Source organism: Chenopodium quinoa, unplaced genomic scaffold (genome assembly GCF_001683475.1).
Source record: "Chenopodium quinoa cultivar QQ74 unplaced genomic scaffold, ASM168347v1, whole genome shotgun sequence".
Taxonomy (NCBI): Eukaryota; Viridiplantae; Streptophyta; class Magnoliopsida; order Caryophyllales; family Amaranthaceae; genus Chenopodium; species Chenopodium quinoa.
Window position 1 is genome coordinate 1,220,663 of NW_018744072.1, and position 72,089 is coordinate 1,292,751.

At 37.5% G+C, this 72,089-nt stretch overlaps 3 protein-coding genes across 3 annotated transcripts; all 3 read left to right on the top strand.

The window, feature by feature from the left end:
* The first annotated feature begins 5,675 nt into the window (after window positions 1-5,675).
* On the top strand, window positions 5,676-9,870 carry LOC110691313 (LOB domain-containing protein 42-like). Its single transcript, XM_021868235.1, has 2 exons — window positions 5,676-6,516; window positions 9,059-9,870. Exons 1-2 carry the CDS (start codon window positions 6,045-6,047, stop codon window positions 9,607-9,609), a joined length of 1,023 nt encoding a protein of 340 aa, XP_021723927.1. The 5' UTR covers window positions 5,676-6,044; the 3' UTR covers window positions 9,610-9,870.
* Window positions 9,871-26,716: 16,846 nt separating this feature from the next.
* LOC110691290 lies at window positions 26,717-27,542 on the top strand. The gene is made up of 3 exons (XM_021868211.1): window positions 26,717-26,852; window positions 27,072-27,124; window positions 27,276-27,542. Exons 1-3 carry the CDS (start codon window positions 26,717-26,719, stop codon window positions 27,540-27,542), a joined length of 456 nt encoding a protein of 151 aa, XP_021723903.1.
* A 10,641-nt stretch (window positions 27,543-38,183) lies between these two features.
* On the top strand, window positions 38,184-40,246 carry LOC110691211 (zinc finger protein CONSTANS-LIKE 16-like). The gene is made up of 2 exons (XM_021868122.1): window positions 38,184-39,535; window positions 39,707-40,246. Exons 1-2 carry the CDS (start codon window positions 38,468-38,470, stop codon window positions 39,965-39,967), a joined length of 1,329 nt encoding a protein of 442 aa, XP_021723814.1. The 5' UTR covers window positions 38,184-38,467; the 3' UTR covers window positions 39,968-40,246.
* Window positions 40,247-72,089: the final 31,843 nt, after the last annotated feature.

The following is a 72,089-nucleotide window of genomic DNA, read 5'->3' on the forward strand; positions in this document are numbered from 1 at the left end:
TCGTCGAAACGGTGTTAGAACAAGGCAAAACACGAAGACAGAAAGCTGACGCAAAATCACCAGGCACTATTGCTGGCCGGCTGGGACTAACGTCCGACGACAGCCTTATTACGATGCGACAGGACTGTCTAACGTCCGGCGATAGCCTTGTCGCGATGCGACAGGACTTTCGTCCGGCGTTGGCCACTATCGCCACGCGACAGAACTGACGCTCTGCGGCAGTTTCGGTTTTCGATGTTTTTTCCGATTTTCGCAGCATCTTTTCGATTTTAGTTGTGAAAAATATTTCTAGCCTTTCCTAAGTGTATTCCTATATTTTGACACATTACGGATGGTCTTTCCATGCTCAAGCCACAATGTTAATCAAAATTATGCACATGAATATCAAGAATCATTCAAATCTCATTCTCTCATTCTAATCAATAGCTAAACGAATTAGAAATTAATTTGGAAATCCTCCCCAATGGAGTCGCCAAAAACGGTAGGGAATTTTTCACCTCTGCCCTACTATGGTGTCATGTTTTTATGTATAGAGGCGCTCCAAGTAAAAGAAGATAGAGAAAAAGAGTCGCCAACAAGTTTTAGGAACTTGTAAACCGTTCACGGGTGTGAAGGTTACACCCCATTCACAATCACACAGATTGCTAAATCTATAATGGTCCGGAACCATGACTGAATATTCGGGGATGATGGTACGAATTTGACCTAAGAGAACCCGACCTAAATAGGCCTCTACTTGATTCTTACTGATATTCATGCGCGCTTTTCGATCAACATACATACATCAAATTAATACTAAACTTGTTTAATCTACGTTGGCTGATTATTAATGCACAATCAAATCTAATATTGGTGATCACTAGAATTAAAGCCATATTAGCCTGAATCAAATTATTAAATATCTTATTAGGCGTGATTTCAAGTACAAATTCCCTTTAAACCTGCAAAAAGGGGCGTGATCAAGCAATAGCAATAAATCATGGATAATCAAGCAACATATGATTAATATAACAATCATCATCAAAACATTGTTAAAACATCGTTAGTAATAAGATCCTAAGCATGATACTAAACGGATTAATAATAAATCCTAGCATATCACTAATAACAAAATCTAAGCGTTATCCTAAACATGATACTAGAAATCATAATAACATCCTAAACATGATTTCTACTCCAAAACCAAAGAATAATAACAAGGGTGATTGAATTACTCACTTTGATGCCTCAACCTTCTTGATATTAAAACAATACACACGTTAGTAAACTTCAAGAAAGTTAAATCAATAAAGTAAATATATCAAATATGAATTGAAATATAGATTTGGGACCAAACCCTCAGAACTATCAACCTTTTTCGTCAAGGTCAAAGGCAACGTCGAGTATGGCTTGGAGTATTCAAATCTCGCGAAGGAGGTATTGTGACTGATTTGGGAGAATATCAAGGATGTGTTTAGGCTAAGGCTAAGAACATGGGTGTTTTGAATGATGATTAATGCTAAGGATTATTAATAATTGTTAATTGTAATTAATGACTATTGTCCATGATCTGGAACGGGGAAAACAACCTCTATTTATAGGAAAAAAAGAGAGTCTGGACTATCAGAAAAGATCAGAAATTCTCGACGAGATAGAACTTCTCTATCGCGGGGCGACAAAATTATCACGGCGCGCCAGCCTTTGTTGCGGCGTGATAGGGATGACGTGGCTCGTTGTTTTGTCATCCTGCGATGATTTTTGAAGATAATATAGTCACACGGAGTTTGACTTCTAATGGGATTATGATTGTGAAATATATCCGAACGTCTTTGATTTTGAATGGGATAAGGACTATCGTATGAGAAGTTTTATTCAGCTTCGAACTCTTTTGATCTTTATCTTATTGGAATGGATAAATTAGAACCTTCTAGAGTATTCTAGAAGTTTCTAACTGATTTAGGAAAATATTTGGACACTCATATAATCATTGGGCCGTAGTTAAGGTGGACCTAGGCTCGGTTTGGGCTTGGTTTAGTTTTTTGGCCATAACTTATTCGTTTCAAGTCGGATTTGGGCTAATAATATATCGTTGAAAAACTCTTTTCAAGCCCCATTCAACTAAATAATAATTGGCCCGAGATTATGGAACAAAATAATCTGTTTTGCATTTTTATGATTTGGACATAAAATGAATAATTTTAAGGACATAAAATGAATGATTTTGGGTTTAAAGGCACGAAATGAATGATTTTGGATTAAAACATGTAAAGAAAGGTTAGGAATATGGTTAAGGCTTAAGGAAATTTAACGAGACTCTTCAACTCTTTACCAAACTTGTTAATCAAAGACATGAAATACTCATCACGAGGTTTGGTTTTTGGGGGGACACAATCAGGTGTCTACAACTTGAAAGTGGGGATGGATGAGATTTGAGCTCGTGACCTTTGTGTCACGTTGATTCTGATACCATGTTAAAGGATCATCTCAACTAAAAGTTTTTGCTAATGGTTGAAGCCTAGGATCGGTTTAATTACTCTATCACGCCCCCTTCACATGAGAGACCATTGGGCTTGAAATATGGATGCGGCTTGGGTCTCCTCATACCCAGCGTGAAATAAATTCCACTACTCTTTTTTTCTTGACGATATTTTCAATTCTAACCACGGGTGATAACAGCTAGATTGGTTTGTTTTTTCTTCCTGGCGCAGTTTAATTCTCTCCTAAAATGTCTCAATGTACAAGGAATCAGTTTTATCATAAACTCAAATCTAAAAATTAGTAATAAAATTAAATAATATATTTATAGGCATACAATCCCATGTCTGATAGGAAAATTTAAAAAAAAAATCTTAAAAATAAGAGTATCCTAATTATATATATTTTATAAAATGATAAAACAAACTCCTAATCTAATCCTAGATAAAAACTAATTCTATTAACCATGCGTAACTTCGAAATTGATGCCATTCAATCTCAAAGAAATAGACAACTCAAGCAAATTAAAGAAAACAATTGAAATTTCGATCATGATGCCTTTGAACCGCATCATTATATTACTAATCAAAACCAACTTACTTAGTTCAAACCATTTTTAATTAGGGTCTAAATGTTGAATGGTATCAAAGAAGTTTCGAAATATGTAACTTTTGGGTTCACTATATAGTTTGGAGTTATGTTGGATCTATTAAACGAGTTTCTAATTTATCTAATTGTAAATTCAATGACTATTTTGAAATATAAAAAAATTAGTACGACTCAAAGGCATACGCTCAAAGAGTGGTGAAATTAAGAAAATTAAGGCATGTACGCTACACAGACAGGCTGGAAGGACATACGCCATTGGGGGGCTCAATTTTGGGTCCCACAATATGCTTATCGGTGTGTATATTTTTTATAAGAAATTTAAGAATTGAAAGACACCGGAAATAAAGTAAAGCAACTCAAAATATTACTTAATTGATACTTTATGTGTGACTAGGGGTGGGATTTCGGTCTGGCGGTTCGGTTTGACCTCGGTTTGAGTCGGTTTCGGTTTGGAGCGGTTCGAATTAAAACGGTTTAGTTTAGCTGGTGGGTCGGTTTGGTTCGGTTTGGGTTAGTCACGGCTCGGTTTGGATTCGGTTTATTTCTTTGCGGTTTAAATTCGGTTTGGGTCATAAGCGGGTCGGTTTATAAACGATTCGGATTATGTCGGTTCGGTTTGATACGGGTCGGTTTAAGGGGCGGGTTTACCCGGGTCAATGTCAGTTCGGTTTACAAACGGTTTGGATCAAGCCGGTCTGGTTTGAAATGGGTCGGTTTAGGGGCGGATTTACCCGGGTCAATATCGGTTCGTTTTATAAACGGTGCGAATCATGTCAGTTCAGTTTGAAATGGGCCGGTTTAGTAGAGGGTTTACACAGTTCAATTGGTTCGGTTTATGAACGGTTTGGATCATGTCGGTTCGGTTTATAAGCGGTTTGGGTCATGAATTCATGATTGTTTTAAAGATCGCGTCATGGCCATTTAATGAGTTGATACTTATAATACGATAAATCGATAATTAAGAATGTACAAGTATTCAATTAGATTGATCAACAAGTGTTTTAAACTTTTAAGTTTTAATAATCAGATATGTAAATATGTTTATCGATTGTAGTACATACCAATAATTCAACGAGGCAATGATACTTATGATAGTATGATAATGATACCAACCGTACATTCGTACGATATGATATACATAATAATTAATCTATAATTACATATACATTAACAATATCGTATTGAATCAATTTTCATTTCCAAACATTGCATTTCTTATAAATTATAACTTACACGAGATTAAATGGATTCGTTATTTAGTTTGTTACTTTATTTAGATTACTAACTCAAACAACTTAATAAGTTAAATGGACGAAATCACGAAATCACTAATTAAAGTGGTGATGAAATCATTATGCAATACTAATGTACGAATAGTCAAATATACAACGGTTAGATTGAATGCCCATGAAAAACAATGGTTAGATTTTCATTACTTTATTAGTTATTAGTATTATTACTTATTAAGTTATTATTAGTTTATTATATATACTGATATACAGTCACAGACTCACAGATATATATAATATACATATAAACTATAGAGATGTCAGGTATTGATGTGCATTAACTCATTAAGTCATTAACGGGTCAGTTTAAACGGTTTCGGTTCATAAACGGGTCGGTTTAAACGGTTAGCGGGTTACAAATGGTTCGGTTTAAACGGTTTTTTTTTTCGGTTTAAACGGTTTCGGCTTATAAACGGTTCGGGTCATTAACGGGTTTATAAACCATTCGGTTCGGTTTCGTTTCGGTTCGGATTTGCGCAGTTTGGTTTGTTATCGGTTTACGGTCCGTAACGGGTTGACATTGAGCGGTTCAATTCGGTTTCGGTTTGATATTGAACAGTTCAGTTCGGTTTTCGGTTTATATTTATCGGTTTATAAACGGATCGGTCCGTAATGGTTCGGTTCGGTAACGGGCGGTTTCACGGTTCGGTTTGAAAAGTCCCACCCCTATGTGTGACATAAGTGTAACAAACCACTACACTTAAATCATGTTGTATCCTGCTTTTCAGTAAAGATGTTATTGTTAACAATACGACTAGTAGTAAATATTAGATAAGATTGGATCCTAGGAATGACACAAGATAAGCACATCACAATATGTCACACGTAATATTTGTTTACAGTATACAGTAATACAATAGAAGCTGGTATCAAAGAAAATAATTAAAAATTTTTAGCGTATTCGCCATTATTAATTAATCATGATTCAAATCTTATGTGATTTCGGGGTAGATTTCTTAATTAATAATGATTTCCAATTCAAAAATAAATGTGTAATTAACTGTTTTGGTATGAATTGAAAAATAGATGATAATACTGAACAATTCACCCTTTTATATATTTTTTTTACACAAATCTAACTAGTAGCAAATTTATTCATTAAATATTTACGTTTTCACTATACCAATGTTATACTATCTCCGTTTTTTAATTGACACGTTTCTCTTTATTATGCTTGCTAACACACAATTTAAACAAAGTATCTCTAATTATCAATATTGTAAAATTATAAAAAGTGAATATTAATAAAATTTAATTTACATTGAGAAGATTCAAAGTAGATCCCACATGATCATGCTTTATCGTAGCTATAAATCTTAAAAGCTAGTCAAAGTATAATTTATGAATAGTGTAAAAGTCAAAGTGTATAAAAAAAAACGAGGAAATATTCATCTGAAATTCATATTTTTAAATTATAAGAATTATCATTTTATATTTAGGTACATGTAAAATGACCAACTATTCATAAAAAAATAATAATAAAATAAATAAAAAAAACCCAACTATTTAGGTAAGAAGGTTGCACAAGAAGATGACAGACTATAGTAGTAATAGTACAGTACTATACACACAAAGTTGTACCATGTAATAATATTAAAAAATGAAGGGCAATTAAATAGAAAGACAATCCTCCCAACATTGAGGCTTGTACACTTGGAAGTTGGAAGGTAGACAATCGTTAAAACTTTCCAAATGAGCACAATGAGAAAAGAAATTTTTTTAGCAAACAACCAAAAACTAGTAAAGCTTCAAGACTTTTTAATCCAGGTTTTCTTCCACAAAAGCACATTATTCTTCCTGTGGGCTATGAGCCTTAAACTAAAACCACGCAAATCTCACTTCCTTAAACCCTTCACATTTTTTTTCGTTGCTTATAAATACTATATTCTCTCTTTCATCTTTTGCTTCATTCATTCTTGTTGTTTACATAATCTCTCTTTTCTTACTTCTCTCTTGTGTAAACATCCAACAATCATGAGAACTAGCTGCAATGGGTGTAGAATTCTCCGCAAAGGTTGTAACGACGATTGCGTCATTCGCCCTTGCCTTAATTGGATGATGTCTGGTGATGCCCAATCCAATGCTACTCTTTTCCTTGCTAAATTTTATGGCCGTGCCGGTCTTCTCAACCTCCTCAATGCTGGCGCCGAGCACCTTCGCCCCGGTAAAATTTTCAATGCTTTTCTTTTGTTTTTGTTACATGCATGTTTGATCAGAGTTGTTGAGTTCATATCGATTATGATTTTTTATTTTTCCGTGTGTTTTTGCCTCCTAAGTCACTTAGGGGGCGGAAGTAAAAAATAAAGGTGTTAAGGGAGATTTGAATAAAATTTTTTTTGTATAAATTCTTATATACACCCGAATGTATATAATCTCTTCCCGTGTTTGGAAGGTGTGGGAATAAGATTCATTAGAGTGATACACTAATAGTGCAATTTTTGTACCGAAATCAATGTGTCCAACCTTAATTTTATATACAAGAAATGCTCTTTGTTAATCTGCTTAAAAAATTAAGCGCATCTTCTAATATTTAAGTGTCACTAAAAATTACTCATAGAAAATTGTATGAGATCCTTTTCTTAAGAAATAATCGATAAAATTATTATTTTTATTTAAAAATAAAATTATTATCGTGTCTATTCAAGGGGAAAATTAATACTTTAATAGTAAAGTTATTAGTTAAACTTCTGTTTTTAACCGTGGTAACATTTTGGACAAAAACCCAAAAAAAATAGGGTCCATGAATCCATTATATATATGCAACCCAAGGAAAATGATTATTTTATTATTTTATTTATTTATTTCTGTTGCAATTGAAGAATTTAATGTTATTGTAATTAGTCCTTAATTATGTGATAAGTTGAGTGTGACAATTACACTTAGACAGATATAGTACTATTTTATCTTTATATATTAGTGTCAGACTTTGATAGGTACTAGGACAGAATCTCCTGGAAATCTAATCTTAATAAGGTAATTTTTCCAAAAATGGATCTATATTCGCTATGTTAATATAAATGCTTTTTCTATTTCCAAATTGCAAAATTTTAGCCTATACTCTGTCAAGTTTACTCATCAATTTCTGTGCAATCCAATAGTTTTAGGAGTTGGAAAATAATTCCAACATTTTGAGGAATCACTTGTGAATTTCCACAGTAAATTCTAATAACATAAAGTTGAAACAATTTACTCCATTTGGCGTTATTGTTGGGAGTCAAACTTTTTATAACTTTGACCACCATTTTCATTGATATATAAGAAAAAACATTATCGTATGAGATCTCATTTAATCTGATTCTTATAACTTGTAGTTTCTTAATATCTAATTTTCATAATTTTTACTAATATATAATTGTAAGTACTCTGTATTTATAGTTAAGGAATATATAGTTATACGAAATGTTATGGATTTCGTTTTGATTAATATTTTTCAAATATCAAATTATTTTAATGTGTTAATCATTAAAAAAAATAGTGATAATTCATTGTGATCTACATGAAAAAACTATTATGAATTTTTCCATCTAAAAAAGGGTAAGGCTACAAAAAGGATTTAATATTTCTATTGAATTAGTTTAATTTAGCCATTTGAAAAAATGACAAATTCACCCACCGGCTGGTGTAAATGTTATTAATGTTTTATTTCACATATTGTTTTCACTTTTAGCTCCTCAGATGCAAGAGCGATGCAAAACATTTTTTTTTTAGAAAAAAAAACAGATATATTGTTGTAATTCTTAGTTTAAGAGGGTTGGAATTAATTGATCTGAGTCATGCATTTCAATGCTACCGTACGGAGTGTTTTACCAACCAGTTTGTCTGGCTAGTAATTCTATATCTTATTTACGGAATACAGTATTTATTTTATTTGTTTAAACTGGATATACAGTGTGTTTATTTTCTTAAATACTACACAATTTTTTACCGTGTGTGTTTTTTTTTTAAGTTGGTACGGAATATAATCCTATCTACTTGTCGTTAATATAATTAATAAATAGCTTCAACTGATTAATTAAAAATAAAAGCTATGAAAATCTGCACTGTCATGATGTGTCTTGGGTGATTAAGGTTAATTTTAATGTTCAGGTCATTTTTTCCACAATTCCACCTTATAAAACTATTTCTAGCTAATTTTCTCTGAAAATCATTTTCCATGGTTTATGAAAATTAAATCATTACTCTCTCTATTTTGTATTTTGTTTTGGTATTTTACGCACTTTGATTAATCTTTTTCCTAACATGAGTAAATCACAATCGATAATGATAGATTATAAAACATATTCCTAGCTTCAACCATCAGCTTAAGTTTTTGGTTAAATTGGTCTAATAACATATACAAAAAAAAAACGCGAATCGTGAGTAAAACTAAAAAAATATCAGATAGACCGTATTAATGAATTTAAAATAATTGATTATTAGGGCCGCTATAAGGACAATTAGGGGATTGAGATAAGTAAAAGTAGGGATTACATATTTAAGATGATTATTCTTTTGCTTGATCTCTGTTACACTTATAATAAATGGTAAGTCATCTTGTTACTATTGTTTAAAGGGTGAAGCCCTCCTCATGAAGGGGATTTTAGAACATAATTCGTTCATTTTGATACGGAGTTCTTAAATGTCGAAAAATAAAAAAGAAGGAAGAAATAAAACGTACAGTACCATGTAGGTACACTGACTAATAAAAGGTTGGTTGAAATTGGCAGCAATATTCCAGTCATTGTTATACGAGGCATGTGGGAGGGTGGTAGACCCAATATATGGCTCAGTTGGTTTATTATACTCTGGTCAGTGGCGCCACTGTCAGCTTGCCGTTGATGCTGTTCTCAAGGGTCTGCCTATCATGCAACTTTCTCCTCCGTCTAATAATCATGCTATTTCATCCGATGGTCCTCCTCTTCCACCTCAGCAAGTCCTTCATCTGCCTCCTCTCAAGCTCTACGATATTCGCCACATGTCGTCCTCTAAGGACTCTCCTACCGTACCTGCTACATTCGTTGTCCCTACTGGGCCCCGCCTCAAGCGACGCCCTCGAGGGCCTCGTGCCCCCACTTTTCAGGCTGACCAGCTTTCAATAAATGGTGGTAATGGTAATGATGCTAGTGGTGATGTTCAAAGTTTTGAAAAGCTCAGTATGTTTTCTAATGAGTCAACCGAAGGATCGGTATCTGGTCAAATAGATGGTGACAATGAGGTGCAATTAGACCTTACTTTAGGGTTCAATAATAACATGAAGTACGGGAAAATGACGTACTAAATATATATCATATATAATTATATATTATATAAACTATAGTTTCGATAAATATAAATTTTGTCATGTAATAATTTCTCAAGGGAGAAAAAGAAAAAAGAGACATGCGGATATGGTGGTAGCTAAGATGTGACGATGATTCACATTTATAAAATTAAGAAACATTTAGGGATGATGATTCATGTGTTTGTCACGTGGATATTTTGACGGCTCATAGCTAAAGAGAACAATGAAACGTAACATGTTATTTAAACGTGTTCCGTGCGTGTAAGATATACTCATGTACAACTTTATGCTTTATATTTATAATTATATTTTCCGCAACTTTTGGTGCATTACAATTTAAATATGTTTATCTATCTTGATATTCAATTAAAATGTGATGATATTGGCTTTTTGGGAGGTACATTTAAGTACAAAAGAGAATGATGAATGGCACAATTTATGCATGTAAATGTGTACATTGTTGCTGTACAAGTAATGAACATTGCCACATTTTCCAATTATATATATGGAGGCACCAGCGGAAGTAGCCTAGTATGTGGAGATATGCGGACCACTTTGGTGGTTACTCGTGGCACGAACTAAAATCGATATACTTGTAGGTCGTGGCAATAAGTTGATCATGACACATGTTAGACATATTTAAAGTGTCATTCAACCAATTCTAACATGTCGTGTCGATCTATGCTAGAATGACATGTGTCAACTTTAAATGCGATGATGGAAAGTTAAAGAAATTACATCATTCCACACAAGCAAATAGACTTCAAATAGAGTTGGTTTATCTTACTTAATTAAGGAAGCTATCTTTGAAGAAAGTTATCTGATTAGTTGCTAACTCGACTTGCATTATTAAAGTAAGGAGAATAATAAGTGTCATCTTCGTAGTATTCCTAAGTCACTCACAATAATAACCTTCCTAATATTGTGCACCAAAAAAAAAAAAAAAAAAAAAAAAAAAAAAAAAAAAAAAAAAAAAAAACTTACTAAAACAATGCTCGCTTTTTATCTTAAACTAGCAACTCATTGTAAAAAAATAAAAATCGAAAATGAAAATGTCACGTTACTTTAGCTTGTGACATTCAATAGGAAAAAAAAATTGTAATGCTAGATTAATGACATAACTAACTAAACGATTAGCTCATGAATTTAACTAAACAAATGGTTTATGAATTTATATTAACGAGTATACGTACCTTTGCTCACATTCAAGTTCATTTATTAACACACTTTCATAACTTTCCAAGTCTGGCATAATTATTTAAAAAACAAACATAAACGAACTTAATTAGGCCGAGCTTAACCCAAGTTGTTCCTTGAGAATCTCTGACTTTAGACACTGTAGGCATACAGGAAGTTTTCGTAACCATGACTCCATGGGCGTACATTCTTCCCTCCCTAATCATATTCTTTCCCTTCTCCCTCCTTAAATCCTTATGTTATTATCATATTAAGCTCCCAGGCAAATAGAGATAAATGTGATTTTAAAAAGTTGCAATTTCAGTACATACAATTTCTATCGGTCATAAAGCCGAAAAAGGGGAGTTACAAACATTTATCGAGTCCGTAGGAAATTCCAGTTATCTTTGGCCTTTTGGAAGGGGCAAGGGCGTGCTTTGCATGGCACGTCCGTGCCTGGTCGAGTGAGGTATTTTTTTAGTTGGTTTGAAGCTACACAAACTTTTTGGAATGTCCTAATTTCGGGTACGCTTATGATATTTTGTGGAATAATTTAGGGTTTCCTTATATTATATAAGGAACCGTTTCGGTAGAAAATTGTAGTGCTCATAATGAATAGCCTAGTCAATTCAAGCCGATATGTAACTCCAATTGAGATATTTTGTGAGATGGAGAGCATTCGTTGTATCTCTTTGTTATATCTAATCTCTTGTTTATCCTCCACGAAAACTAAAAAGAAAATACTAGCTATTCTTACCCTATGTGTTCATCTCATTCGTTTTCTACTTTATTTCTCAATTTTACGTTTTATGTATTGTTATTCAGATATGTCATCATTGGACATTAATCCTCCATTGAACCTTCCATCGACACCACCCACCTTCCCCAATCTTTACCCATCTTCCACCGTTTACTCCATTTCCGACGCCATCTGCATTATCTCCACCTTCCATCGACGTCATCTTTTTTGTCTCCACCTTCCAACAGATGACATCACGGCAGACTCACCGACAAATTAAATGAACTCCTATGATAAAAGGGTGAAATTAAGGGCATGTTAACCCTAAATGGAAAATGTGTTATCCACCTTCAATAACAATGCCCTTTGAGCTTCAATTTCTCTATTAAAACTTCTGAAATCTCCATTCTTTGAAAAATATCAATATAAAAATAGACTTCGTACTTGGGTGCACGCTGACGCCTTCTTCCTAGTGGTTTCCAACAACAGGGGCATCAGACGCATCACTCTGGTGGTGGTTTTGGTTGTGGCGTCATGGATGTGGCGTTGTGTTTTATGGCGTCTTGGTGGTGCTTTTGTCGTCGATGGTAGCGAATGCACAATCGGATTCGCGATTTGGCTATACCAATCATTATGCTGCTAATACCAAACTCCCCCATACTAAATGTGATGAAGATATGTGTATTAGCTACCATATGATACATTGCTGGTCTTGTAGTGTCTATTGTCCTGTAGTGCAGCTGTAATAGATGAGTCACTAGGTCAGATCATTCTAGGGATTGATTCCTAGGAGTATGTATATGTACAGAGGGTGTATTTGAAGGGAATAATACATATAATATTCTGAGCCGCCATAAACTTTCTCCTTAATTGTTCTTGATGTTGCTTCCAATATCGAGACTCATTTGTCTTCATGGTATCAGAGCAGGGGTTCAAATCAGCAAGCAACGAGTGAAAGTTCGTGCTCAAGTCTTTTTCCCTTCACTTGTTTCAACATAAAGATTAAATCTTTCTGCCATATTTTTTTGTATTTTCCCTTCCTTTTCACAAAAGTTGAAACTTTACACTAGATATATCAAAGATTTCTCTAGCTGATATGCAAAATCCCCTGTATCTCCATCCTGGAGATGGGCAACATTCTATATCGATTGAGAAGTTGCCTGGTGAAGGCAACTATAGAGAATGGAGATGATCGATGGAGATTAACCTTGCTTCTAAGAGGAAACTGGAATTTGTTACAGGACTGGTGAAGAAAGACACATTTGATGATACAAAGGCTGATCAATGGGATACATGTAACAACATGGTGATAGCATGGCTCACTAGCAACATGACTGATGTTTAGGGTAAAAATACCCTGTCCACGTGGCCCAATGGCATGCTGACACGTGTCAGCCTCAGAAAGGCCCAACGGGATCCAATCCTCTGCTGACACGTGGCACTTTAACCCTAAAAGGTGAACTGATCCCCTTGCACTATAAATTGAGGAAAATCCTCATTTATTACACATTGACAAATATTCATAAATACATACAAAAAAAAATCGAGCGATATTAATTGCAAAATTCTCTCTGAATTAGAGAGAAAAACATTTACATTCTGCCCTTTATTACATCCGAAAACGTTTTAACTTGATTGTCGGAAGCAGAACTCCACTCAACCGGAGTTTTGTGGTTTTGCTAGTACAGACTGTCGACGCGCATTCTTGGAATTGTAACTCTCCCGAGGGACTCCAAAAACCCGGAAACATTTGGCGCCGTCTGTGGGGAGAGTACTTCTAAGATGGCATCCGACTCTGTACCGCCTGTTGAGGGCAAGCGGCCTATGGCCGAGCCTGAGGTCCATACAGACCAAGATAGTGGTGACGACTTTGAGGTTGATACCTACGTGGTCCTAGACGGGTCATTCCGAACGAGACGCACCCGTTCCAAAGAAACAAGGGAATAGGGCAAAAACAAAGCTGGTCCCAGCAGCCCAGCCGGCAAGCCGGCTGGGCGACCCTAGACGGCGGAGGGTACTGCCCCCGTCACCAGAGAGGAACTCATGAAATTCATAACGAGTTTTAAAGGGGAGATCAAGGACATAATCAAAAAGTTAATTGGCACCAACAAGGGTCAGTCTGCCAAGAAGCCTTCTCCCTCCGGGAAGAAGCACATCAAAGATCGGGTGCCAACCCGTCACCCTAAACCAAAGGGGGCGGATGGGCCTCTGATCGACCTATCCAAACTTCGTTTCCCTGAATCAGGGCAAAGGAAGGCCATCCGGCAAGTTCAGCCGGATGGGTCAAAAAAGACTTACTTGGACGCCCGGATGTTCATCCAGGAGAAGAGACGTCAACAAATGTCTGAGTCGGCCTCGACGTCGACTTACCCAGACAGTTTTTGTAATATTTCAATGAAGTGTTCAGAGACAAATCGAGAGAGTCAGTCACGCGGCATGTTTGCACGCATTGGCCCTCAGATAATCCAGCTGGCTCCGTATGTGCCTTAACAGCCATACATGCCATATGGATTACCATACATGCAACCGACCCTCTTTGGGAGTCAGGCGGCACAGCAGGTCCAGCCCATGGACTGGCAGCTCCGGCTGCTTAACCTTGGGGAATAGACATCGGCATTCTTCATGGAGATGACCGAGGTGGCTCAGCCGGCCAAGGTTAAGAATGTGTTGGTTGGTACCTATGACGGTACCACCAACCCGGAAGACCACCTAAGGGCCTACACCAACCTCATGTATTTACAGGGGTTGGATGATGCCACCTGAAGCCGTTGCTTCCCGGCAACATTGAAGGGCATAGCCCCAATAGTGGTTTGGTAATCTGCCAGTCGGATGCATCAACAACTTCAAGACGCTGGCATACCTGTTCGCGTCCAACTTCTCCATGAACATCCCCACCAAAAAGAAAAGTCTTGACTTGGGGGCTATTCAGCAGGGAGATAAGGAGGGACTAAGGTCCTATGTCAGGCGGTTCTATCTGATGAGAATTCAGATACAAGGGCTGTCTGACAAAGTTGCTTATACAGACTTCTTCAAAGGTCTGAAGGACGGGTCGACCTTTAAGTTCGACCTGGTCAGAAAGAGGGTTGCTACCCTTCAAGAGGTGTTGATGGAAGCCGAAGCCTATATATAGGCGACGGAGCTATGTGCCATCAAGCACTCGTCGAACCCTAAAAGGTCCGATAGGAAGGAGAGCCAGTCTGCTCAGCCGACCAAAAAAGAAGAGAGCAAGAACAGAAAAGAAGTATGGGCGACGGACCATTCTGGTCAGTTGTCCCAAAAGAAAAAGAGGGAGTTGAAGCAGTACGTCCCCAAGTACGAGTTCAACAAGGACTGCTCCTCCATCCTCATGGAGATCAAAGACCGGTTGACCATTGAAAAACCGGCAGCAATGAAAAGTCCCATCAATAGTTGGGATAAGTGCAAGTACTGTCAATTCCATACGGATATTGGCCATGACACCCATGGTTGCTATAGCCTCTGGCGGTTATTGGACCGTTTGGCTGATGAGGGGGCTTTGAAATCCTATATGATGAAGTCTAAGGGTAACCCCAAAACAAACAATGGACAACCGTCCAAGAAGCCAGCTGTGAGCTCTGACAATGATGACGAGCAAATCTTTACCATAGCAGGCAGTTTCGCGGGAGGGGGTCCTACCATCCGGGGTACCAAGGACAACATCCAAAAACTGGTCAACTCAGAGGACGAGGGCCAGGCGTTGCAAGACACCTTCCCTGAGGTCCTCATCTCTGAGAAGGATCGGGGCAAGGTCAGGTGGCCTCACGTTGACCCTATTGTCATCGAATGCAAGGTTGTCAACCAACGAGTGGGCTGGATCCTTATTGATACCGGGAGCTCGTCTAACCTTATTAGTTACCAGTAGCGAAGCTCAAGTACAAGCCTAGCAGCATGCACAAGGTTTCTCACCCCCTAGTTGGCTTTGGGGGAGGGGTAGTGCATCCGGTGGGAAGGATTGACCTACCTATCCGGCTAGGAGAGAAGGGGGAAGGACGACACATGGTCGTCAAGTTCTTGGTGGTCGAGGAATTGACCGCCTACAATCTGATTCTGGGTCGTCCAACCCTCAATGAGTTCAAGGCAGTCATCATCCCCTCCCTAATGCTGATCAAATTTGAGAGGGACGATGGAACGATGGGTTCCCTGAGCGGGGATCAGAAGATGGCAAGGGAGTGTTATTTCTCAAACATCAAGCCTACTGTGGCCACAACCAGCCAAGGCGAGGAACTCATCGACCTTGATGACTTCAAGGAAGCCGCGCCTGCTCCCAAAGCAACCGGCAAAAAGAGAAAGGCGGACCACCTTGTGGCCGTAAAAAAAGAGAAGCAATAGCAATCACTGATCGGGGAACGATCAGATGATCTCCGTCCCCAGGCGGTTGGTGAAAATATTGACATTGTTCTAGATGACAGCCGTCCGGAGAGAACCGTTAAAGTGGGGACGGTTGCTTTTGCAAAGTTGGGTGCAGAATTGCACCAACTGCTAAAGGAATTCAAAGACATTTTTGCCTTTGAAGTGGAAGAGATGCTAGGCGTCAGCCCGGATCTTACTGTCCACAAACTTGCCGTGGATCCAAAAAAGAAGCCGGTTAGACAAAAGAAAAGGGACCACAGCGAGGAAAGATTTTAGGCGGCAACAGCCGGGGTCAAGAAGCTGCTGGATGCCGGGTTCATTCGACAATGCTACTACCCGGATTGGGTAGCCAACGTTGTCCTTGTGAGAAAGCCGAATGGTACCTGGCGGATATGTGTTGATTACACAGATCTGAACAAGGCATGTCCGAAGGATAGCTATCCCCTTCCAAAGATCGACAATCTAGTTGACTCTACAGCCGGTCATGCCTTGATGAGCTTCATGGACGCCTATTCAGGCTTCCATCAGATACCTTTGTGGAGAAAAGATCAAGAGAAGATGGCATTCGTCACTGATCAAGGGTTATTCTATTATACGGTGATGCCGTTTGGGCTGAAGAATGCGCCTGCTACCTTCCAACGGATGATTAATACGATCTTCATTAATCAAATTGAGAGGAATGTAGAGGCGTACATTGATGACATGATTGTAGGCGTTGAGTCTGGGAAGTTTCTCGGTTCTTGATTGATCAAAGGGGGATAGAGGCCAATCTGGAAAAGGTACAGGCGATAATTGACATGAAGTCACCCCGCACTGTCAAGGAAGCCCAAAAGCTTACTGGTTGTCTGGCGGCATTGGGGAGATTCCTCAACCAGTCAGGCGACAAGTGCCTCTACTTATTCCAGACAATCAAGAAGAAGACTAGATTTGAATGGGGGGAAAATGCTGAGGCGGCATTCTTGAAATTGAAATAGCACCTTCACTCATTGCCACGACTGGTCAGCCCTCTAGAAGGGGAGGTTCTCTACTTGTATTTGACCGTCTCAGATCATGCCCTCAGTGCCGTTCTCCTAGCTGAGAGAGACGGAACACAGCTCCCGGTCTATTTCATTAGCCATGTTCTTCGAAATGCTGAGCTGCGGTACCCCTTGGTTGAAAAATTTGGCCTCGCCTTGTTCATGGCAGTCAAGAAGTTGAAACCATACTTCTTGGCACATCTGGTGGTGGTCTACACAGACCAACCCCTCAAGCGGCCAATGACGACCTTGGAGTCATCCAGCAAAATGCTCAAGTGGGCTATTGAAATGCAAAGTCTGGAAATCACCTTCGAACCAAGAAAGGCAGTGAAGGGTCAAGCGTTCGCCGACTTCATTGTGGAAATGACAACGTCGGCTCAGCCGAATAATGTTGATCAGGTTTGGAAGGTTTATGTGGACGGGAGCTCTACTATGAATGGTTGTAGTGCAGGTGTAATTTGCAAGTCTCCGGAAGGGGACCAATATGAATATCCACTACGGTTCAAGTTCCAAGACTCGAATAATGAGGCGAAGTATGAGGCCCTGCTAGCCGGTATCCGCATGTGTAAGGCGGTAGGGGCAAGAATAGTAGACGCCTGCTCAGATTCTCAGTTGATCGTTAGCCAATACCATGGTGACTACGAGGCCACCCATCCGACTATGATCAAGTATCTGCAGGCCGTTAAAGATGAGGTCGGGACACTTGATGAATTTCATCCAAGTCAGGTGCCCAAGTCAGAAAACAATCATGCGGATTCACTGTCTAAGCTAGCATCATCCGCCACTTGTGATGCGCCTAGGTCAGTTTTCTGGGAAGTCCTGGAAAAAAGAAGCATTGGGCATGATCCCATTGGAGTTCTTGACCGAAGCTCTACCTAGATGGATGTCATTCGGGCTTATTTGGCAGACGGCACTTTGCCGGATGCCCCTTCAGAAGCGGCTGTGTTGAGAAAGCGAGCCTCGAGTTTTGAGATCTACTAGGGGGAACTCTTTAAGAAAGGTTACCTCTAGCCGTTGCTGAAGTGTGTTACCCCTGAAAGGGGGAAAGAGGTTCTAGAGGATCTTCACTCGGGCTTTTGTACATCACATATAGGCGGCTAAACTCTAGCAAAAAGGGCCAGGCGGTAAGGCTACTTTTGGCCCACTCTTGAGGCAAACGCCATGAAAATGGTGAAGAAGTGTGACAGGTGCCAAAGATTTGGCCGGTTCATACACCGTCCGCCCACTAACTTGACGGCTATGTACACCCCGGTTCCATTTGCAAAATGGGGCATGGACATACTGGGTCCATATACGCCTGCCTCAAGCGAGAAAAGATACATCTTGGTGGCTGTAGATTACTTCTCCAAATGGGTTGAGGCAGAGGCGGTCAAGGGCATAAAGAAAAAGGATGTCATCTCCTTCATTTGGAGGAACGTTATCATCCGATTTCGGGTACCTATGTCTATGGTCTTTGACAATGGCCCTCAGTTTGAGACGCCTACTCTCAAGAGTTGGTTATGAGATCAAGGGATCTCACATTGTTTTGCATCAGTCGGCCGCCCCCAAGCAAACGGCCAAGTTGAAGCCTTCAACAAGCTCATCTCAGACGACATTAAGAAGAAGATTGAAAGGGCTAGCGGTCTATGGGCAGATGAGTTGCCACATGTCTTATAGGCCATTAGAACAACTGAAAAAGGGGCAACCGGTGAAACCCTGTTTCTCATGACATACGGTACTGAAGCTGTCTTGCCAATTGAACTTTACAAGCCAACACTCCGAATCATGCTCTATGATGATGAGGCAAATTGGGAGGCCATGCGTCTAGCATTGGATTCACTCCCGGAACGCAAGGGCAATGCTGCCTTGCGTCATGAGATATACCGTCTGAGAATGACGAGGGCCTACAACAAAAGAGTACACAAACGGCCCCTCAAAGTGGGGAACTTTGTGTTACGAAAAATGGAGGCAAACGGTAGGGCAAATGAGCACGGAAAGCTAACCCCTAATTAGGAGGGCCCCTACCGGATTTTTGAAGAAGTTAGAGGCAGCACCTAGTGCCTGGAAACTCTAGACAGCAGGCAGCTAGCCAGAACCTGGAATGTAGATAACTTGAAAAATTACTACTTCTAAGGACTTGTAAATTTTTGTAAATAGAGTATATTAATGAAAGAATGCTTTATTTCCATTGTATTTTGTAAGTCCCATCTATGCAATGCACAACCGGGCAACCGTCTACTCTAAACTGAGTAGTTGTAGGCTAAGTATAGAACTTAGCTCTTCATAAGGCCAATGGCCGAACATATTTTAAACCGCCTGCTCCAACATGAGCAGGCATCCGGCGACGCCCATTTGGGTGAATTCTTCAAAGAGAACATCTCCCATTCAGGTGGTACATTGTTTTACAAATCACTACTCAACCGGCCTTAACCGACTGTCTAGGTTAAAGATAACTCATGGCCGTTTGAATGATCAATCGAAATCAAGATACAACCGGCCGTTGCTTCAAAGCAACACAGACGGTAATTTAAATCTTGATCGAATGTAGCCGGCTTTTTCCCAAAAGCACTACAACCGGGTTCAAAATCCTCTTGGTTATGATGCATACGTCCGGCCAATGGCCGCCTGCACACCAACTAACGGCAATGACGGATACCCAAAGGGTAATCCACAGCCGGTCAAAAGAATAATCTAGGTTGGCCCTAGCCGGAACCGCCTGCTAATCCAACTTAGAGTAATTCTATTTTAAATACGGTCAAGGATCGCCTATCTATTCGTCCGGATGCTTGTATGGACGGCTGCTTGCTTAGAGATGGATAATTTTAAGCAAACAACCGTCCAGGGGCAGGTAGAGCCAACGCATCCGGCATACCGCATGTATCGAATCAAATTACTAAAAGGAAAATATTTGTACGAGGGAAAAATTGCAAAAAATTGAAGCAAATAATATCAAGGCAAAACCGACTCAGTCGGCAAAATATATTAATAATAATAAAAAAAGATTGTCAGCCGGACTTATGTCCGGAGAAGGAGGTACAAACAAATTACAAGGCTCGTAGGCCGGAAGTAGAAACAAAGAGGAACAAATAAAGCTACTGCTGCTGCTATTGTTGTTGTTGTGACGGCTGGCCTTGGCCGACAGGAGGAGCCTCTTGAGTTTTCTGGGCTTGGGCTTCGTCAGCCCCACCCGGCATTTGATCATCCGTCTGCTCCTTTTCCTCCTCTTGCATGTCGTCCCACTCTTCAAAGGGCGCCGGCTTCTTGGTTCCAAGAACCTGGGCATCAAATACTTAAGTGGCGTATTTGTACCTCAGGTCGAAGAAAGCATAGTCGCGCTCGTTCTCGGTCACCAGCCGGTCTTGTTTAGCCGCCAGCTTTTCGTTGTAGTCCGCCTGGGTCTGGGCCTACTCATTCTTCAGCCGGTTGACCTCTGCCCGCAGCTCTGTGTTTTCCTTGTCAGCATCCCCCAAGGCTTTGACGTCAGCCTAGAGGTCCTTGACTTGGAGTTCAAAGTCAGCTGCTTTCTTGTTGGTTGTTTTAGCAGTAGCCGTGAGCTCCTTGATTAGCTCCTCCTGTTTCATCTCCCGGCTTTTAGTTTGGATTTCATACATAAGGGAGTTATATTGGGTAACATCAATGAGTTCGGCTGCCCGTCTCTGGGCATCCCTTACCTCCTCTTGCTTTTTCCGCAAGGGGACCTTCATCCCATCAACCCTCAACATCACCTGCAAAGACAGCCGGAATGAAGTTATTTTTTCAATTACACTACAACCGGCAATGAACAAAATGACACAAAAGCACCCTAACCGGTGAATTACCTCAGCCAGCAGTGAGTTGATGCGGTCAATGTTGACCTGGTTTATACCCGATACCGCCTCCTTCTCGGACCAGGTAAGGGTCCTCAGCATTCTCTTGGCGTAGTTCTAGAGATCCGGCCAACAAGAAAAGGCATCTGCATTAATAGATTTATCTGTTAAGTATTGAGCATATGCAACGCCTACATTCTGTCGGCTGCCTAAAGAATCCCCTGACTAGGTAGCTTGGGACTTGACTCTCACAGGTGCAAGCGGTCAAGGGGGATCAAAGGTGAGAGCAGTACCTTGATTTTCAGGCTGAGGGGTCGCTCCACCCCCAGCCGCATTTGAGCCGAATGCAACAGCAAGCACCCGGCTTGAGGGAACTTCGTGCTCCCTAGATTTGATCTCAGCCGGCCCTGAGCTCAGGCCAAGATCTTTCAGGCTTTTGCCTGCTGAGGTTGGCCTCTCAGGAGCAGGCGACTTTTCGGTAGAGACAGGGGCAGCCGGAACCCTTCGGCTTTTAGAGGCAGGCTGATAGGGCTCCTCACCCGGCCTCTTCAGCATTTGTCTAAGGGAGCGAGGAACACTCTTGCTCCCCGTCTGCAAAAGAAAACAGCACAGCCGGTTAGTATCAAAATGAGCTGCAAATAATACAAACGGTAAAGAAGGTCAGTCGGCGCTTACCCCTTCATTTTTGGCTGCTAGCTAGGCCCTGTTCTTCTCTAGCTGATCCTTTCGAATATCAGCAGCAGACTTAGCTTGTGTCTTTTCGGGAGGCACCATCTCTAGTCCTTTTTCTGCAAAGGAAAACCAAAAAATTCAGAACTCATTCAAGCATGATACAGATGGCAAAAAGTGTCGGTTACCAATCAACATACATCTGCTCCAAAATGTGCTAAGGCCACAGGCGGAAAGGAACGCCTCGTCCTTAAGTCAGTCCGGATGAGGGACCCAATGTTTGGGGACAATAACTTTTGTCCCGTCATCCAAAGGCAAGGTGGTCTTTTTAAAAAGAGCCGGCTCCGTTATTTGATCCCATGTCGCCTCCGGTACTTTAGGAAGGGCACACTTCTTTCCTAGAAGAGCCGGGTGGGTGTTGTATCGACGCAACCGGTGGTTAAGTTGCAGCGAAAGGAAAGAAACCATATAAAACTTGCTCTTCCAGCTGCTCCACTTAGAAGGCTTATCCAGCGTCATCATATATTCCGGATGCGTGGTAAGAGTATACCACACGTTCCAGCCGCCTGGGGCGCGGCTGAGGTAGTGCATATGTGCAAACGCCTCCCAGCTAGGCGTTATTTCCTGCATCTCGCAAGCGGAGATATATCCTAGTATGTTCACCCATGAGTTGGGTGTTAGTTGCCAGACGCCAAGGTCGTAACCCCTTAGAATGGCTTTTATTGTGTTGTGAAGGAAGAACCGGAGGCCGGCTTTGAATGCCGCCTCCTAGCAGCCAAAGTAATCATTGGAATGGTCAAGGTCATCTTCCAAGACGACGGTTGCCTCGACAGGCGGCACCACTATTTCCCATCCGGCCCCAAATGGACGCTTCTCCAAAAAAGCAGGTAGGGTTGCGTTTAAGGTGACCACGTCCCGGGTGCTCATATGCGCCTCTGTTGGATTGTTTATAGAGGGCCACTTATATGCCTCCTCATCCTCTTGAGTGGCATCCGGCTTCATGGTTGACTCAGTAGAGTCGGATTGTTGGACGGTCTCCTCCCCGTCTGTGCTCTCGGATTCCTCCAAAATCTCACCTCTGGGCGTGCTAGGAACGCCCGGCTGGTCATAAGGTACATCATCAGCCGGAGCTTCGGCTGAGCCTTCTGACTAGTATTCTGGGTCTACAGTCGTCCGTCTAGTCCGAGCCATTCTGTCCTGCACATGAACAAAGACGGTCGGATTCGCAGAAGAGTAAGGGTGGTCCAAACACCCCCAGACGGCATCCCCAGTCCTAAACTCAGCCGTGTTCGGTGACTAGTTGACAACTGTCCTAGGCCGTGCCGTGTGTGTGTTGGGTGAGTCCATTATTCTCTAACAACCTATACAACCGGAAAAAACGCAAAAAAGTTGCAAGGGGCAGAGACGGTACTTTTGAAGTTGTAAAATCTGGAAAAAGTTGACTCCTCGAAGTCAGCAGCCGGAAATCTGAGTTGTTGCTTGGTGATACCCGATACGGTAGCCCGGATGTACCCTCTTCAAAGAGCAACCGGAATTTTGAAGCTACCCAACCGTTTCTCTGAAATGTGGCTTGAAGATACCCAACACAGTAATGACTGGCTGAGGGTGTATTGAGAGCTAGGGAAAATTGCTGAGTGGTCAGGCGGTTTTGAAGAAAATGGCTTGACGTTGCCCTAGACGGTAATGACCGGCTGTGGGTCTATTGAAAGCAAGAGAAGAAAATTGGCTAAAGTCAGGCGGTATCTGAGAGTTTTGAGCAAAGAGCACTCAGACGGTGTCCGGATGAGTTTAGGAAGAGGAAGAGGTTGGATGCAAAACCAGCCGGCATCAGAGCTTTTTCCTAAGGAAGTTCTTGTGAAAATTTGCAAAGTGTTGCAAATGAGGGTGAAGGGTTTCCATTTATAGAAAGAACCAGGAGGCGAACCATCATTTCCCCTTCAAATTCAAATTCGAAAATCGAATTCAAAAAAAAAATGGTGGGAAGGAGACGAACCGTCACCTTCCCAGAACGCGACACCTGTCACCTTCTTAGAACGCGACACCTGTCACAGGTGCCACGTGGCAAACCACGTCCCACATGTGAAGGACAAATGTTTAGGGTAAAAATACCCTTTCCATGCGGCCCAATGGCATGCTGACACGTGTCAGCCTTAGAAAGGCCCAACGGGATCCAATCCTCTGCTGACACGTGGCACTTTAACCCTAAAAGGGGAACTGATCCCCTTGCACTATAAATAGAGGAAAATCCTCATTTATTACACATTGACAAATATTCATAAATACATACAAAAAAAATCGAGCGATATTAATTGCAGAATCCTCTCTGAATCAGAGAGAAAAACATTTACATTCCGCACTTTATTACATCCGGAAACGTTCTAACTTGATCGTCGGAGGCGGAACTCCACCAAACCGGAGTTTCCGTGGTTTTGCAGGTACAGACGGTCGAAGCGCATTTTTGGAATTGTAACTCTCCCGAGGGACTCCAAAAACCCTGAAACAACTGATTCAGTTAAAAGATCTGTAATGTTCTTGAGCACAACTGCTGAAATCTAGAAACAACTTGAGACGAGATTTCTTCAGACCAATGGTGCAAGGAAATACAAACTAAACAAAGAGTATGAGATCCAGCAAAATGGTAAGTCAATTAGTGACTATTACACCAGAATTAGGTCTTTGTGGGGTGAAATAGAAGGCCTGAACATACTGCCTCCTATTACCACTATGACGCCTGAAATAAGTGCATTTATAAGTGTATTGAATGTGCAAATGGAGGAGCAGCAACTCTTTCAATTTCTCAATGGACTGGATGCTTCATATGCTACTCAGAGAAGTCACATATTGATGCAAAGCCCTCTACCCAGTGTAGAAGCTGCGTGTGCAACTTTGCAGCAAGAGGAGTCTTAGAGAAAGACTCTCAATGAAGCTAAGGGAGAAGGGGAGCCAATTACCTTTAGCAGTAGGGGGCAAGAGCCAAACAGACTTGGTTGGTCAAACAATAGAGAAAGAGACCAGGAACACCATGGAACAGGATGCTCAGTCTGTGGAAGCAAGTCTCATTCTGATGAAAGGTGCTGGAAGGTGGTTGGGTACCCTAAATGGCATCATATGTACAAGAAACAACAAGGAAAAGGTGAATCTGGTGCAAAAGGGAAACGAAACAAGCAGAAAACGGGCAAGTTTGCTGGGAATGTTCAAGACTCTAAGGAATCAGTGTCCATAACTGCTTAACATCTGGAGCAGCTGCTAAAACTTTTTCCTTCAAGATCAAAGCATAGCAAGACTGGCTATGACACCGAGGATAAAATAGATGTGAACTTTGCAAGTATGATTACTTGCTATAATGTTTCTAGTATAGAAAATGAATGGATAATTGATTCAGGGGCAACACATCATATGATTTGTGATGCTAAACTCTTAAACTCATGCATGCCTATGAATGGTAAAGCTAAAATAAATCTGCCAACTAGTAATACTACCGCTATAACCTGTAGAGATGACATCCTGTTGAAAAATGGGTTAAAACTGTTGAATGTGTTGTATGTGCCTGAATTTAGACATAACTTGATGTCTGTGGGAAAACATATGAAAGATAATGATTGTGAAGTAAAATTCTACTCTAAATTGTGTACTATTCAGGATTGTGCAACATAGAAAGTAAGAGCAACAGGTAAAGCTGGATGTGGTCTGTTCTACTTGGAGGATGGTGAAAAGAATAAGCAGCTGAAGAAAAGAGTAGATGAGAAGAGGATGCAGGGAGATGCAAACAACTCTATTTGTAATAATTCTAGTCTAGAAATATGCAGTTTATGGCATAATAGGCTAGGACATGCTCCTATGAGCAAAATTATGAAAACTGGTTGTGTATCTAACTCTAAATTTGCTGATGATGCTGTGTGTTTGATCTGTCCTATAGCTAAATTTACAAAATTACCATTTCCTGTTAGTGATTCTCATGCTCAGAAGCTGTTTGAAATGATACATATTGACATATGGGTCCATACAGGGTGAAAACAAAGGGAAATTACAGGTATTTCCTAACAATAGTTGACGACTGTTCTAGAGCTACATGGGTTCAGTTGTTGAAATTGAAATCAGAAGCTTACAATGGTATTAAGGAATTCATACAGTTTGTTAAAACTCAATTCCAGGCAATTATAAAGGTAGTAAAAGTCTGATAATGCCCTAGAATTTGATGATGGCAAATGCAGGGAATACTTCAGTGATCTTGGAGTTGTTCATAAAACATCATGTGTGGATAGACCACAACAGAATGAAAGAGTGGAGAGAAAATATAGAAATATTCTTGAAATGGCAAGAGCCCTGAGATTTCAAGCAGGTTTGCCTCTCAAATTCTGAGGTGATTGTGTGTTGACAGAAACATACGTCATCAATAGAACTCCAAACAGAATTGATAAAAACAAATCACCATATGAAAAAATATTTGGTGAGAAACCTGATTATTCTCATATGAAAGTGTTTGGATGTCTTGCCATGGCTTATAATCTAGTTTTGAATAGAGATAAATTTGTTGCAAGAGGTGTCCCTTGTGTATTTCTTGGGTATGCTCAAAATCAAAAGGGATACAAGTTGCTGAATCTCATGAACCAACAATTGTTTGTATCTAGAGATGTTAAGTTATATGAAAAGATATTTCCCTACAGCAAAGGGAAATCAACTCAGAACTGTGTGAATCTAGTACCCGTGCAATTCCCATCAAATATACTTGCTTCAAAAGAAGAGGAAGTGGAAGAGACTGGAGATGAAAATGGTGGTAACCGGGAAGACCTAAATGATCAGAATGAAACAAATGCAGAGCATTAGATAGTGTCAGACTTAGATGAAAATGATACCTCAGATCACACAACAGAATGAGATGAATAATCATATTACAAATCAGGCAAGTGATGAGCCATAACCTATTCAGATTGATCTGAGAAGATACACTAGAGCAAGAAAAGATCCATCTTGGACCACAGATTATTACGTGGGGCAGAAAAGGGCCCATGCCACCTGTGTCTCCACCTCGTTTCAGCCAGAATAGAGCCTCAATTTGCAGCATTCCTGACTCAAGATGTCAATTAGAGTGACCCTAGTCATTTCAGAGAGGCTGTGAAAGAAGAAAAGTGGTTAGTAGCCATGAATGAAGAGATCTCAGCTCTGGAGAAGAATGGCACCTGGGAAGTTACTGACTTGCCAACAGGAAAGAGGGCGATAGGTAGCAAATGGATGTACAAAACAAAGCTTAACCCGAATGGGACTGTAGAAAGACACAAGGCAAGAGTAGTTGTGTTGGGTTGTAGAAAGAGATATGGGATTGATTATGATGAGACCTTTGCCCTGGTGGTAAAATGAGTACAGTGAGATCCTTACAGGCAGTAGTAGCTATTGAGAATTGGGTAATGTGGCAAATGGATGTGAAAAATGCCTTCTTGCATGGTGACTTGGAGGAGGATGTGTACATGACCATGCCTTCTAGATATACTGGTTGGGAGAGCAGAATTCAAGTGAATTCTTCAGAGCAAAAAGAAGCCAAACACCATAAAGTGTGCAAGCTCAAGAAATCCCTATATGTGTTAAAACAAGCTCCCAGGCAATGGTTTTCAATACTATCCACTGCCCCGAAATAGTTTTGATTTACTCAATCCAAAACTAACTATCCTCTATTCACCAAAGAACATGGTCAATCATTTGCTGTGGTTCTAGTGTATGTTGATGACTTACTGCTAGCAGGGAATGATAAGTCACTTCTCACTGAGGTAAAATAATTCATGGCTTCTCAGTTTCATATGAAAGATCTAGGAAATATCAGGTATTTCTTGGGAATAGAAGTGGATAAATCTAAACAAGCCATCTTCCTATCCCCGAAAAAAATACACTCTGGATCTTATCAAAGAGTTTGGTATGCAGAGAGCCAAACCTATCAAGATACTTATTGATCCACACTTGAAGTTAACAGCAAAAAATGGTGATTTGCTGCCCAATGTAACTGAGTATCAAAGACTGATTGGAAGATTAATATACCTGGGGCTAACAAGACCTGATATCACCTATGTAGTAAACACTATGAGCCAATTCATGCAACATCCCACTTCAGTGCATATGCAAGCAACAAAAAGAATTTTGAGATATCTGAAACTAGCTCCTGGTCAAGGCATACTGCTAGCATCTAACTAAGCTGCAATTTTGACTGCGTACTCAGATAGTGATTGGGGTGGATTTCCTATCACTAGAAGGTCAACTACTGGATACAGTATCCTCCTAGGAGCATCGCCAGTGTCATGGAAGTCCAAAAAATAGTATGTTGTAGCAAGATCATCAGCAGAAGCAAAGTACAGGGCAATGGCCCTAGCAACTAGTGAAGTTACTTGGCTCAAACAATTGCTTAAGGATTTTGGGATGAAGAAAATAGGAGCTGCAATCTTGAAAGTAGATAACAAAGCAGCCTTGTCAATTGCAGCAAATCCAGTTCAGCATGAATGAACAAAGCATGTTGAACTCGACTGTCACTTTGTTCAAGACATGTCACTGCTGGAGAGATAAGACCTGAGTATATACCCTCATCGCAGCAGCCAGCTTATATCTTAACGAAGCCTATGAACATAGCTCAGAAGCAACAATTATTCTCCAAACTATGAATTACTTCAAATCATTCCTAGTTTCAGGGGGAGTGATGAAGATAGGCGTATTAGCTACCATATGATACATTGCTTGTCTTGTAGTGTCTGTTGTCCTGTAGTGCAGCTGTAATAGCTGAGTCACTAGGTCAGATCATTCTAGGGATTGAAACCTATGAGTATATAAATGTACAGAGGGTGTAATTGAAGGGAATAATACGCATATAATATTTTGAGCCGCCATAAACATTCTCCTTCATTGTTCTTGCTGTTGCTTCCAATATTGAGACTCATTTGTCTTCAAAATGAAGAAAAAACCAATATATATTACCCTTATGATTGACATGTATGTTTTATTGAGTTAATATATCAACTCGTATTTTCTCTTTTTTTATTTTCTTTTTCTAAATAATTAAGGTTGATTTATTACAATTAAAATGATTGTTTAAGCCACTTATTACAATATGCCATATGATCCACGTAACTTGCTAAAACGATTAATGCAAGTCAATGATCATCTTCGAAAGGCACCACCCGTCGTTGAGATTAATATGTAAAGACCAGTAATGGTTGAAATGAATCATGTAAAATTTTCCATAAATTATAAATTATTACTTTATTTCCTTACAAACTTACGCTTTAATGTAGAGGTGATCAACTACGGCCTGACCCGTTAGCCCAGCCCGAAAAATGGGTAGGTTGGGCAAGGCTCAATACACGTTTCTGGTTAAAAATCCGAACCCCCCCTGAAAAATCCCGACAAGCTCACTTAGGCCCAAAAAGTCCGCCATTTTTGAGTGCGTTTAGGCATGAATTATGATGTTAAGGCCCAACCCGATCCGAATTTTTAATCACCTCTACTTTAATGTAGTTACGTACACTATGTAACAAATGAGTTTCTCTTAGCCACGTTTATGTTTGCAATTGAATCAAATTTTGCTGAATTGGCCACACGGCCCATACCCTTTTTACTAGACTTAGGCCCGTTTATAAATTCCCTAAGATTTAACAAGTTCAAAATTTCTACAGATAATTTTTCTTTTGAATGGAAACTGAAAAAAAAATGACGTAAAATAAAGCCAGAAATTATAAATGAAGAAAACCAAAAGTAATGTGTATGTGAGAATGGGGAGGCCACGTAAACAAATTGTTCCGACAACTTGACTTTATTTCATTTGATAGTTGATAAAAATGAACTTAGACATTGACTAGATTAGCCATATCCATTATTCGTCTTTTCTGATAATTGAGATTTACTTCTACTCGTACAATATTTCCTTTCAATCAACTTACGGTATCGTTCCTCTACAACGACAATTATGACAATGTTTCTTGGAAATAAATGGGAATATACAAGGGCAAATGTGGCACAATTTTAAATAACTTGAAGTTAGACATAGGAATGAAGAAAACAAACGAGAGCATAGCTCTTAGCCCCGTTTTAAGGGAATTACTTTGTATCTATCATAACGGTTGTACTCCATATCCTGCTAGCAATGCAAGTATCACTTATCTCCTCGATTAATATATTGAAATTCAAAGCAATATGCTACTCCCTCCATTCCACGAAGTTTTTCAAATGAATTGTACATATACATACCAAGAATTCCGAGCAATATGCTACTCCCTTCATTTCATGAAATTTTTCCCATGAATTGTAGATATACATACCAAGAAAATATTGCCAATATAAAACTAATAGGTTTTTTTTTTTTTTTTTTTTTATCACAACGTTCGAAATTAAACAATTCGCAAACAATCCTTTGTCTTTTGTGATTTATACGTTGAAAAATATAATCATTGAAATCTTGTTAAATTCATCTCGATTTATACTTTTTATACCCCGTATATCAATTTTTTTTCTTTATATTTTTAATAAAAAATATTTTAAGATATTAATTATACATATAAAATAATGTGCATTGACATCGAGAAATTAGTCTCCAACATCACAATTAAAAACGAACGGAGTAAATATAAAACAGTATACCTTTTAAGGGGAGAAATAAAGTGCAGTAAACAAAAGTGGTAAGAAAGTGTAGGTCGATCAATATGGGGTAAATAAAAGTGAGAAGAATTTCATAAAATGATTAAAACAATAAGCGAGAAAAATTTCAGACAATGGAGAGAGTATCATGTTTGAAAAAATATATATATTTGTTGAAATGAAATTGTTGCGCCGGCTTATACTACTTGAAAAACAAAATAATACTTTGATTTTTTTTTCCTATAAACATTTTTTGTTTTTTTGAAATTCTATACATTGCCATAAATTATACTTCGCCTTTTTTTTAAATAAAAAAAAAAAAAGAAATAGAGGGAAAAAATATATTCTTTATTTTTGTATAATTTAGAATATAAAGTACTCATGAGGTAACATATGAACACTTAGAGCACTCACAACCATGAGCAAAATATTTACTCATGGGCATATTTTGTGAGCAAAAAATATGCTCATCACCCACAATAGTGAGCAAATCCAAAAATGCAAGAAAAAGCCCATGGGCATAAATGAAAATGCCCAAAGTATGGGCATTTTAATTGATGAACAGTGCTGGAAGTGGGGCCCACATGTTGCAAATAAGCTTAAAAAAATTTGGCTGCCAGACCATCAAAACGACGCGTTTTGGGCTAGCAGCCTTAATGGTGCTGGCCAAAACGCGTCATTTTGACGTAAAATAAATAAATAAATAAAACCGGCTACTGTTCGCGTCAGTAAGCCAGCCAATAGGCGCGCGACACGTGGCGTACTGCAGGAGCTTGGCCAATGAAAAAATTAGCCGTTTTACAACGGTAATATTGTTTGTAATGCATTTTCTGAAAAATATTTTTGGTAAAAAAAAAAAAAAATTTACCAACGGTCATAAAATTAAATTCTCTATAAATAGACATGCACTTTGATATATTTTGATATATTTTCGAAATCACTTAAAATCCTCCACTTTTTTATTTTCTTAAGCATTTTAAATTTGTTGAAGAGCATTTTTGTTGCAACACACCCATATTGAGGTAATTTTTTTTTTTATTTTTTTTATTATTTAAATTCAGTTATGTAATAAAATTAGTATATATGTGATTTTTTGAAAAAAAAAATATTGTATGCCATGTTGTTTAATTGCATTATGTAATTGAAGAAAGTTGTTAATATGTTCTCCATACATTACTAAATTTGTAGTAAAAAAAGTGTTGCATTTATTGGTTACTTTTTTTTTTCTAATATTAAGTTATGTATTAAAATTAGTATATGTGTGTTTTTTTGAAAAAAAAAATATTATATGCCATGTTTACTTAATTGAAAAACCCAATTGAAGAAAGTTGTTGATATTTTCTCCATACATTACTAAATTTGTAGTAAAAAAAGTGTTGCATTTATTTGATATATTTGCTTTTTTTTCTAATATATAAATTTAGTTATGTATTAAAATTATTATATGTGTGTTTTTTTGAAAAAAAAAATATTGAAAACCATGTTGTTTAATTGCATTATGTAATTAAAGAAAGTTGTTGATATTTTCTCCATACATTACTAAATTTGTAGTTGCAAAAGTGTTGCATTTATTGGTTACTTTTTTTTTTTCTAATATATAAATTTAGTTATGTATTAAAATTAGTATATGTGTGTTTTATTGAAAAAACTTATGTTGAATGCCTTGTAATGTAATTGCATTATATAATTGAAGAGAGTTGTTGATGTTTTCTCCATACATTACTAAATTCGTAGTTAATAAAGTCTTCCAATTATTGGTTAATTTTTTTTTAATATATAAATTTAGTTATGTATTAAAATTAGTATATATGTGATTATTTGAAAAAAAAAATTATCTTTTGTAAAAAATTAGTAAATTTTAGTACAAATATTTATCTTTTGTTTTGTGATGCAGAATCTTTTAATGGATCCAAACAACCCAAATTTCCGCCAACAATTTTCTGGTTTTAGTGATGATTTGCTAACTAATCCCGAGTTTCAATTGTTCTTGCAAAGAATGGGCAATACGTCTTTGCAACCATCTCCACAGTATCAGACACCCACCCAGTTTCCCCTACGAAACCATGTTATTGAAGAATGTACACCTGAAACTGTACATGATAGCAACACACAATTCAATGAGAGCGAAGAGGACAGCGTACCAGAGACGCCGCAATATCCTCCACCAGTTCCCGAACTGTAATCCAACCAGGTTGTTGCACGACCGACTCGAATTTGGTCAGTTGCGGAAGATGAAACTCTGATTGGGTTGTACTTGGAGATCAGCGAGAATGCTATTAAAGGCACGAGCCAGAAAGCAACTTCCCTTTGGCGCGATGTACACGCAGCATATCAAAGTGCTCATGCGGAGAAGCCGAATATAATTCTGCCAAGACCTATGAAGAGTCTGACGTCGCACTGGAGAAGGTTGGCAGCAGACACACTACAGTGGATATCTTGCTATGATGAAGCAGGTAGACTTCCGGAGGGAGGGAGTGGTTACAACGAAGCTGACCGAATAAAAAGTGCGTCGAAGCTTTTTCATCTCGCCCAAGGTCGCAATTTCGCTTTTCCTCACGCGGTTGAAATGCTTAATAAAGATCCAAAGTGGAGGCCGAAGCTGAGGTGGTCCTTGTCAAAGGAGGAAAGAAAAGCTGTTCGTGATGTTGAGGAGCAAGGTAGTGCTGGAAGTGGGAAGAGGTCCAGAGACGATGGAGGGGATGAAACCCCTATTGATGGTTTTTCATCTGGAGGAATACAAAGACCCGACGGTGTGAAGAAAGCAAAGGCCAAGCGTAAAGGGAAAGAAGTAGCTTCAGAAAGTGGTTCGTCTGAGCTTAGCGAACGAATGAAGGAATTTGCTACAATTCGCGAGAGGGAGGCCATTCTGAAGGAAGAGAGGATCAAAATTGAAAAGGACAAGGAACAGAGGAAACGGGAGGAACTTGACTTTCATAAGATGAAAACCTGGTTTGATATGCTGCAAGCTCTAAAGAATTCGCCTACGCCACTCACTCCTGAAGAAGAGTCGTACAAGAATTTTTTGTTGGGTAAATTACAGGGCTTGTAAGCATGTTTGGTTGTAGTAGGTGTACGCTTGTATTAATTAAGTTTTTAATTATGCGCAATGTAGTCTTTTACGTTTAACTTGTATTAGTGGTGTGTTTTATTTCAATGTGATATGTAACCTTGTATTCTGATTTTCCAATATTGAATGACAAGTTGTTTAACAAGTTGATTTCAGTTGTCATTGTTACCGACATAGTTGCATTCAATTGTTGTCATTGAGTAGTCACTTTTTTTTCTGATTTCACTTTAACTTTGGCTCATTCATACCGACATAGTTGCATTCAATTGTTGTCATTGAGTAGTCACTTTTTTGTCATTGTGTAGTCACATTTTTCTGAATTAACTTTGTCAGTATGCTTTAACGTTGGGTCATTGATACCGACATAATTGCGTGGTTGAAAATTTGATTGTTTTAGTCGGTGTGGTCATTCAGATTTATAACCACATATTCATTTGATATAGTTGCTATATATAGTAGGCATGGCACATATCCACAACCACACCAATTCAGAAAAATTACAATATTAATACATGATGTATTCCAGACCATCATCAAGTTCAAGTTCAAGTTCATCTTCTTCCAATAATGAAGAATGTGATCAACTCGTTGATGAACTCTTCACATACCAACCCCCATCTTTCCTCATGCCCCAAACACAATCCCAACGTACTTCAAAAACACGTAGAGGGGGTACGAACAGAAGAGATAGGGAAATGGGACATGCCAGGCTGTTTAATGATTATTTTTCCGATAATCCTGTGTACAACACCACCCAATTTAGAAGAAGATTTCGTATGCAACGACCTTTGTTTTTACGCATAATGAACAAGGTCGTTGAAGGTGATGTTTACTTCCAGCAGCGTAGGGATGCAACTGGAAGGTTAGGCTTATCACCTCTGCAAAAATGTACAGCCGCGATAAGAATGTTAGCCTACGGCATGGCTGCAGATGCCGTTGATGAATACGTTCGAATCAGTCAGTCAACCGCTCGAGTTGCCCTACAACGTTTTTGTGCCGGGGTCATTGATCAGTTCGAAACCGAGTACATGCGAAACCCTACAACTGATGAACTGGCCCGGATACTGCATCAAAATGAACTGCGTGGTTTTCCAGGCATGATAGGCAGCATTGATTTCATGCATTGGGAGTGGAAGAACTGTCCAACGGCTTGGAAAGCGCAGTACGCCGGTAGGAACAAGAAAGCAACGCTAATACTGGAAGCCGTTGCGGATCAGGATTTATGGATATGGCATTCCTTCTTTGGTATTCCCGGATCTTGTAATGATCTTAATGTGTTGTACCGTTCACCAGTGTTCGATGAGGTTCTGCATGGTCGAGCTCCTCCGGTAAATTTTACAGTTAACGGCCATGAATACAACATGGCTTATTACTTAGCCGACGGCATTTATCCGAAGTGGGCAACTTTTGTTCAGGGTATCACATTCCCTCAACTGGCTAAAGATAAAATGTTCGCTGACCACCAGGCTGCCGCTCGAAAGGACGTTGAAAGAGCTTTCGGTGTTTTACAAGCTCGATTTGCAATAATACGCAAACCGTCGCTGGCGTACGACGAGGACATACTGCGGGACATAATGAAAGCATGTATCATTATGCACAACATGATTGTTGAAGATGAGCGCCACAACTACACTCGAGCCGAAGTTCTGAGAGCCTTCTACGAAGAAGAGCAACAAGAATCAACACCAGCATCAACATCTACAACGCCACCGTTTGAATTCAACGTAGGCCGACCTACCAACTTTGACTTCAACGCATTTCTACAGCGAAAAGCTACCCTCCGTGACAGAGAAATTCATCTATCTCTGAAACGTGATTTAGTCGAACATATTTGGCAACGATACGGGCCACGTAATTAGGGAGAAATTAGACGACTTAAATAAAGCCAAGTACTATGGCATAGCTACTTTTCCGTACGCAGTCGAGTTATTTTTTAGTTGTTGTTAAGTTTAATTACGCATGACGTTGCAAATGTAATTGGTTTCTAGTATTGTACTGCTTTTATAATAAATAAAAACATTTAACAAATTTTGAGCTTTTTTTTACAATTTTTTTATATACCGTACTTAATTTTACGACAAATTTTAACGATAAAAAGACAAAAATAAAAAAATAAATAAAAATGTTAAATTTGGAGTAACATTGTTAAAATATAAATGAAATAAATAAATAAAGAAGTGTTGTGTAGGAGAGAGAAAGTAATGGTGGGGTATTGAAAAAGTAAGAGAGAGAGAGTGGTGGGTGGGCATTTTTTTTGCTCACCATTGGGAGAGGAAATGTGAAAAAAATTTGGCCATGAGCAAAAATGATTTGTTGAGAGAGAAAGTGGGTAGAGAGAGAGTGGGTGAGCATTTTTTTTGCTCACCATTGAGAGTGGTCTTAGAATAGAGCATCACCGAACCAGATTTGGCCTATTTCACAATTTTGTATTTCGCAACCTAAACTCTATTATGGAGGTTTTTGAAATGGGGTTCCCTTACTCCCCAAAGGGTCTTTTCCATTAATCCGGATCGAGCGAGTTGACTTATGCATGTCATTATGTGGAATTCTGACATCATAATTTATAGGACTTTTTAGCCGAAGTGAAAAGAATTAGACTAGAGCATTGCTATACTACAAAACCAACAATATATCAACTAAAATCATCAAAATGTAGCAAGATGACCACAATTTGTTGTGCATCCTTGTAGTGGTAAGTGCATGAGATAGATGTGTCTGACATATAGATTCTAGACCTCTCTAAAATGTTAAATCAGTACTATCTCTGTTGCAGAATAATTTACACATTTGTCAATATAATATTTTGATCCTAAATATATAATTAAAATCAGTTTAGATTATAAATTTTTCTTTTAATATTGTAAGACTCTATATTAATACCTAATTAACAGCACAGTTTATATATATGATACATTTGTTTCACCAAAGTTAGCAAATTTGCTATAATAATGAACGCAAGTATATGAATAGTTAATATAATAAAGTGTGTCAATAGTTCCCGGTCAATGGGAGTATGTCATCTTCAATTCTTCATTAAGTGCTATGCAATTACCATTAAACTTATAAATTGACTTATGTAACTTTATAGTTAGACTAGTTACCATTTTACCAATACCCCCGTGTTTTACAAAAACTTTAAGTGAAAATTAAGAATCGCATATGGAAAGAAGCCAAATATAATGATCAAGCAAGGAATTTGCTTAAAGATTGGTGTTTAGTTCTGGTGTTATTATGTTTAACCATAAACTAGCTATTCCACATTCATACCTACGCAATATACGAGTGCCAACTTATTCTTTAGTTGTAAATTCATACAAAATTATGACACCAAATTAGTTTGGAGATAACAACAAAAATACTCCATTTAACACTAAAAGCTAATAAAATTACTTGGGGATCAGATAGGCTAAAATTTTATGAAGCTTAATTTATAATGAGTGTCAAAGCATAATTCACTACTATTTTTTCACTACGCTTTAGGAAATTTATTGGCTGGCTTATTTGTCTTTCCATACCTTCCTTGTATTTTTAGGTACTTTAAGATGTCTTTCAAGCAGTTTTAAAATAAAAATCCCCTGCAATATTTGCAAGAGCTGAAATATAAAGATTCATAACGAAAGAAAATCAAGAATAAATAATCTAAACAATATAAATAAAATTAATATAGGAGGGAGTATTATGCCACAAGTTTTTATTTACGAAGTACATATATCTTACAAATTAACATATTTTTTAAATTTAATAGCTCAAACAAAATTAGAGGCTGCTTAATCTCTATGAGCGTCAATGAAAATTTTCCCTACTCATTGAAAGCTTATTGTTGTATTCAAAGAAAATGTAATTTATTATGATCATTTATCCAAGCTTTGCTTAGTTTATTAACATATGATGATAAATCATAGTACAATGAGACATTATATTGATTATTTTCCATCTAACATTCTAATACAAGTACTACTACATAATATGTCCATTTAGTTCAAGTATGCATGTTCGGTAGAGATGGTGAAAACTGACCTTTTGACTTTTGGAAAAAGTGTTCCACTATATTGTAAATTAATTAAATCATCTCAAGTCATTCTTTCTCAAAAAAAAAAAAAAAATCTCAAGTCAATCTTGAAATCGTGGAATGCAAACATTTACTACTTTAATAGACTATACCAAGTATTACATACATGTTAATATCAATTTAGATATTAGACTATCCTAAATTGTATTCAAAATGTTTGTTGCCTTAGTTTACTACTCCCTTCATCTTAAAAAGTTCTTTTTTTAACGATGCTTGTCTCACGGAAAAAGCAAAAACTGAAAGAACTTTTAGAGACAAAGGAAGTATATATATGATAAGAATATACAGAATAAAATTCAATTGTTTACTTGTTAAATTGATAGGCAACATGCGATGATAAAGATGATGTAGCATTTTCAAGGCAACAACGACTCTAAAGATTGTTATTTTCCTCAAAATCAAACTCTACTTGCATAGTAATAAACCTACATTTGATGAACTAAACATATGTGTATATCTATGACATACTTTATACCGTATAAATACAAGGACCTAAGATCTCACTCGATAGCAATTTGAATAAATAACAAAATCGGACAACCCAACTTGACCATAATGTAACATTATTAGCAACTACACAATATTAGCAACTACACAACTATACATCTTTCCAAAACACTGAAAACCAAACCAATGTGATGTGGGGAAGAAAAACAGTGGTAATAACAGTGGATAAAAGCACATAATTTGGGACCGCAAAGTGAAGGGACTCCATACTTGAGAAATACAGATTTACTTGGAAATTGACCATACCAACAAATTAGTCTTTTTCATAAATTTATCACAAAACATATAGTATATGCCCACTTTTATTCATTATAATTGAAAGTGAGAGATTTTTTGGTTGAAATATCATAAAAATCATATGCTCATCCTCATCAAAAGAAAAAACCCATTTTGGACCCACAAGAAATCCCTCTAATATAATTTCAACCAATGAGGGGCCTTGTTTAAGGATCAACTTTATACGCTTAGCCAATTAGGTACAAGATAAGGCTTTTTTTGGCTTTTTTGTTTGGTCCCCAAAAGTGTAATTTACTCTCACATTCACCCGCCACCTCACTAGTTTTTGTAATCTAACTATTGCGCTTTTCAAACTGTAAAATGCGCACATATAATTTGGTCCCTACTCTGTACTCCAAAAATAGGCAAATAGCCCCTTAAACCCTCCTAAAAGTCTTGCAATTATTGTACACAACACTACCTTCCGCTCCTACTCACGCTATTTGTAGCACTACTACTATTGTTTGTTGTTCTTCCTAAGCTCTTTAATTTTGCATCTCGCACCGAAACCTCAAACACGAAAAAAAAAAAAAAAAAAAATTAAATCTAACTTTTAAACTTACGATTGTAAGATCAAAGATGATATCGAATAAAAAAATTGCCAACGCGGTCAGTGGAAAGACTGCGAGGGCGTGTGATTGTTGCATAAGAAAGCGAGCCCGATGGTATTGCCCAGCAGACGATGCTTTCTTATGCCAATCATGTGATGGGATCGTCCACTCTGCCAACTTATTGGCCCGAAGGCATGAGCGAGTCCGTTTGAAAACGGCCTCGCTCAAGCGAGCCGTTGATGATCCTCGGCGGCTCGATTTGCCTTCGTGGCATCGTGGATTAACCCGAAAACCTCGGTCACCACGCCACGGGAAACATCAATCAAAATTCGAGGAACGAAACCCGATTCATGTGATTGTTCCGGAGCTCGGGATGGAGGAAACGACATCGTCCCAAGACAGTGAGTCGGAGGAGCAGCTTCTCTACCGTGTCCCCATTTACGATCCCTTCATAACTGATTTCCGCTCCTCACCGACGGTCGACGACATTCGACCGTTAGAGCTCGAGGGAGGATCGGATGTATCAAAGAGCACGATTAGCAATTCGAAACAATCCCCTGATAATTACATGCCATCAGACATGGATCTCGAAGAATTTGCTGCTGATGTCGAAACCTTACTAGGAAAAGGTCTCGATGATGAATTATATGGGATTGAAGAGCTTGGACTATTGGATTGTAGTCCAAGCATTAATTATAGCAATATCAATGAGAATTATATTGGCAAAATTGTAAAAGAAGTAGATGAATTATGTGATGAAGGAGAAATGATCAGGGGATATGAGATTGAGGCAGAGAGCAATAATGTAGCGATCAAAGAGCCTCTCGAGATGAGCTTTGTTTACGACGAACACGATTTTGGGACGACTTGGGAAGATGAAGATGATCATAAAAAGAATATGATGATCGAGCCATCAGTTATCAATGAATCTTTTAAATTCGAAGAAAATGATGAAACGGAGAAAAGTAAGAGAAGTAACATTTTATTGAGGCTAGATTATGAAGCAATAAGTAACGCATGGGCTAGCCTGGGCTCCCCTTGGATCAACGGACAACGCCCCGAAATTAATCTCGACGATTGTTGGCCTCATTGCCCGGTAAATTTTTCAAATTTAATTGGTGCATTCTTAACAAACTTAGAATTAATGTACAATTTGTACGCGATTATATTATATTTTTAGTGTGACCGACTAGGTCCTATGGTGACGTGTGTTAGTGTTACACATTGTTAACAAAAAATTTGCTATGTTGTTTGTTTTCAACTGCAGGGAACATGTGGGCTAGAAAGAAGTCGTCATCAAATATATGGAGAATATCAACTGGGGGGATTTGTAGGAAATGGAGGAATCGGGGATGGAGGAAGGGAGGCAAGAGTGTCGCGGTACAGAGAGAAGAGAAGGACAAGGTTGTTCTCAAAGAAAATAAGGTATGAAGTTAGGAAATTGAATGCAGAGAAGAGGCCAAGAATGAAAGGAAGGTTTGTAAAGAGGTCTTCCTTTGCAGCAGCTAATGCAGCCTTTCCTAAGTAGTTCAATATTTTGTTTATATTAGGTAATTTACATAAATGCAAACCTTGTAATTTTGGTTATACTAAAATTATATGGCCATTTTTTTTTGTACACTATAGAAATGTAACTATGTATGTATGAGAGAGACTTTGTATTAGAAGAGAGTCTCATAATAACTCGATAAGTTTTAGGTTCGAGCTCGAATTAAATTCGAGTAGTATCATACACATTGCTGTTTTGTGTGTGGGAGTTGTAGTTGTTAATGTAACAACCGATAAATGCATGAGAAAATTTAAACCATTGCCATTTCACATAGGTCAGCTCTAAAGCTCAAATATGCTTATATTGTACTCATTTCATGCAGAATACTCATTTAACTTAGGTAAGGTTTCCAATTAAGGAGATTGAGGCTCCATTTGTTTTAATCTCCGTTTGTTTCATAGGCTCTCGTTTCTTCTCACTTTCCAGTATGTGGGATAAGTAATTAATTACGGAGTTTGATGAGACATACTCTCATAATCTGTTTTTCTTATTTTTTTTTATTTTTTTATTTTTATTTTCTTAATAATTACTATATTTGTTTGTTAAATACGGGTCCGGGTCGCACCTGCAAATCAGGAGAAGAGTCCACTTCAAGAGTCCAAAGGAGGTTCCATCCCAAAACCATATGGTAATAGGAGGAGTAGCCCCTTAGCCTTATAAAGTATTTGACTCTCTCTTCTTTTCTCAATGTGGGACACTTACATGTGTTATTTGATAGGATATACTTCAACATTGTTCTATAAAGTTACTAATTTTCATTGATTAAAACTTATTTTTAGTAAGAAAAAATTATTATAATTTTGTTAAACTAAAATTATTTTTTAAAAATGAAATTATTAAACAAAATATTATTTTAATAAGGTGAAGAGTGTTGAAAAACTACCTGTTGAAATCAAGAACAAAGACAAGAAATACCGTTACAAATTATCAAGATCCGTCCTCCTTCGGTTGTGTCGTGGTTTGGAAGCCACTACCTTATAAGCGAAATCCGCCACCACCGGTACAAATATCCTAGTGACGCACGCCCCCCAAGTTTTACACAACGACTCCGCAATCCGTGTACCCAAACTCGAAGGTTGGAATTGCTTAACAACTGTTATGATCTCAAAGGGTAGGTTTGTATTTAGGTTTCGTATGAATTGAATAATCAAAGAAGATGATACCACTCGTATTTACATGAGTCCCAAAATAGGAAACAATAAACTAACCGACCCTCCCTAAGAAAAAGCGCGCCCAGCCGGGAATCCAGCCGCCTGCCCGGGCCCGAGCGAGGTCTCCCCCTCACAAGCAACGGTGCCCGGTCGGGCGAGAACCTTTCACTCGACGCAAAATCTCGGGTGAGCCATCGGGCGGACCTCGCCTGCCGGGCTCGAAACTCTTATCGTTCCGCCGCCTGGTCAGGTGAACTCGTCTGGTCAGGCGCGAGAACATAATAAATTTTGGGCCGTCAGTTCCCCCGCCCGGGCGCGAGTGTAATTGCAAAAAGTGTGTTAAATCCGCCCGATCGGGTGCAACTCTCCTGGCCGGGCACGAGTGTGGATCGTCAAGGTTTGCAATTCATCCGATTGCATTACCATTTCCAACAATCCCCCACTAATGCAAACGGATTAACAACATGAAATCTGAACAGTAAATGAAAGTCTCAGTACTTAAATGCTAGTATCCGAAGATTTTAACTAACACATTGGTGCACAGGGTTTTTCAACACTTCCCTAATGAGTATCCGAAGATTTTAACTCCTAGGAGCGAGGAAGGGACCTTCGAAACACATACCTTGGCTTTAGAGCTTAAGCAACTCCGCAAATCTTGGCTACACTTAGGAACTCATGAGTACTTCAAAAGAACCATAATTTTTCTCCCTAGAAGAGCGCCACCGCTCTTCGTACTCATGCAGGTGTTGCCGTGTGAATAATCTCACACACTCTAGCAAATCTGAGAACTATTCATGCAAATATGTGTAACTCACATTATTCTTGCAAATTCATGGACTATTCATGTGTAGGAGTTTCAACATTAAGAACAATTAAGTTCATCCTCTTTCAACATTTTGGTGCACCTATTCTGCTCAACGAGTCATGGACTAGGCGTAACATTAAGGGCTAAACCCAACCTCTTCTCTTCGGCGCCTCTCATATTCCCTACTCAAGCAGTATCAGAGCTAATAGTCTTAGGTATCTTAAGACCACTGCACTCCCTACTCTTGATTTACCGGGATAAAGGTATTAAGAGCTATACTCAACCTGTTTCTTGAATCTATTTGGGTAACAACCACTCAAACAGAGTCATTAGATTCAAATAAATGTATGTAAAAACAATAAGCAATAAATCTAGCTAATTTTGTCTCAATCAAACAATAACCAGCAGGTTAGGAGTTATTCTAATTTTAAACACATCAAATGCTTAATTAATACTTACAAAGCTCACATCTGGTTCAACAAAAGGTTTCAAACCCATTCTCTTGCATAAACCCTTTGTAAAATGATCAGCCAGGTTTTTCTCTGTCCGGACATAGTAAAAAAAAAACAACCCCATTCACAATAAATTGTCTCTGACTTTTGCCTAACATGTATATGCCGCTTCTTGTAATTGTAAACACTATTCTTAGCAACATGGATAGCAGCCTATGAATCACAATGCATAAAGACCGGTGATGTCGGTTTCCCCCACAATGGGATATCTGCCAATAGATTTCTCAACCATTCGACATCTTGGGTAGGAAGATCCAAAGCTATGAACTCTGCTTCCATTGTCGACCTAGCAATACATGACTACTTTGCAACTTTGCAGACTTCAACGATATAGCACTCCCACAAAGAGTAAAAACATACCCGCTGGAGAGTTCACTTCATCACTAGAACTTACCAATTTGCATCACAATACCCTTCTAGAACCAAAGGACGACCAATAAAGTCTAAACCCCAACTCATGGTTCCTCGAAGATATCTAATACACGTCTCAAAGCTCCCCAATGTTCGTCACTTGGGTAATGAGTGTACCTGCTGAGACTGCTCACAACAAATGCAATGTTTGGGCGAGTGTTATTCCTAAAAAAAATCAAGCTCCCTATTACCTTGGCATACTCTTCCTGAGAAACAGCTTCTTTCTGGTTCTTCTCTAGAGCTATACTACTATCATAAGGAGTTTTCAAAGGCACAACATCAAAGCAGTCAAACTTTTTCAACACTTTCTCTACATAATGAGACTGATTTAGAAAATAGTCTTTCTTAGTCTTTAAAACCTTAACACCAAGGGTCACATCTACTTCTCCAAAATCCTTCATCTCAAACTTAGAGGAAAGCAATTTCTTAGTTTTAGTTATAGCACTCAAATCAGCACTAAACAACAACATGTCATCCACATACAGGAATATGATCACACAATGATTACTAAACATTTTAGAGTAAACACATGCATCACTACCATTAACAATAAAATCAAAACTAAGAATGGTAAATTTTTCATACCACTACTTTGGTGCCTGCTTCAGTCCATTAAAGGACTTCTTGAGTCTACAGACCTTATTCTCCATTCCAAGAACTACAAACCCTGGAGGTTGCTCCATATAAATTTCCTCTTCCAAATCACCATTGAAGAAAGTTGTCTTGACATCCATTTGATGCACAAATAAATTAAATGATGAAGCTAAGGCAAATAAAGTACGAATAGTAGCAATCTTAATCACTGGAGAATAAGAGTAAAAATAATCAATGCCATATTTTTGAGTGAACCCTCTAATCACCAATCTGGCCTTGAATCTTTCCACAGTACCGTCCGTCCTCATTTTCTTCTTGAAAATCCACTTGCACCCTATAGGTCTTTTTCCCTTTGGCAAATCAACAAGTTCCCAAGTACCATTCTGCATGATGAACTCAAGTTCGTTGTCAACTACTTCCTTCCAAAGGCTTGTATCAACCGAGCTCATTGCTTCTTCAAACATTTTCGGATCTTTATTTACATCCTGAAGACATACCATGACCTTATCTAGACCATCCGCAACTTCCATCTCAGTTAGGTATATTGTAAGGAAATCAGGCCAAAAGTTGCTTCTGTTCTCTGGCGTTTACTTCTCCTAGGTTGAGATAACTCCTCAGTCTTGGGACAAGTTTCAACCTGGCCTATAGACAAAGGAATTGAAGAAATATTGTTAGTAACATCAATTTTCTTCAAAGGAAACTCTTATTCAAAGAACTCTGCATCACGGGACTCGCTAATGATAATTGTCACCCAGACTTATAAACCTGTAGGCAGTATTGTTCTCCGCATATCCAATAAACACCGTATCAAACGTTCTCAAACCAACTGTCGATCGTTTGAAGGAAGGATATCCCACCTTTGCTAGACACCCCCACTTTCAAGTAACTCAGATTTGGGGCATAACCTTTCCATAGCTCGTATGGAGTCTTGTCTAACTTCTTGTGAGAAACTCAGTTTTGAACAAACTTTTCTGAATGTACGGCTTCCCCCACATGTTGTCTGGCAACCTGGAACTCAAGAGCATTGCATTCATCATCTCCTTTAGGGTCTTATTTTTCCTTTCTGCGATCCCATTCTGTTGTGGCGTGTACGGAGCTGAGACCTCATGAATAATTCCCTCATCTTCACATCAACCCTTAAGGAAAGTTGAGCAATACTCTCCTCCTCTGTCAGATCGAACTCTTTTGATTTTTCAACCCAACTGATTTTCAACTTCTTCCTTATACACAAGAAATTTGGACTCAACTTCATCCTTTGCCTCAAAAGATAAACCCTGCAATATCTAGAGTAATCATCAACGAAAGTAACATAACATCGATTTCCACCTCTACTCTCCAAGTTCTTAAAGTTTGCAAAATCGGTGTGAATTAGCTCTAGCAATGTTATTTCCCTTTTTGTGACAGACTTGTATGGTTTCTGCACAAACTTAGACTCTACACAGACTTCTCATTTTTCTAGTCCATCTAATGACATATTTGGGAGCAAATTTAAATGCTTCATACGTTTCAGTTTGGTAGTACCAATATGACCCAATCTAGCATGCCATAAATCAAAGGACTTAACAATATAAGCAGAAGAAGAACTCTTATTAATCGAAGATTCAGTTACAATTTCAATTATAAAAAGACCCCCATTAAGGTACCCTTTGCCAACATAATCCCCATTGCGGGTTAATATAAGTTTATTGGCATCAAAGACTAACTTAACTCCTACTTTTTTAAGCAAAGCACTAGAAATAAGGTTCCTGCGAAGAGAAGGAACATACAGTACATTGTGCATGGCCAAAGTCTTTCCTGAAATCAGATTTAGCGTCACCTTTCCTCTCCCTAAGACTTCAGAGCTGCTAGAGTTTTCCATGTAGACATGTTCACCTTCCTTGGCTTCCTCCATACTTGAAAACAAATCCTTGTTGGCACAGAAGTGTTTGGAAGCTCCTGTGTCAACAATCCATTTAGTGTTATTCTCTACCAAGTTGACCTTAGAGACCACCGCAACAATCACATCATCATCCTTAGCTAAATGAGCCTGGTTCTTGAATTTCTCTCCCTTCCCATCGTTGGCTTTCTGGTCATTCTTGCCCTTTGCTTTGCAATTCAAAGCGAAGTAGCCCACTTTGTCACAGTTCCAGCATCTAGCTTTGGCCTTAATCAATCTTGCCTTTAGGCTTAAGGTTACCCTTATACTTTTCAGATTTTTCCTTGTCAGCACGATTGCTATCGGATTTCATTGTCAGAATTAAGTTATTTCAGATTAGCTTTCACGGCTATCTCATTTTTCGGCTTGGGGTTTGAATCCTTAAGCCGATTAGCCTTTTCAATTTTCATGTGGCTCACCAGTTCTTTGAGGGTTAAATATCTTTTCTTATGCTTGAGATGATTTCAGTAATCAGACCAGGAATCAGGTAATTTCTCAATCAAAACATTATTAGCCTGCAGGATCTCACATATCTTCATACCTTGAGCAAGAATTTCAGCAACATAATTTTCATACACATGGACTTGATCCATGATAGGTTTCGAATCAACTAACTTAAAATTCAACCAATTTCCAGTCACATACTTCTTTTTCCCGGCATCATCAGCACCATATTTCTTTTCTAAAGACACCCATATCTCTTTAGCAGATTTGATATTAATATATAGATCAAAGATGTTATTTTCCATGTTGTTCACAAGATGACCCCTAACAAACTTGTTATCACGATCAAATTTCTTGATTTCAGATTCATTAACAATAATAGTAGAGGTGCTCTGGCTATGGTCAAATTCTTTATTCCCAGCAATAGGAGTACTAAGAATTTCAGTCATAGCATTGGTTTGAACAATATGTTTTGGGGCATCCTTAAACAAAACATAATCAACTTCTACTTGTTCAAAAGCAATCAACATTCTTTGTGACCATCTCTTGTAATTAGTACCATCAAGAGACTTAACTTTAGACAGATCTAGGCATAAATGAGTTTGAGAATTTCTATTCATGATATCAACAGATCTAATAATATTATTTCGCTTGTAAATTGTTGGAAAAATACTTGTTGAAATCAAGAACAAAGACAAGAAATACTGTTACAAATTATTAAGATCCGTTTTCCTTCGGTTGTGCCGTGGTTTGGAACCCATTGGCTTAGAAGCAAAATACGCCACCACTGGTACACATATCCTAGTGACGCACGCCCCTCAAGTTTTACACAACGAGGTCCGCAATCCGTGTACCCGAACTCGAAGGTTGGAATTGCTCAACAACTGTTCAGATCTCAAAGAGTAGGTTTGTATTTAGATTTCGTATGAATTGAATAATTAAAAGAAGAAGATACCACTCGTCTTATATGAGTCCCAAAATAGGAAACAATAAACAAACCGACCCTCCCTAAGAAAAGGCGTGCCTAGCCGGGTCCGAGCGAGGTCTCCCTGTCACAAGCTACCGCGCCCGGTCGAGCGAGAACCTTTTACTCGATGCGAAATCTCGGATGAGACACCGGGCGGACCTCGCCCGCCGGGCTCGTAACTCTCATCGCTCCGCCGCCTGGTTGGGCGCGAGAATATAAGAAATTCTAGGTCGTCAGTTCGCCCGGCAGGGCTGTGCCTGCCCGACCGAGCGCGAGTGTACGTACAAAAAGCGTGTTAAATCCGCCTGGTCGGGCGCAGCTCGCCCGCCGGGTACGAGTGTGGATTGTCAAGGTTTGCAATTCATCCGATTGCATTACCATTTCTAACAATGAGAACATACCTAATTATTAATACTTTATAGTTATTGAGTAAGGAATAATTTTTTATTTTCAGATTTTTCAACAGGTATCCTTGAGATTTAATAAAATTCATGAAACACCTCTTTGTTTTTCAAATTTTACTAGGTTCCTTTGTGGTTTGTCTATAATGTACCTAAAACCATTATTAATTCATATGTATTAATTCTACTAATAAATTTAAATAATCTAAAATTAGTGAATTAATTTATAGCTTAATTCACCTGTTAACCCACCGTACCATATATAAAAAAATATGTCCTCCAACGGTAATAGGACAGAGATGCCTTAAATCAATGGTAAAAATATATTTAAGAGTGGTCAAAGTAGTGTCTTTTAAACAATTTTGTTATAAGGCATCTTATGACTTAGTATGTAATGTTGGAGGAATTACATTGTAGGTCAACTGTTGGTTTTGAGTCATTTTTGTTAGAAAAAATTGCCCAGAATAATCAAAACTTTGCTCTATCTGCCCAAAATAGTCTCAAATTTCGACTAATTTTTAATAATCCCAACTATATACCCTATTAATTTTAAACAGTCCCAAATGAATTGAAATCGGCGAAATAGATAAACATGTGTGACTTGGGATTATTTGCACACGTGCCACCACTTGATTGGTAAAAAAAAAAAAGAAAATTATTATTTATTTTTATTAATATTTTCAATAGGAAAAATTGCTAAAAATAATCCTAACTTTCATGTATTCGCTTTAAATAATCCCAACTTTGGATTATTTTTAAATAATCCGAACTTTGGGGGTTATTCGCTCAAAATGGTCTCAAGTGACCTGTAATATGTTAAAGAGGTAAATTCTTGTTTTTTTGTTTAACTGACACGTGCCACCAATATTGCAACCCCGCCCAACCACCACCCATTTTTGGGAACGACCTCCCACAACCCAACCAGTTGCAGGTCGCCGGCCGCTACCCTGCTGCGCCCAGACCCCCTCTCCCGCGTCGGTACCGCCCTTCCCGGCACCCCTTCCCCTAAAACCACCAAACCCGCCCACCTAAAAGCCCATAAATCCTTAAAAACTAGAAACCCCGCCTCATAAAACCCCACCAAACGCCCCTCTCCCCACCATCGGAACCCTAGCGCTAGAGTTCCAATGGTGGGGGGAGGGGCAGTTGGGGGTTTTATGCGGCGGGGAGGTTGTTTTTAGGGATTTCGGGGTGTTTTAGGTGGGCGGGTTTGGTGGTTTTGGGGGAAGGGGTCCCGGGAAGGGGAGATGACAAGGGGGTAGGGAGAACTATCGGCGCGAGGGAGGGGGTTCTAGCCGGCGCGTGGGTGGAGAAGAGGGTTCTGGCCGCCGCGGTGGTGGTGGGTAAGGTGGTTCGTGGGTGGAGGTGCTGGGCAATTTTTTTTTTTATTTTTTAAAAGTTTTTCTGTTTTTTTTTCTAATTTTTTAATTTTTCAACCAATCAAATGATGACACGTGTCACCTTACAGGCTGGGACCATTTTGAGTGAATGACCCTCCAAGTTCGGATTATTTAAAAATAATCCAAAATTGGGATTATTTAAAGTGAATACGTGAAAGTTGGGATTATTTTTACCAATTTTCCTTTTTAATATTATAAAATTATTATTATTAGGAAAAATTTGTTTTAATAGTCCCAACTTTGGCCAAATTTTTTTAAATAATCACAATTTTCGATTATTCTGGAATAATCCCAATTTTGAGGTATGATTTTTTTTAATAGTCCCAAACCGGTTAACAAAAGTCAATAACTTGTTATACCAAGTTATATAATATGTGTCAAATTGTGATAGGTCCAAGAAAATTAAAAAAATAAAAAATATTTTCTTGCAAAAATTATAAAAAAAAAATAAATAAATGAAAAGGAAACCAGGTAGCCACCCATAATCGGCGTTGGTGGCCAATCCTTTCCCTTCCCCCACAAAAAAACCCCCCTCCCTTACCCCACCCTAGAAAAAGGTTGGCCACCCCAATCCAACCCCCAAAACCTCCCCCCTTCATTCCCCCACGGCCCACCCCGAAAAGTGGCCTAATTTGGGAGTGTTTGCTAGGTGAAGAACTGATGCAGTGATACAAAGGGATGCGGTGTTTAGCTGAAACGGTGAAGTGGTGGTGAAGGAGTATTGTCAAGGGCAGCAATAGGTTGTTGTTGTGGTGGTGGTTGTTTTATATTGGTGATATTAGGTTGATTTGGTGCGGGGATGGCGCTGAAGTTGGTGATGCGCGACTGAAGTTATGGGGTGTTAGTGGTCGTGAGACAAGAGGTGAGATAGGTGGTGTATTGGTGGTTTATGGGGAAGTGATGGTTCAAGGTGGTAAGCTTGGGGTTATTCCGGTGGGGGATCGGGGTTAGGATTTTTGTTGGGAGAGTGGGTGAGGTTGTGGTTTTCGGTGGGGGAGGGGAGGGGAGGGGTTAGGGCTGTGAAGGGTGGTTTTTCCTTTTATTTTTTATTTTTTTTACCAATTAACTTCCGACACGTGGCATTTAAAAAAAAATTAACCTTCAAATAAGGTCACCGGTCATTGAGACTGTTAGAAGAAAACACACCCCAAAATTATTATTATTTCATAATATCAAAAGTTGGGATTATTTAAAGAAAATCGGCCAAAATTGGAGTTATTAAAACCAATTTTTCCTTTTTATTATTAATAAATAAGTTAATTAATTTAAAAAAAACCACTTATCCCACCAACCATCCACCCTCTTGCCCCAACCACCGTACAACCAAGACCTCGTTCCCCCACCCATACCGAGCCCCCCCCTCCCCCCGCGTCGACGCTGCCCCCTTTCCTTACCCCTGTTGTCACCGCCCCTTCCCCTTTCTCCTAAACCACCTTCCTTCCCACCACAAAACCCCATCCGTCCCTCTCGAAACCCCCTAAAAAACCCATCCCCCATCCCCCACCCCTGAAACACCCAATCGCCCCTCCCCTAGCCTCGAAAACCTTAGCTACTAAAGTTTCGAGGGAGGGGCAGTCGTGGGTTCAGGGATGAAGGATGGGTTTTCTAGGAGATTTCGGGTAGAGGGAAGGGGGTTCAGGTAGGGGGAAGAGGGAGGGGTGGAGCTTACCCGGGGCAGGGTTGTCTAGGTGCCGGCAATGGGAGAAGGGTGGGGGTGGCACTGGTAGGAGGTGGGGATCTGGGTTGAAGTTGGGGGAGGGGTGGTTTTTTTTTTTTAATTATTTTTTATTTAAAAGTGTTTTTAGTTATTTATTTATATTTGTAAGTGTTTATTATTTTTAAGTAGTTCTAATTAGTTCCTTATAATGATAATGATCTTTTCTGGCAAAAAAAATAAAATAAAATAAAATAAAACCAACTAGAAAGCAGCACGTGGCATGAAATCGGTTACCATTGTTAGGAATTACAAGCAAATCCACTCCCTACCTTTTAAAAAGTATGAGAAAACATTTATGAATATTGTGGGAACAATTATATCCTTAAAATATTTGTTTACTTATGTGCCCCTATTAATATCATGTTAATTGCATCTAACCATTTTTTTTTGTGTGCTTTAATTATTACATTAACTTTTATAAATAGTGTTTGGATAATTAGACCCTCTAAAATCTTTATTTATTTATTATTCCCTACATACGTTAATTGCCTTTTCTTTAACTCTTAATAACATTGTGCGAATATATATAACCCTAAAATTATTTGTTAGCATATTTCCTTCATTAATGTTGCCAACCATAGAAAACACTCTAAACATAACTAGCTGTGGCACGCGCATTGCGCGCGTTAGCCAACCTAGTTCAAATTATTCTCGGCAACTTTTCCTTTTTGTTAACATATAAAATATCGATTATTTATTAGGGTGTCCTCATCACACACTTGCTACGACATTTTGACAGGGGCGGGGGGTGGGGCGGTTGTTAGTTGATGGGGAATGGGAAAAAGGTGGGCTTCTCCGGCACGAGTGGAACGGTGTCGGGTGGGTGGGTTCTGTTTGGGTGTGGGATCGAGAAAAAGGAAGGGGAACAAAAAGGGGAATGATGGGGCTGGATTTTTTTTAATTAATTTTTATTTTTATTTGGTTTTTTAAGAGCAATTAGAAGGTGACAGTGGCAAGGTACCTTCTTTAATTAACAGATTACCAAGTAAACAAACCAGTCAAAGGACTATTTTAAGTAGAAGTGACAATTGTGAGATTATTCTTTTCAATTTTTCAAAATTAAATGTCGCAAACTATTTAACCAGAAGAAATAAAAAAGATAAAGAAAATCCGTACTCCCTCCGTATTTTAATAAGTGTGCCACTTACCAAATGCGATCGCTTTTTAATAAGTGTTACACTTTCTTTTTTGGCAAAAAGCTATAAATAAATATTATATCTTTCTCCTCTCATGATCCCCACCCAAAGCAACTACTACTTTTTTTATTATTATTTATTTCATTTCACATTCATTACTTTTTAATAAACTAACTATTAACCCCACTATCTTTCTTTTAAAATTATTTAATACTCCAACTACCCCACTTACCTCTTATTTTATTTAAGTTAATTAATTTTCCTAAACCTATGTGCTGGTCAAACAGTAACTGTAGACACCTAATCGTGTCTCCCCAAAAAAAGCAAACCCAGTGATGAGTACCTTTCACGTTTTGATTGACGAGTTCGGCAAAGAGTTGAACGGTCGCACAAAGTTTCCTTCAGACAGGGTCATATTTCTAACCTTACCCAGATTGTTTAAAATCCAAAATCACTCATTTCGTGTCCTTAAATCCAAAATCATTCATTTCGTGTCCTTAAATCCAAAATCATTCATTTCGTGTCCTTAAAACATTCGTTCGTGCCCAAATTATAAAAACATCCAATCTAATTATTTTGGTCCATGTTCCTAGTCCAATTATTGTTTAGTTAGATGGGGCTTGAAAATAATTTTCCAACAGAATATTATAAGCCCAAATTCGACTTAAAACAAATAAGTTACAGCCAAAATACTAAACCGATCCCAAACCGAGCCTAGGTCCACCTTTAGTACGATCCAATTATTATATAGAGTCCAAATATTTATTTAGGCCTCATATGATCATATTCCTTATCCTAAATAAGTTAGGATTCTCCAGAACCTTCTAAAAGGTTCTAATCTATCCTTTTCGAAAAGATATAGATATAAGAATTTCAAGATTGAATAAAAATTCTCATATGATGTAATCCTTATCCTATTCAAATTCGAAAATGTTCGGATATACTTTGCATAACAACCTTATCAGGACACAAACTACGCACAAACTTTGATATCTTTTAGAGCCATCGCACAGCGACAGGTCCAACGCGCCACGTCAGCACTGTCGCAATAAACCTGTCGCGCCGCGACAGAGAAGTTCTATTTTGCTCAGAACTTCTAATCTTTTTCTTATCGTTTCAACTCTCTTTTTTTCCTTATAAATAGAGGTAGCTTTCCCCATTTCTAAATAAGACACAACCATCAACAATCCTTATCAAGAATCGTCAAGAATCCTTGGCTACAATCATCATATTTATCCACACACAAATTCCTAAACATCCATGTTCTTAGCCTAAACACATCCTTGATCCATCCTAATCATTCACCATACTTCCTTTGCCCGATTCGAACACTCCAAACCCTACTCTACATTGTCTTTGACCTCGACGTTGTCTTTGACCTCGACGTTAAAGGTTGATATTTCTGTGGGTCTGATCCCAAATTTATATTTCAATTCTTAATTAATTTAGTTTATTATTTACTTTAATGATTTCGCTTTCTTGAAATTTACTAACGTGTGTATTGTTTTACTAGCAAGAAGGTCGAAGCATCAAAGTAAGTAATTTAATTACTTTATTTTTAGAATAGAAATCATGTTTAGGATAACGCTTTGATTTTGATTTCTAGTATCATGTTTAGGATATTGTGTTCATTTTGTTATTGGTAACATGCTAGGATTGTTATTAATCTGTTTAGTATTAGGCCTAGGATCTTACTACTAACGATGTTTTAATGCTGCTTGTGATGATTATGATGTTTTTATGATGATGATTGTTATATTAATCATATGTTACTTGATTATCAATGATTTATTGCTATTGCTTAATCACACCCCTTTTTGCGAGTCTAAAGGGAATTTGTACTTGAAATTACGCCTAATAAGATAATTAATAATTGGATTTAAGTTTAATATGATTTTAATCCAAGTGATCACCAATCTTAGATTTAATTGTGCATTAATAATCAACCAACGTAGATTAAACAGGTTTAGGATTAATTTGATGTGTGTATGTTGATCGAAAAGCATGCATGAATATCAATAAGAATCAAGTAGAGGCCTTTTTTGCGCGGGCTTGACCTCTTTAAAGTTATGTTCTTACCATCATCCCCGAACATCCAGTCATGGTTCTAGATCACTACGGAGTTAGTAATCTCTGTGATTGTGAATGGGGTGTAACCTTCACAATCGTGAACGGTTTACAAGTTTATAAAACTTGTTGGTGACTCTTTTTCTCTAGCTTCTTTTCCTTAGAGCGTCACCATGCTTAAAAACATGACACACATGTAGGAGGTGAAAAATGCCTACAGTTTTTTGGCGACTCTACTGGGGAGGATTTCTAAATTAATTCCTAATTTGTTTAGCAATTAATTAGAATGAGTGGAAGAGACTTGAAAGACTCTTGATCTTCATGTGCGTAATTTTGATTAACATCGTGGCATAAACATAAAAAGGTATGCATTGGAAAGACCATCCGTAATGCGTCAACACATAGGAAATACACGTAGGAAAGGCCGAAAATATTTTTCACAACCAAAATCGGAAAGACGCTACAAAAAAATCGGAAAAAATATCAAAAATTGAGTCTGCCTCAGAGCGTCAGACCTGTCGCTTGGCGAAAGTGACCAACACCGGACGACAACCTTGTCGCTGGACGATGGTTCCTGCCATCCAGCGACAGAGTCTAGCGATTCAGCACCAGTTTTCTGTCTTCTTATTTCGCCTGATTCTAGTACTGTCTTGATGATTTTACTTCCTGATTAAGTTTTTTCGACCTTTCTGAACCCATATGTGTTTTACATATGGTTTTAGCCCTTGGGAATTCACGCTCCGTCCACCCTTTTAAATGCTCCGTGCAAAAAAGGGTGCATCCAAGTTCGTTGAATTCACCAAACGATGGAGTTAAGTTTAACTCACGGGGTCCCATCCATCGCGCCAACTCTTCTAAGGTAAGGCTTCCCTGTGATGCATCTGGTTTCATTACCATGGACCCTCTTGGACACCAAAATCCTTGACCTTAGGGAACTAGAGCCATGGTTAGGTGGCAAACTCATTGCATCATATTGTGACTACTTGACTACTTGTGCATAACTTGTTTGTGAATAAACTAACCCTTTATGTTAACTTGTTTTTTGTACATATGTGTATACATACTAACCCAAAGGACTAAAATACTCTTCTTAGTTAATTTGGTTAATTAAAAAAAAACCCATGAAGTATGAATATACTCGACTAAGAAGACTTCTAGGCTTAAACCTTCAAAAGATTGATGAAAACAGATTGTTATGACGTTCCAATTTTAGCGCGTCACTCCAGATTTGTGGCGCATGGCGATGGTAACCATCACGTTACGACAGGCTTGTCGCTTCATGATGGAACCATCGTTACACAACAGTTCCATCGCCACGCGATGGTTTAGTCTTCTTTCTGTGCCTTCACATCGAGTCATATTACCACGATTAACCAGTTTTATGTCAATGTACGGTGTTTCCCTAGTCTTGTATGAGTTTAACCACATGTCTAGTCACATGGTCATGACACGAGTCTTGTAAATAACACTTCCACTCCCAAGTCTTTGTACACACTTTGTACATGTCTTCTTTCACACCATGACCATGTCTTAGAACCATGTATGAGTTATCTTTTCTGTCATTCAAGTTGAGGGTCTTTCCTATTCCCGGAAATTTTCATGTCTTTCCACAAATACATCCTTTCCCTTTACATAACTTTCCACACATTACCCCCTCCTTCCTAGACGCTTTCCACATTCACATACTTTACCTACACAAACATGCATTCTTGCATATTCTCCTCTTCCATGCTTTCCCCCATACATATCATTCACCTCATACACTATGCTCTTTCCTTATTTGTGCATGTTGAATCGAGTTCGAGTCATGCGATTGACAATAAGTGTCCATGGTTTCCCTTTCTACAGCGTTTGGTTGAGGAAAGAGGAACGATTAGTTCGAGATAACTCCTAAATACAAGAGACCTTTTTAGAAACACGGTTTGAAGGAAGAAGAAACCAATGGCGGCTAGTAAGGAAGACGTTGAAAATCACCAAAAAAAACCATGGAGAAACTTGCCGAGCTTGTCAAGGGACTCTCCATTCGAATGGAGAAAGTTGAAGATACTAATAAACAAGTTCCGCCTGAGACTATCAGCGCATCCAAGAGACGCTAAGCCAAATTTCCAATGACTACAAGTATCTCGAGTGAGTATCAAGGGAATCTCACTAGAGAAGGAATTTCTTCCACACAAGTTCTCTACCACTGACATTCCTAAGTTCAAGCCCATCGATAACCCTTACTTCCACTTGAGAGCTTTTGAAACAGTCATGGAAATCAAGGGGATTGAGAAGAAACTCTTCCCTTCGATTTTCTCTTGTTCATTAGAACCGGTGTGCCAACAATGGTTCTTTTCTATGGATTCCAAAGAAATTGCTACTTGGGAGAGTATTGTAACTACTTTCATCAAGAGATACCAGTGCAACGTACAAGTAGATACTGATCATAGAGAACTCGAAATCTTTAAACAAAAGGACAATGAAGGCTTCACCAAATTCTATAACTTGGTGGAAGGAAGTTTCTGCTAGGATGATTAAGCCCCCAAACGAAAAAGACTCTGTGAGAATGTTCATCAAAAACCTTCAAGACAAGTATTATAAGCACCTAAGGTTCTTAAGGTTAACTACTTTCAGGGCAGTCTATGACATAGGTATTGACATTAAAGATGAGCTCTTGAAGGCTAAGGCTAATAACAATGGCAATAATGGCAAGAGCAGGAAGAACGACAATCCTTCTTCCGCTTTTTCCCATCAAAATAGCAAATACATTAATAATATCAATGACGATGAAATCTAGGCCATCGATAAGGATACTCCAAAAGCTAACAAACCCAGAAGAAAGTTCACACCTATTGGAATATCCTATGATGTCGCTTTCGATTGACTATACGATCGGGGTCTAATCAAGCCTATTGGTCCCACTAAAGATCCAACACCAGAAAAGTGATCTTCAAAATGGAATCTCAACTCTTATTGCAAATACCATCGAGGCAACGGTCATACTGCGGTTGAATGTTACATGTTTCAAAACCTTATTCAAGATCTCATTGATGAAAATAAGCTTCCGTTCCGTCCAGCTGGCAAGAAGACCGAGTGATAACGAAACGAGGTGCAATTCACTTCGATTCTTAGGATTTTCATGATTTTTCTTTCTTTTTTTAGTTTTCCCTTTCCCTCAATAAGTCTAGCATAGGCACCCTCCATCTTTTTTTTTTCTTAGATTTACCCCATGAGTTTGTTTTTACCTTTTCTATTTTCAATAAAATAAGCATTTATTCCTTACATATGCTATTTCACACAAAAAAAAAAAAAAAATTTGCGTCGAACTAAACACAAGGTATACCAATTATTTGAGGCACCCCATGTAGCCACGTTACGTCACCTTTACCCTTTCGAATATACAATCCTTTCTTGATAAACCACTTTGAGCCTCGTCTAACGATTGACATTTCTTTTTTCAACCCACATCTTCCTAACCTTGGGATGGGATGGTGTGTGACTTACACAATTTTCAAAAATTAAGTACAAAAGCTTGAGTGATTCTTACCAATGTCCCAAAAGTTTCGAAAGTTCAAAAAACAATAAAAGTGTGCAAAAGGGCAATTGTTCCAATGTCCTTGATATGAACACGTCTCGGATTGCATCTCTTATCGAGTACTCGGCACCGTGCTTGAGAAACATGAATGCCAAGTGAGTGATAGACCGCATGATCGGGGTTGCCCAAACTTATCCAAAGAATATTCAAATACAAATCTCAAATGCAAAAAACAAAAATCAAGTTCAAAAGTAAGAAATCTCAAGCATACAAACACCAAGATTCAAATGCAAGGTTGCACACCTAGGGGGCTTATTTTGGGTCTTAAGCCTTTATCCCTCCTTCTTCAACCTTTAGCCTAACCCCGTTACAACCCTTGAAAGACCTCCTTGAGGTGTACACACACTTGTGCAAGGTTCGGCTAGAGCTACGTTCGGCCTGATTCCTAATGGATACGTAGGCAACCTCACATTGAGGTGCGGTCGTAATAAAAATGTCACTCATATTCATATCACAATCATATGCTCATCCCTATCCATTTAGAACTAGACTTGGGGGCTAGATCCCTACATCATCAACTTAGCCAGCCTAAGAGTCACCATCATTTGGCTCTTCTTAAAATATTTTTCCACACCCTTAAGCCTTTGCAGCCTAACCTTAGTATCACTCTCACACACATCACAAATACGTAGCCAAATAATCCTTCCCTTAGGAACCCTTTGTCATGAAATCTTGATACGACTCTAAAGCACGCCTTTTCATCTTAGAATCACTCATTATCATCCCACCACAGAGTATGAGGTACTTTGCCTCCAAGCCTAAGTTACCTAAATACTTTTATTATCGAATCATCAATTGAGATAGTCTGGGATACTACAATCCTTGCACCATGAGATACAACAATTTATGAATACACCTAATTAATCTTATTTAACATGCATCATTGCTCGATTCATTCTTTTCATCCTTTTTCCTTTTGGAGAATTTCAAAAACTTCGTTTTTCACTTTTTCACCAACGCCTTACCCCTTTTCATTTTCACACCTTTCTTTTCAGGAGAAAGTCGGTACCCTCCACAAAAATGACAGAAATTTTTTGTTTTTCTACATTTCGAGTTGCACGAGCACAATCACCACATAATGCACACACGAGTCATGCACCTTAAGCCATGTCGTGTCAAAACACATCGAGTCAATTTGAGTACATTGAGTCACATAATGAGTCAGGTACGCCAAGCCTTGAGTCAACCTCAAGTTAATCAACTTCAAGGTCCTTTGGCAAAATTTGACTTTTTGTAGGGCTTAGGTACTTTATCTCCTTTGGCAATATTTCCAAGAATGGATTGTCATGCGTCCTCTTCATCTATCTGGCAATTTATCCAAGATAGGATTGTCATCTCCTTTGACAATATTTCCAAAAGTGGATTGTCACGCAGCTTTTTTCTATCTTGCAATTTTTCCATGATTGGATTGTCATCTCCTTTGACAATATTTCCAAGAGTGGATTGTCTCGCACCTTCTTCATTTGGCAATTCTTCCAAAAAGGGATTGTCTCTAGTCATCTCATCTGGCAATTTTTTCTATGTTTCGATTGTCATTCACCGAACTCACCATGGCAAAATTTCTCAAAGAGGATTGTTATGGGTCTTTATTCAACTTAATATTTTGGCAAAAGTTCTCCGACGTGGATTGTCATTCATCTCAGTGGTGGCAAATTTTCCCGAAGCAGATTGTTGATCGACTCTTTTGATAAATGTTCCAAGATGCGGATTGTCGATTGTGACAATATTTTCCTAAATGGATTGTCGCATAGCATTCGCAAAATTTCCGAAGTGGATTATCTTTCGAGAATTATGTTCCAAGGTGTGGATTATCAATCGTAGCAATATTTCCTATGATGGATTGTTAGGCAACATTGGCAACTTTTCCCGAATTAGACCTTGGCAATTTTTCCGAGATACGGATTGTCGTTTCATCGTGACAACATTTCCTATGATGAATTGTTACGTGGCATTGACAACTTTCCCTGAATCGGATTATCATTCATCATTCAAGAATTGTGTTGGCAACTGTTCTTAAAGTGGATTTCCATCATCAGCGCGTGCCCGACGGTGTTAGATTCGCATTTCTTTCCCCTTAATTCCTTTATTTGTAGAACTGACGTTTTCTGTAGGTATCGGCGTTAAAAGAATGGTCTGGGATCGCAAAACATTCTAGATCATTCTCCGTCCCTAACGGTTTACTTTTATTAGCGTTTTCGAACATTACGTTTCTCCAAACTCAGTCAAAGTGGAGGCTTCTTTAGACACCTAATCGTGTCTCCCCAAAAAAACCAAACCCAGTGATGAGTACCTTTCACGTTTTCATTGACGAGGCCGACAAAGAGTTGAAGGGTCACACAAAGTTTCCCTAAGCCTGGACTATATTTCTAACCTTACTCAAAGTGTTTAAAATCCAAAATCATTCATTTCGTGTCCTTAAATCTAAAATCATTAATTTCGTGTCCTTAAAACGTTCATTTCGTGCCCAAATTATAAAAACGTCTAATCTGATTATTTTGGTCCATGTTCCCAATTCAATTATTGTTTAGTTGGATGGGGCTTGAAAACATCTTTCCAACAGTATATTATAAGCCCAAATCAGACTTAAAACAAATAAGTTAAAGCCAAAATACTAAACCGAGCCCAAACCGAGCCTTGGTCCACCTTTAGTACGACCTAATGATTATATGGAGTACAAATATTTTAATTAGGCCCTATATGATCATATTCTTAAGCTTAAATCAGTTAGGATACTCTAGAACCTTCTAGAAGGTTATAATCTATCCATCCCGAAAATATCAAGATCAAAAAACTCGAGATTGAATAAAACTTCTCATATGATAATCTTTATCCTATTCAAAGCATAGAAAACTTATCAGAATTCAAACTCTGCACAAACTTTGATATCTTTTAGAGCCATCGCACAGCGACAGTTCCAACGCGCCACGTCAGCACTATCGCAATAAACCCGTTGCGCCGCGACAGAGAAGTTCTATTTTGTTCAGAATTTCTGATCTTTTTTTTTATCGTTTCGACTCTCTTTTTTTCCTTATAAATAGAGTTCGTTTTTCCCGTTTTCAAATCAGTCACAACCATCAACAATCCTTTTCAAGAAACGTCAAGAATCCTTGGCTATAATCATCATATTCATCCACACACAAATTCCTAAACATCCATGTTCTTGGCCTAAACACATCCTTGATCCATCCTAATCATCCACCATGCTTCCTTTGTGCGATTCGAACACTCTAAACCCCACTCAACGTTGTCTTTGACCTCGAAATGAAAGGTTAATATTTCTTAGGGTTTGGTCCCAAATCTATATTTCAATCCTTAATTAATTTAGTTTATTATTTACTTTTTGATTTCGCTTTCTTGAAATTTACTAACGTGTGTATTGTTTTACTAGCAAGAAGGTCGAAGCATTAAAGTAAGTAATTTAATTACTTTCTTTTTGGAATAGAAATCGTCTTTAGGATAACGCTTTGATTTTGATTTCTGATATCATGTTTAGGATAATGTGTTGATTTTGTTATTAGTAACATGCTAGGATTGTTATTAATCTGTTTAGTATCATGCCTAGGATCTTACTACTAACGTTGTTTTAACGCTATTTGTTATGATGATGATTGTTATATTAATCATATGTTGCTTGATTATCAATGATTTATTGCTATTGCCGATCACGCCCCTTTTTGCAGGTTTAAAGGGAATTTGTACTTGAAATCACGCCTAAAAAGATAATTAATAACTAGATTTAGGTAAATATGATTTCATCCAAGTGATCATCAATATTAAGATTTAATTGTGCATTAATAATCAACCAACGTACATTAAACAGGTTTAGGATTAATTTGACGTATGTATATTGATCAAAAAGCGCGTATGAATATCAATAAGAATTAAGTAAAGGCCTATTTTATGGCGGGTTTGACCTCTTTAAGGTTAAGTTCGTACCATCATCCCCGAACGTCCAGTCATGGTTCCAAACCACTATGGAGTTAGCAATCTCTATGATTGTGAATGGTGTGTAACCTTCATGATCGTGAACGGTTTAAAAGTTTCTAAAACTTGTTGGTGACTCTATTTCTCTAGCTTCTTTTCCTTAGCGCGCCACCATGCTTAAAAACATGACACACATGTAGGGTGGGGGTGAAAAATTCCCTATAGTATCATCTATTAAAACACGGAGGGAGTATATTATTTTATTTTCAGTTATATTTTATCTAATTAGATATAAGCATTTAACAACTGTACCTCTTCCACTTTCAAATTTATTCATTGATTCCAATATCCAATTTTAACCTTTCATATCATCTTTTAACTCCTATAAAAATTCACTTTAGAATTTTAAGATTTTCTCATAATTCTCATCACATTATACCAGCCAAGGGGAGAGGTTGTGATGTCCATCTAAAATTACATTAATATGCTTACTCAATTTTCAATAAATACTATTAGGTTTGGACATTTTGAACAATTAATTATCCCATAAATTTATTATTATTTTAAAGAAAACAATGAACACATAGAAAAAAAAAATTGTTGACATTAAATTGGTCCCTCAGTTAAATTTAAAATTTTTGAAAAATTTACTATTGAAATAACATTAATTGATAGTTAACTATCAAAGTTCAATAATTTAGACACTATTAATCATTGACATCAAATTGATAGTAAAAAACTTAAAAATTTGATATTCTAACGTTAATAATCAATCAAACAAATTGATATTAATTTGCAAAAAAAAAAAAAAAAAAAAAAATAATTTAAAAATAAATAGTGTCTAAAAATGTCAATGTAATCGACATCAAACTTCATTAAAAATGCAAAATCAAAATTTTAAAGATTGATAGTGATTAGATTAGGTTACTAATAGTTTACACACAATATTATATAAACACAATTCTTTCCCATCCTAAAAACTCAAAACACAATCTATCTTTCTCTTCATCATTCTTTTCTACTATACGTGTATTGTATATATCATTAATAAATTAAAATATGTCTATTTGTACTTTGTATATGATCATGTATATTATATTAGTGTATTGAACTCAATAAAAGTTGTAGTTCAATAGCTACTAGCTTTATAAATTTTTTTTTCTTTTTTATGATTATGATGGTACAAGTAATATATTTTTGAAAGCTCTCTTCTATCCCTCATTTAAAATTTTCAACTTATCTCATTTCTAAATAGATTTTTTGATTTTTTTTTATATAATTGATCAAGTTTATTATTTTTATTTGTAATCGCTAGATATATTGTTGTATCAAAGGAAGGAAATCAAAAGGCTTTAGTGTAAACTGCAAGAAGAAGGCAAAAAACGTAGAACCCCCCATGCCCTAGCAGACAGGGCAGACTCGCCGTATAGGGCATGGGGGACTCCACCGCTTTTGTTTTAGCATTGTATATCCACCAGATTAGGCATCTAGGATCCGTGGGATTTCTTTGACATCCTTCCTTGGATTCTTTTCTTGTTCCTTGATTGATTCTTTGTAACCTTAATATTAAGAAGATGATCGATTAAGGTGATTTATTACCCATCTTTAATCTGATTTTAATCACCCCAATTCATGAAAGAATATTTAATGTTCATCCATCCCTCTCTATAAATACTTGGTACAATTTCTAATTTTATATATACAATCAAACACATAAGTTAAACACATATCCTCTCTATTTATCATAAGTTACTTGGCTCCAACCTTCCACCAAATAGTGCCTTTATGTGGGAGTAGTGTGTAAAACTTAAGAAACGTGTCGGCGAATACAATTGAGCACCTCGTTAGTGCCGAAATTTCGTTTTCAAGTTAGTGATTTGGATCACGACACATATATTTTATTATTGATTATAGATTAACTCATCAATCTTATTATTTATCTTATACTTGTAGCCTTGAAAACACCTTAATTTACAACTATTTGAAAATGAATTTTTTTTTTTCAATCGCTACACACAAAGAGTATTGGTCGAAAGATTGTATGGTGTGAAAAATTTTATTTTTTTTGGAAAAATTATTATATTTACGTTTTTCTGGGAGCAGCCCCAAAGATGACCACTAATCGAAAGTCATCTGTGGTCAATGTTGGCTGAAATTTTGGGAGCTGGTTTATGACAAATGAGGCTTCATTTTCAACTATTTGATTGTTGTTATTTACTCATGTTTGTGATTTATGATGACATCTTTAAGCTGCAAATTTATTGAGGAAGATTGGGCATATCATGAGAAGGCTCATTTACATAACTTATTGATTAAATTCAAGGGAGGACCATTCTAAAAAGTCTTTTATTGATTGTGTTTAGCATATGCATGGATTGATTTCTAATAATTCTCTTGACAAAATATATGAGTTGTGATTTTCTGGAAAATGAGTTTTAGCTTTGATTCTGTCAATAATATTTATTTGTTAAAATGATTATTGGTATAAAGGCTTATATATAATTCATGTTATATACAACTGTTATATTTCTTGGAATCATTATCTTATCTTGAATCTATACTTGTGGTTTTGAACTTAGTTGTAGAGATACCCTAATTGGTTTCAATAACCAATTTGTTGGAAGCTCTCCAAAATGCCATGAATGTCAATAAGTCACTAATCTCACCATGTATAATGAGCTCTAATTAACTTAGATTGAATATAATTCATTATGAATCTATGTTAAAATTCAATCTTTCTTTATCTTGATTTAGTTACCCAAAATTATACTTCCTCTGTTTATTTTAAAGAAAATTTGCCATGAATAATACCGCCTTCACGCGATCTTCTCAAAATGGAACGACCTTTCGATTATTTCAAAATTAAACGACTTTTGACACACATTTGCTATAAATGGAACGTGACCTGTTGGTAACATATTTTATAGGTAATCTGTGACATATGTCACAATATCATTGGCCAATTTTTTTTTAAATAATTTTGTTTTTTTTAAAAAAATGTAAAAAAAAAACCTTAAAATTGAATTAAAAAAACCTAACCCCCCCTTACCCAACCCCCTCTTCTTTTCACCGGAAACCACTAGCCCCGCTCACCTTCCGATGACCACCTCCCCCACCAGACCACCCTCACCTAAAACTACTCCCTCCCCAACCCCTTATCCCCATTTTCGACCACCCTCCCCTTTCGATCCCCGTTTCTGACCTCCCTCTTCTTCTCATCCTTGTTTCCGGCGCCCCCTCCCAGAAATTGCCTCTAAACCATCACCCTCTTTCCTTATTGCCGCAAACCACCTCCCTGAAACCCTAACCTATTGACAAGGATGGAGGTTGCGTGAACGGGAGGAGGGTCGAAATTGAGGACGGGGTAGGGATTAGGGGCCGTAATTGAGGGCAGAAAAGGGAGGGGGTTGAAATCGAGGATGGGAGGGGGGTTTAAATCGGGGGCGAAAAGGAGAGGGTGGCCGAAAACGGAAAGGGGAAGGGAAGAAGGCAGTCGGAAAGAGGGACCGGAAGGGGAGGGGGCACCAAAACTGTGGACGAGAAGGGGAATGGAGCCGAAAACAGGGATAGGGGCTGGGGTAAGGGTTTTCGGTAGAGGTGGTCTGGTGGGGGAGGGGCAGGCTGTTTCCGGTGAAAGGGGTAGGGGCTGGGTAAAGGGATTATTTTTATTATTTTTATTTTAGTTTTAAGATTTTTCTTTGAATTAAAATCATTATTATATAAAAAAAATCTTAACAAATGGCAACGTAACACGTGGCAAATATAACCTGTAAACAGGATACCAGTGTTGTTCCATTTACAGCAGATCTGCGTCAAAGGTCGCTTCATTTTGAAATAATTCAAAGGTCGTTCCATTTTTCGTAGACTGCTGAAAGGTGGTGTTATTCTTGACAAATTTTTCTTATTTTAATTGCACCATTTGTCATTTCACACTTGCTTATGCAAAATTTTGGCCATAATTATATTTAATTATACTTAACTAAAAATTATAAGAAGTTGATACTAGAAAAGTAGACATCGAGGTGAATCTAACAAGATCCTACATGACTATGTGTCTTTTCTTACGGATAAATTACAAAAGATAGTCAAAGGAGGTCGTGTAAATAGTGTTAAAGTCCAAATATTGCAATTCAAAAAAAAAATGAAAGAAGTATTTCTCAAGTCTTCATCATTAAATGTAGTGTAAAAAGTGTAAAAGTTGTGCAAAACTTTTGTAGTTTAAACAATTAAGATTTTTTATTTGCAGGTTGATTTCAAAATAGCTTATAGAGATATTTTGTTTTATTGGGTTTTAATAGTTTCTCTAGGTTACCTTTCATATAAATCTTTCAGGGATGATAACACTTTGATAGATTGTGGTTCGCACTCGAATACCACGGTTGGAAATCGTGTATTCTTAGCCGATAAATATTTTTCCCAGTATTTAACAACCCCGCTAAATATTCTCTTAAATGGTTCTTGTGATAGAAATTTATTGTTATATAAGACAATAAGAATTTTTAAGGGAAAAACAAAAATACAATACAATCTTCCAATTAAACAAATTGGAAGATACTTCAATCGGCCATATTCTTACCCCTTTAACCATAAGAGTGTTGATTTAAGAACAGCCAATATAATTTTTCAGTCACTGTCAACGGATTTTATATCCTTTTGGACTTTAATCCTCAACCATTTAGTATCGAGAAAGAGTATTTCCTTTATGTGAATCGAGTAACCTCTTAACTATTTAGGAACTAGCATATAGTTCTGTGGCGTGTTTGAATGCATTAGAAGTAGACTTGATTCCCAACACTTTGATCCATGATGAAACCTCAATTCACCTTACAACACAACTTAAGGCTTTTGAAACCATGTTTTGGGTAAATTTGGGGGTCGTTGATCAACTACAATAATAATTCTTTAAGAAGAACATGGATTCCAGACGATAATTTCCTAGAAAACAAGAATTACACTAAGGTTGTCTAGAAGTACACTAAGGTTGTACACTATGTCAATACAGTAGCGGTTTGGCAACACAAGATGATGCACCTCCGGCAGTGTATAGTAATTGTATAGGAATTAAGACTCAATATGATAATCCTAGTGAAAATTTTAATGTAACATGGAGTTTTAAAATTGACCAAATAAGGGTTTCAGTATCTTCCCCATTTTCATTTTTGTGACATTGTCAGTAGATCTTTGGGTGAAATGCATGTCAATGTATATGTCAATTCATGGGTGGTTGCACAGAGCTTAGACATCTCGATTATGAGTAATAGGCGTTTGACTACCCCTATTTTTTGTCACCCTATTATCTTGAATAGTAAGCAACTTCATGTACAAATTGGACCATCTCTTTCATATGAGAACGATCATGATGTTGTATTAAATGAGTTAGATATTTTGAATATGGATAATGTCTGAGTACTGAATGGGATTAGTGTTCCTCCTTATGTACCACATTCACCACAATCTGATTTGGCTTCGAAAAGCAAACTAGGGGTGATAGCTTGGGCTTTCATTTATTTATTTATTTTTTGTTAGTCTTCTCAGTCTCTTTAGTAATAGAAAATCAATGTGTGTAAGGATGGTGAAAAGGTGATGTAGATTGGATAAATCAAGGATGATAAAATTAATTAGCATAATAATAATAATAATCACACAAAGAAATAAACTTATTATATATTCGGTGAAGAAGTATTAGCATTGGTGTAGAATGAAGAAAATATAATATATAATATATAATATATATAACATATTATGATTAACATATAATATGAAATATGAAATAAACACAGTACGAAAGAGTGTATAATTAATTGTAATAATTTAGAATTATAAAGTTGTTCACATTAGATTAAGAATTAGTTTTTATTTAAACCCACTTATAAAAACTCTAGATCAGCCACATTTCGTATTGGAAGATCAGTTGAAGCTCAAAACCATTAAAAGTTTGAAACATTTAAAGTAATTTCGCAAAACCAAAAGTTCAATAACAATAATAATAATAATAATAATAATATAATAATAATAATAATAATATAATAATAATAATAATAATAATAATAATAATAATATAATAATAATAATATAATAATAATAATATAATAATAATACTATAATAATAATAATAATGATAATAATAATAATAATAATAATAATATAATAATAATAATAATGATAATAATAACAATAATATAATAACAATAATAATATAATAATAATATTATAATAATATATAATAATATAATAATAATAATATAATAATAATGATAATAATAATGATAATAACAAATAATAATAATAATAATAATATAATAATAATAATAATAATAATATAATAATAATAATTATAATAATATAATAATAATAATATAATTATAATAATAATAATATAATTATAATAATAATATAATTATAATAATAATAATAATAATAATAATAATAATATAATAATAATAATAATATAATTATAATAATATAATAATAATATAATAATAATAATATATTATTATTAATAATAATAATAATAATAATAATAATAATAATAATAATAATAATAATAATAAATTATATACTAATACTAATACTAAAATGTTCATTACATTCTTAAATGTTGATATTCTGTATTAAAATTATGATGTTTGATATTAACAATATGTTAATATTCAGATATTGAAATATTGTAATAAGATATTAAAGTGTTAATATTAGATTTAAGATTAGAATGTCAATGGATCAAATATAAATGATCTAAATCTAATTTGAAATAAAAATAAAAAACTAATATAAAAAGTCAAAATCTGATTAATTAAAAAAAAAAAAATCAAAATTTGATATAAAAATGTCAAAATCTGATATACAAAAAGGTCATAATCTGATATACAAAGTTCAAAATCTAGTGTTATTATAATAAATTGGACTCACGATGAGTCTGGTCTCACACAAAAATGCTTTCATTTTTCGCGTTCCTTAATAATTGACACATTACTTAAAATGGCAAGGACCCACTAATATTTAATTTATTTTCTATCTTACACAATGGCTCAATACATTTCAGGTTTATTTTAAAATAATCCCAACCCCACCTTAAACATTGTACTAACTTCACTTTACATAGACCCATAGCATGCAATAATTCTATGAATAAAATAACATTCTAGTAATTTCACTTTACAATAAACAATTTAATAAACTACCTCACTCAAACATTTCTTAAACTCCGTGCCCATTTCAATGAGTCAATTAGTAGGAACAAAGGGCCTATTTAACTAGTTTAATTAACACTTCATCAAAAAAAAATATAATTAACACAAATTAATTAAAAAAAGGGAAATTCTCAATAGTAGCCTCGTGTTTTTGCTTTTCCTCAATGGTATCCATTTTTTTTTTTTTTTTTTTTTTTAATTCTCAGTGGTAGCCTCAAACTTTTAAAAAGTTACAAACGTAACCTTATTCACTTAAAAACGTTAGTTGGCTGTTAACTTTAATGAAATTTGGTTTTAAACGTGTACTAAGGTTAGGTTACCAATATTTTTGGCTGTAAAGTTTCCCTTTAAAACAAATATTTCCCTCTTTTATAAAACCCCATTCCTCTCTTCTGTATCACACTCTCTCTGTATCTCTCTATCTCTCCTCACACACTTTCTCTTTCCTGCAAACTTCAGTTTTATGCCAATGGTTGAACAATGGACGAAGGTGAAAAGGTGCAACTGCTATCCACCCAAGTACGCAGTCATTAGGATATCTGATACAAGAACCAATCCTGGAAGAGCATATTACAAGTGCAACCTTTGTGGGTTTTTTTCGTGGGTGAATGAACTGGATGAAGTTGTATTCTAGAGCAAAGGAGTTGGTTCAATTGTTCTTGCTGCCATGAAAGATGGTTTAAAGATGTGTGTGAAGATTGTTGTTGTGCTGATTTTCCTTTTTCTTATTATGAATATGATGTACTGAGTTATGTATGGTTGGTTAAGGGTACTTGATTATATGTATGGGTGATTAAGGGTAGTTAAGGTTGTAAGCATCCCAGTTGAGAATTGAATAAAATATGGTTTATTGTCTTATTTAAATTTTCAAATCAGTTCTTATCATAACATATCAAATTATTTTGCAAAATCATAAGTCTGACTAAATGTTTAATGACAAGTAATAATGTCATACACATAACAAGGACTTAAAGCTTTAAAGTTTTGAATTAAAAACAGAAACTTCACTATCAGTTGATGGTCAAACTAACAAGGTCAAAATAAAAGTGAACACCACATATCTGTGAACTTGAGAAGGCACAAAAAAGGCGGGGAAGCAGCTACCTGGCCCAACACCTCTGTTCCTCCTTCTTGGTACTAGCTGAGAAGATGTTGTTGCACGCTGTTGTTTCTGTTGTTTCTTTCCTTGCTTCCCCTTTTGCTTTGTTGTCAAACCTCCTTTGTAAGTCAGTTGGTTGTGGAAAAATGCATTACACTTACTGCATCTGACTGTCTTAGCCCTTTTGCCCTTCCTGTCTTCATCATCAGCCCTTTTTCTGTCCCTGCTTGGCCTCTCTATGCCCCTCTCCATAGTTGGTGGCTTAATTTCTGGCATGTTGATGTCTGGCAACTTCACATCTGGTATAGATCTAATACAAAGTTATATGCTTCTTTATACTTGCTCACTGAATACCACTTACTAACAAATGAGAGAGGGTCTAACCTTGCATGAATTATGGCCCTTATACCATGCTTACATGGTATTCCAGTTAGCTGCCAGACATTACACAAACAATTGTGTTTATTAAAGCTTACCGGAAGCATAGATTTACCATCCATAACCTCATACTCTCCCTCACCACACATGTAGGGTATGCAGGTCCTACGATCTTGACAGAGCTGCTGAATCCTTCTGACAATGTTAGGGCATATGTCCTGCCTCTCTCAAGTCTCACAAACTTGTCTTCTTGTTGCTATCTTGACCATGGTGTTCCATCTTATGCCTACAATCATGATAAACCAGAAATATTTGAATGTGAAACACATTAATAAGGCTTAAATATGTAATTTGATGTATAGTGCCATACCTTCAAGTAATGTAAGGACTAGTCTACATCTGTCTTTCCCTAGACTGGCATTGAAGCTCTTAACAAAATTAGATTTGTTGACTTCACACTTCAACTCAGGGTTGAATTTTTGTTTGGTTCACCTCTTTTGATCCCCTAATTTTGAAAACCAGATTCTGCCAGTTGGGTTAACCTTGTTGAGTTTTTCCATTGCTTTCTTAAATGTGAACTCTAAATTTGCCCCAACTTCTCTCCAAAACAAAGAGAATAGTAATGGCCCTAGGAAAGATTTTCTTACAATTAGCACAAAGGTGCTTGCAGTAGTACCTCTTGTCAATATCTAACCATAGCTTAGTCAATGCAACATCAATCACCTGTAATTATTAATCAAGTCAGTAAGCAACATATTATGCAATTATTCAAATTAAAATGAAATCAACAAAGACATCACATTCACACCTTCTGCCTATCTGAAATGATGCACCAACTGTCTCCCCTTTGTAGATCTTACAACAGGTTTTTCAAATGTAAAACAAAGAACATCCAGCTATCCGAGTCTTCAACAGAAACTATTGCCCAAGCAAAAGGGAACTGCTCATTGTTCCCATCTAATGCTACAGCTGAGAGCAAGACACCTCCATAATTCCCCTTGAGGTGTGCCCCATCAACCCCTATCAATCCCCTACACCCCTTCGAACCATATGTGACACCTTTGAATGCAATAAAAATGCTTTTAAACACTAGTGGCTTCTCAGGATACTCTGCTAGATTAAGCCATGCACAGAAAGCAGTAGATCCTAGATTACTACTCTTTATCATCTCACAGTATTTGGGAAGTAGGGCATAACTTTCATTATGTGACCCATGGATCTCATTCAAAGCATGTGTTCTCACCCTATACAATGTACTTTGGACCATTTGTACCCCATACCTCTGGAAAAGTATAGCATTAAGAGACTTTGCTGATATATCATTGTTGGCCCTAACATCTTCTATTGGAACCCTTATAGCCCATGCATAGTTCACCATTGGATTATTGACATCTAACCCAGAACATGTGTGTTCAGCATTTTTTATGGACTTAATTGCCTAAGTCATCCCATCAGGTAACTTAAATGAATGTTGTCTGCACTCACAACCTACTGCACTACATTTGACAATGTACCTGGTATTTGTTGCCCTCTCCACTATGACAGAAAAGCCACATTGAATGCAATAATCCCTCACCAGGCCACATCCCTCACATGTTTCTTATCAGTAAACAATAGCCAAGGTTTAAGGACAATTTTTCAAAATTGTTCATCTTTGTAAAGCTTACCATTCCTATATAATTAAGAAATAGTTATCATCATCATTCCCATCATCATTCCCATCATCAAACACCTTACTATTGAATGAATCAAAGTTGTCATGAATAGCAAAAGCTCCATCCTCATCATCTTCATCATCCTCATCATCAACACTCTCATCATCATCATCCAAATCAATCCCCATCTCATCATCAGGTATATAATCAAGTTCATCATCATCTTCATAGTTAAGTTGTTCATCATCACCTAAACTAACAATGACCTCCCTTCTCATTCTACTCCCTACCCCTTGATTAAGACTGTTGCTCCCTTCACCGACAGAGTTCTCCAGTACTATCCCTTTCCTTCTAGCTGTTATTAATAGTAGTGAAAGCTTGGAAAGACCTAGTTAACCCTGATGTCTTTCCTTGATCCACTATTTCTGGTGTTGGGTTGATTGGAGTAGGAATCAAAGAAGGCACAAGTGTTTTTTGTTGTGTTTGAGTATCAGCAGTTTCATTGGGAAGAGGGGGATGGGTTTGATTTGCTTTTGCATTGTGCAGGTGATGTTTGAGGGACATTTTCTTCAATAAGGGTTAGAGCAACTTTCTTTCCTTGTTTTCTTAGACTCCTCCTAACCACAACAACTGGGGGAATATTTTCTTAAGGAATGGGCAAGTGTTTTGCTGAAGCATTATGGTTTTGTGTTTGATTTTGAACTCCATGATTGTCTATACCCAACCACTGCTCAAAAGTATACCCAATACTTTTACCCCTT

Bases quoted from the DNA above. Each gene is read 5' to 3' on its own strand.
- LOC110691313 (XM_021868235.1), top strand. From the start codon at position 6,045: ATGAGCACAATGAGAAAAGAAATTTTTTTAGCAAACAACCAAAAACTA. The intron at 6,517-9,058 runs GTAAAATTTTCA...TGAAATTGGCAG, and splicing joins CGCCGAGCACCTTCGCCCCG to CAATATTCCAGTCATTGTTA.
- LOC110691290 (XM_021868211.1), top strand. From the start codon at position 26,717: ATGAGTACAGTGAGATCCTTACAGGCAGTAGTAGCTATTGAGAATTGG. The intron at 26,853-27,071 runs GTTGGGAGAGCA...CTGTGGTTCTAG, and splicing joins CATGCCTTCTAGATATACTG to TGTATGTTGATGACTTACTG. The intron at 27,125-27,275 runs GTAAAATAATTC...TTTGGTATGCAG, and splicing joins ATAAGTCACTTCTCACTGAG to AGAGCCAAACCTATCAAGAT.
- LOC110691211 (XM_021868122.1), top strand. From the start codon at position 38,468: ATGATATCGAATAAAAAAATTGCCAACGCGGTCAGTGGAAAGACTGCG. The intron at 39,536-39,706 runs GTAAATTTTTCA...TTTCAACTGCAG, and splicing joins ATTGTTGGCCTCATTGCCCG to GGAACATGTGGGCTAGAAAG.